The sequence below is a fragment of the Oreochromis aureus genome, linkage group 10 (genome assembly GCF_013358895.1).
Source record: "Oreochromis aureus strain Israel breed Guangdong linkage group 10, ZZ_aureus, whole genome shotgun sequence".
Classification (NCBI taxonomy): Eukaryota; Metazoa; Chordata; class Actinopteri; order Cichliformes; family Cichlidae; genus Oreochromis; species Oreochromis aureus.
In genome coordinates, this window is record NC_052951.1 from 1,415,997 (window position 1) to 1,488,085 (window position 72,089).

A 72,089-nucleotide genomic window follows, 5' to 3' on the forward strand; every position below is an offset into this window, starting at 1 on the left:
GGGCAACCCGGAAAGTCCCTCCAGTATCAGGAGTTAATAGTCAGGAAACATTCTTCACTTTAACGCCTTTTTCTGAAAAACCACTGACTCATAGATGCAGATAGACATACAAGTGCACATACATCCAGATGTGCATTTAGACATTAAAAGTGTAGAGGCATGTACACACAGATTGGCAAACCGGTACAGAGTCTAACTGAAGAGCTTAACAAAGCAGACGTGGCAGTAGGGTTTGTGATTTTGCCTGATATGATATTGGGAACCAACTTTGAATAATGACAGGAACCTTAGATGAACACAGTAGGTTAGTAAGGTGTAGCAGAGAGAGGGTCAGAGCGAAGGTAGTGGACCTGGGAATGGTGTAGTGACGTCTTTGGAAGACGTCAAAAGAGGGAATTGTGGAATTACAGGGATTATTTTACATAACCATCATCTTATCATTGCATTAATTATCATTTCATCAAAGTGTTTATTGAAGTTGCTGGCATTATGTTATAATTTATATTATAGGGGTTATCATAATCAAATATTAACATGTTTATTACAGGTGCAGTTATAACTACTTTAAAATGATTGAGTTAAATATATATGTATCATAACTCATATGCTGAGTATATTGTTACAGTAAAATAGTAGCTGAGCAAAGGCCTGAATGTATTCAGCTTCTTGTGGTATTTGAGTTTGCTTAGTTACAGGTGACGGAAGGATGTCCAGTCCATGGTGACCTCAAAGGCCTTAGGTCATCACTATATTCGGAAGAGTATGCCACAAGGAGGAACCTCTATGTTGCATTTAATTCTTAAAATACATGAATGTTCTGTACATGCAAATTATGTGCTTGTAAACGCAAGAAGGGGCGTTACAATACCCTGATGTTATAAAAGCAATCTAGAGTGTATTTTGGGTAGAGATGTACAACTGTTTTGCAGTTTGCACCTCTCCACGCTGCGTGCATTAAAATCAATTGTTTGAACGACCTCTTCTGGACTATCATTGTTTTACTCTCATCCTCAATTTCGAACCCGTAACACTTCTCATACCCCCGCTACCTGTTGGTGTCATTTTGCCACTTTGAAAATAAACATTCACTCATATCATCTGTCCTTTGCCTGCGTTTTGGGTCCTTTAATAATTCCACGAGCCGTGACACCCGGAGATCCTTCTTAAGGGTTTCCCCTCCCCTGTTATCATGAACCCAAATGCGATACAACCTCTCTGAACTGAGAAGGCAATACAGCTAGGACAGCTCGTCCCCTGTCTGCCTCTCTGTGGTTCTGTGAAGTAACAAATCTCTTATTACAGGTGTACATACTTCTCATTTCATTACCATGAACTCTGGGTAGATTCTGCATCTTTTGGCCAAATACCTTCATTCATAGCTCAGATGGTGTCATGTGTGGCGGCAACCAGGTGAGGAGTACAAAGATAAGTGTGCCTTGCCTACAGTCAAACATGGTTTGGGGGTGTATGAGTGCTGCTGGCACTGGGGAGCCACAGTTCATTGACGGAACCATGAATGCCAACATATGCTGTGACATACTGAAGCAGATGAACTGGATGGGCATTTAAACAGCAGTAACACTTTTCATTATAGTAGATTTCTTTTGGAAAAGGCCACAACTAAATTTAAGGGTTTAATTCCTCCATTGTTACTGTTTTCAATTCCATGTGTCAAAACAGAACAGAGCAGCTAAACTGTACTCCCAGAGAAGTCGATTATCTCGTTAACAGTATTACATAATCACTTCTAATCCTTCAGCACCGGAGACAATCTAATGCTATTGATATCATTTAGAGTCTCTGACTGATCCTTCATTTGATCCTTGATCTGTTAACCTCACATCTGTGTGCTTGTCGTGCTAGACCGCAGTGCAACATTTCATACTGCTGACAACAATATTTATTACACAGGTTAGACTATGCGGTAGGAATGAAATGTATTGCACTGCAGTGGTTTGAATCAGATCTAATAGACTGCAATTTGTTCACGTGAATGGGGACTCTTCTTCACACACAAAAGGTTAATTATGGAGTTCCACAGGGTTCCATACAAGGACCAATTCTATATACATTATATATTTTTATATAAGGTAGTATCATTCGAAAAAATAGCACACATTTTCGTTGCTATGCAGATGATGCTATGCAGCTCTCAGTGAAGCCAGATGACACACATAAAGACGGACCATATTTCTCCCATATTGGCTTCTCTTCATTGGTTCCTTGTTAATTCCAGAATCAAATTTAAAATTCCTCCCACTATATACAAGGTCTTAATCAGGTGAATAATCAGGTCCCATCTTATCTTAAAGACCTCATAGTACCATATGAACCCAATACAAGACTTTGATCTTAGACTGCTGCTTTACTAGTAATTTCTAAGATATTTTAAAGTAGAACGGGAGGCAGAGCCTTCAGTTTCCTTCAGTTCTATGGAACCAGTTCTCAGTTTGGTTTTGGGAGACAGACACGCTGTATACAATTGCTACCATTTAATTTAAGTGTTTTAAAATCATTATTTCAATATAAGTGCATCAAAGTCAGCATTAGGTCAGAGAAGGGAATGCTGATTTTGGAGGCAGTTAAGTTTTTGCATTTAAAGTCTAAACTGTGGACATTCACTTTTTAACCTTTTGTGAAATAGTAAAAGGTAATAATCTGAGTGTTCTTCTTTACTAGTGCAAATTGATCTTGCAGGTTATTCTAGCACTTTACTTATAACATTCCCTTGAGGCCTACTACTATCGAGGCCTCTAAAATCAACCCAGAAATTACAAGTGCCACGATCAATAGGTGAGCTACCTTAACAAGTGGGACTGATAGGATTTGACCTGCAAGGTTGCTCAGATTTTTGCATATTTAATCAGTGTTGGTACTGGGTGAATCCCTTCACCCACACCGGCTCCATTCGAACTGTGCATTCCCTACTGGGGAAGACCCACAGGATCCGAGATTAGGACCTTTGTTTTAAAATCAGAGAGCCAAACCAAACTTCCTGTATGGGGGTCTAGGCCAGGGGTGGGCAATCTCAGTCCACGAGGGCCGGTGTCCCTGCAGGTTTTAGATGTGTCCTCGAACCAACACAGCTGATTTAAATGGCTAAATTAGCTCCTCAACATGTCCTGAAGTTCTCCAGAGGCCTGGTAACGAACTAATCATGTGATTCAGGTGTGTTGACCCAAGGTGAGATCTAAAACCTGCAGGGACACCGGCCCTCATGGACTGAGATTGCCCACCCCTGGTCTAGGCCCTACAGTTTCTTGACCTAAAACGTCTTTACAAACATGATTATGCCTCAGACATAAGTCCTCTTTCACTAAAGATCATCATCTGTCTAAGGAATGACTGGCACGCCCGGACACATTTTTTAAATAACAGGGGAAATGAAATAAGAGTAACCATCTTTGTCAGGCCTTTAGTCAGGCTCATATTAAATTTATCAAGTCAGAGTCTTACAAACACACATGGATCTTTCTACTGCTGCAGCTCGACTAAGAGGAAGTGGCAGGAAAACAAAGAATCTTCTTATTACTAATGGAGCCGCTCTGCCAAGCAGGATGCAGCATTCAAGGTCTGTGTGCTGAGATGCTGCACCTGTGGTTCAGCAGCAGAAGCCTCCACAGTCATGAAGGGTGAACTCTGCAGAAGCTCAGCTCCTACAAATTCTGTCTGTCTCTTGCTCTCACACACTATATCCATCTCAGCTGCCATTAGGCAAGAATATATATATCTCAATTTGCCCTAAGTTCATTAAAAACCCCATTACTATTACTCGAAAGAGATCACATTTTCCTATAGACCCTATTAATTTATGTTCTCTGTAAAGGGTCACAAATCACAAAAAACATTCAAGTGAAAAACACTTCTTACTGTTATGATGCACTGGACACTCCTTCACTCACCATGTGTTGATATACCACTAGTTTGTTTTTTTTCCCAGTATTTGTTCATTTTAAGTATGAATGTGCATAAATGTTCGATAGAAAGTGCTCGTGTGAATGAGGCAATTTGTGTAAAGTGGTTTGAGTTCTCAGAGTAGACGAGCGCTATATAAGAACCAGTCACTGTTCCTGTCCAAACACATTAATATAGCTCTGCAGCATCACTGTTTCCAAAGTGGAGGAGAGACAGCAAGGCGCACTGACACAGTGAACGAACTGTAACATTAATGGCAGTTCAAAATGGGACAACATTAAGGAAGACAGAGAAGCCGCACAAGTGTGGAAATGTGTACTTTATTTGGGGGGGGTGAATAATCTGAGTGACAATGCGCAAAATAAGCAAAGCTAATGGAGTCAGGTCATGTTTAAGCAATCTTTCATACCTGCAACCACCCATCCTGTGACTGGCAGCATGAGCACTGATCAACAGCTACTCTCCTATGTCTCTACCCCACACCCACACCCACTCACCTGCCCCCACACAGACACACCTCTGATGTAAGAGTAAATGCAAGCATCAAAAGCATAAATGAGTATTCAGTGCAATACTGTCCTGATGACTAAATGCAGTCCTCTCACTGACGTGAATAATGATCAAACACCAGATTCATAGAAACTGAGCCCAGTCGTTTGCTGGTACTAGTGAATTATTACGTTAACAGTGTGACTCACTGAGCCACCGACAACCAGAATACAAAGACTATTTAGTGCCCTAACATCAAAAATGACATCTCTTTATATTAAACTTCTTTTTTAAAAAATAATCTCAATCACACAAAATCCAATTCTACAATCAAGAATAATTATAAACCTGAAGACGCTCCCTAACAGGAGGTCAGAGAGTAGTTACATTTGCTTTTTGTTTCTAATGCAATTCTGTCTGTGGTAATTATAAATAAATACAAACAATACACAAGGAATGTCAATTGCAAACAATATATCAAAACAGGAGTTTGCTTGTTTTGCTAATATGAGGATGCTTAAAGAGGTTAATCATAAATGATCAGTGAAAGAAACGACTCTCCCAGCCTCACCTGGACAGGAGGAGCTAAAAAGACAAATCAAACAGCAGGAGGCGTGGTCACAAAGCTGTGTGATTTCCCCCGGCAGATAAAACAGTGATATCAAAAAGCTTCCTATGGATGTTGTGTTTCTCTTAATCAAAGACATAGTCAGGAAATGTCCCGTTCGCATGGTTTGAAATGGCAGCAAGCACGCTTTCTCTCCTTTTATGACTTGGATATAATCAGATAGGCACAACATCCTCTGTGAAATGGCCAGAGCCGCTCCAAGTCGCTGTGATCTTATTCAAGAAGTCTTTTTTTGAGCCGTTCGTTCTCAGAGAGGCGAGTTCATTGGAAGCAAACAGGAAGTTTGCCTGAATAATCGACTTTGCTGTGAATCGTCCTCAGATGTGAAAGGCGCCTCCTCTGGCTGGTTACATGAACTGCATCTGGAAGAACATTAAACACAAATAGAGCAGAATTTAAGAAAAACACCATCCAAACACAGCTAAGTGCAGAAGGATTCACCTGCTTTTACTGGTGAAGAGGAACACTGTGGAAAGATTAACATGTAGGGTCTGCTACATGTTAGGTCCTGACTGTAGGAGTGGTTTTTACACCTGTTCCTACCTGGACACAGGATTTAAGAAGATTTATGTTCAGATGGTGTAATGGAACAAAAAACTTATATATATGTGTGTGTAAGCCATGCATTATAATAACTTAAGAATTTATAATTTATAATAACTTAACTTAAGAATTGGATGAAAATAAAGCCATACAGCATGCTCAGTCTCAGTCACTCTCACTAAAGTGTGATTCTGTCTGAGAAACATTAGTTGGAACTAAAAGGAGGCGACAAACACAAATAACGCATACGCATCACAAAATTAACTGAAGACTTTTTTCCCCTTTTATATGTTATTAACTGTCTGCAAGATTAGTAACACAAACTGTTGTGTATTGACATTGCATCCAAATTAAAAAAAAAAAAAAAAAAAATTGTATTACAAACCAAATTTGCAGCTAAAGTACAAAAAAACTTGACTCCAGAGCACGTAGCATGTGTTCCTGTTGGTCATTTGTGCTTCCATCATGGTTTAAAGAAGACTTGGCAAACTAGTCCAGCCAAGTATGAAGTAGTGACTGCTGACTACAACAACCCGCTCTGCTTAATCGACTTCTTGAACTTTGAGATAACAATTATAGTAGAAAATTGTGGACACTGATGCAGACAGAGTCATATACTGTAGAAGTAGATATCAGTTACCTGAGCACCAGGACTGGGCCCAAAGGGGTTAGGTGACCTCATCACAGGCTGAGTATACATCATAGTAGGCTGTGTGATCATCATGGATCCCATTCGGGGAGGCTGAAGGGGAAAAAATAAATGAAGTATTAATTTACATAGCATTTATTAATTCATCCAGTCATCATGTAAATTAATCCCTCTCCAAAAACGACTCAGATAAACAAAGCCAGCTGTCCTCACATTTTCACTTACTCACAACAGATTTCTTCGCTTCTCACATCAGACTCCACAGTCATTACTGCTCACTATGAAATGGGTCCCTGCCTTAAAGGGTGCGATCGAGAAAGTGAAGTTCTCATCTGCACACAGTCCTAGCAGACTTACCATTGCATATGCCATCATGCCCGTTGGTGTGGCTGCAGGGAAAGCCACAGCAGATGGTGCCTGCAGTAAGACACAAAGAGATGATTATTTCTCTGTAATAAGGACATTAGCTAGCAGTGAAGTCCTAGTCCAGCACACAGCCCATACAGTCGCTCTGTCATTTCATACTGACCTGTCTCAGATATATTACTGATGAAGCTGCCAAATATTTAAGGTAATTTAGGAATAATAGGTTATTACAAATCCATGCTGCGCTGCCTGCAGCACATTAAGCAGAACACAGCTGAGCACAGTGCATGAACTCACCAGGCTGAGCTGCTATTTTCATTCTATTGAACAGTATGTTACGCTTTATTAACATTTCCATTAAAGAAACTAAAATGTTGAGTGATTTTCTGTATCACCAGAAATACCACATCATGTTTTTAGGTGTGAGCATTTAAACATCCCAGAGACATTTTCCCTGGATTACCAGTATAGTGATGGACATGTATAATAATTACTACTGTTTTGTGACAACTTTTACATGTTTATTTGATTTTTAAGATATATTTCAATAAAATGTAAAGTTAAAATATTTAAGTTAATTATACCCCATTTCTTCAGGTGTTTCTTTTCCTTTTCAAACATGTCATCAAGCTCTGGCCCTATGGACATTTCGGTATTTTTGTTTTGAGGTATGAACAGTGTCTCTAGGACAAACACTGAGACTAGTTAGGAAAAAGAAGAAAAACTAGAATTTGTAATTCCAGGAGAAATTGTAGTGGGATTGTTGCTACCTGCGAACTCGGGACTGTGGAACAAAGTTCTAGATGAGTAGCTTGTTTGTGTGGAGTGGAAACAGGTGTGTGTAATAGTGGCAGAGTAAGATAAATACATCTTAGTTTGAAAGCTGGCGTCCATGGTTTGGTTGAACAGGTCATGACGAGCTAAATCATGAATGAACGTTATGTTTGTAAGATATGAACATGTTCATATCTTACAAACATTAACAACGCTAATCTTTAAATCACTTTCTCCTGCTTTGTTTCATGTAACCCCAACTACACTGTGCAACAGTATTTTCATACATTTCTTTTAATAGCTTCTTTTTAGGTCAAGCTATCAAAGGTGACGTGACTATTCCCAGAAACCTTCTGTATGTCATACACAGGGACCAGTTTGATCCCTCCTGTTGAAACTGGACAGATTAAAGATCAGCCCACACTTTCCAACACGTCTGCACCGTGATGGAGGACCTGTGCAGCAGAACGCTCTGACTGTGAGCCGTCAGACTGGAGGTGCAGGGAGAGTACATCCTGCAGTTTGGGAATTACAGGATCATCTTTCCCGTGTTTTCTGCAGAACGATGTCATTTCTTCTTATAAAGCACCTTTCTACTCTACTTCAGCACTCAGAGCTCTTTCTACGCCCTGTGTGTGTTTATAGTGATTTAAATCTAACATTCACACTCAGATTAACATACCAGGATCACGTCAGATACCAGGATCACGTCAGAGGCGAGTATCTTGCCCAAGGATACTTTGGCATGCAGATGTCTGTGAAGGTTCTCAGTCATCCAGGTCATTGTAGTCTAAGGAGCTCGGAAAGAAAAGCGTCTGGACTTCTTTAATTTCCTTGAAAATGTTTCATCCGAGAAGCTTCTTCAGGTTCTAGGGTCAAATGGTGGAGAGTCCCAGATTTACGCCCTGTGGGAGTGCCCCCCAAAGGGGTCATGGACCCCCTATTGATCCTCTACCTAATCACACGAGCCAAGGTGTGAAAACAGGTGTGGGTCACAATCAGCCAAGGTTTCGGGTGAACCCGCTGTGAAACCTGGCCCCACCCGATCATGTGATTTCCTGAGGTCACATGGCCCAGGGTGTGAGTGGGCGTTAAGGGAAGGGATCTCAACAATGGATTATAGATGGCAGACAGTTGGTGTCATAAGCCCCGCCCTCTGTTCAAAGATGGCCATTCACAGTGGACATAGATGCTTCTTTCACTCCTCTTTCAAACCATCGGTCCTCTCTGTCCAACATGTGAACACTGGTGTCCTCGAAGGAGTGACCTTTGACCTTTAGATGCAGATGTACAGCCGAGTCTTGTCCCGTAGAGGTGGCGCGTCTATGTTGTGCGTTTATTAAGTGGCAGTTTGGTCTCTCCAATGTACAGGTCTGAGCACTCCTCCCTACACTGCACAGCTACACTATGTTGTCAAGTTTGTGTTTGGGATGAACCAGTTTGTGGCTGCGTCTGTCGTACACTGGGATGTACTTCAGACCACAAGGTGGTTGTGCCTGCTCCCATGCAATAATCCGATCTAGACCATCACAATTTAATGAACACAGCTGAGTAGATTTTATTTGCCAACAATTTCACAACAAACGAGCTACCTGGTCAGTCATGCACTGAGTTTACTGGCTCCTTTCTTCAGTTCCGGCGCCCCCCGTGTGCGGCAGCCTGTTACAGCAGCTCTGCTTATTCTGAGTTTCTTTCTTTCTCATCTTTTTTTCTCCTCGTAATTTTTATAACTAACGTATTAGTAATTAGACTCTGCAACCATGTTCTACTGTTTTGTGCTAGTTCTGGTCGTTTTTCTCAGTTTTTTTCTACTTTTTTCACCCGTGTCTGGGGACCCAGAGCAGGGATCCTTTGTTTACAGTAAGGATCAGCTGTTAGCGCTGCGTCCTGCAGCGGTACTGCCGGCGGACAGACCCGACATTCCCAGCGAGCTGAGGAAGAAAAGACGGGGTTGTCGTGCTGGGAAGGAGCGCCGTCGCCCGAGAAGGAGACGTTATCGACCATCTCTTCCTTCTGTAATTATTGGAAACGTAAGATCTTTGCCCAATAAGATGGATGAGCTCACGTCGCTAACCTGGTCACAGAGGGAGTACCGGCAATGTAGCATCATGATGCTAACGGAGTCGTGGCTAACACCGCTAACTCCGGACACGAGCGCGACACTACCGGGATTCCAGCTGCTGCGAGCGGACAGGACGAGAGACAGCGGTAAGAGGAAAGGAGGGGGACTGGCAGTGTTTGTGAATGACAGATGGTGTAACCCTGGGCACATCACTGTGAAAGAACAACTCTGCAGCACAGACATTGAGCTGTTAGCCGTTAGCATGCGTCCGTACTACCTGCCCCGGGAATTCTTGCATGTTATCGCGATAACAGCGTATGTCCCCCCCCTCAGCCAACGCGGATGCAGCATGTGACTCTCTCCACTCTGTGGTCAGCAGACTGCAAACACAATCTCCGAGAGCCCTTCTCATAATATCAGGGGACTTTAATCATGCCTCACTGGACTCCACACTGCCCACCTTCACCCAGTATGTGACCTGCCCAACCAGAGACAATAAAACACTGGACTTACTGTATGCCAATGCAGAAGAGGCATACGGTTCATCACCTCTCCCTCCCCTGGGCAGATCTGATCACAACCTGGTGCACCTTGTCCCTGTGTATGAGCCCTTAGTGCGCAGGGAGCCACCAGCCACCCGCACAGTACAGAGATGGTCGGAGGAGAGCGAGGAGGCTCTTAAGGATTGTTTTGAGTCGACTGTGTGGGAGGTGATCTGTGACGACCACGGAGAGGACATCGACAGCCTTACTACATGCATTACTGACTATATTAATTTCTGTGTGGATAACACCGCACCTACCAGGACTGTACGGTGTTTCTCCAACAACAAACCTTGGATTACCCCAGAAATCAAAGCTGTCCTCAAGCAGAAGAGGAGGGCCTTCAAATCCAAAGACAAAGAGGAGTTGAAAAGGGTGCAGAGAGAGTTGAGGGGACTGATAAGGAATGGGAAGGACAGCTACAGGCAGAAGATGGAGAACCAGCTTCAGCAAAATAACATTGGTGAAGTCTGGAGAGGCCTCAGAACCATCTCAGGCCACAAACATCAGAACTCTTTGCCTGGGAGGGATGTGAGGTGGGCAAATGAACTGAATCATTTCTTCAACAGATTTGATTCAGCCATGAGGCAGTCTCCAACATCGGCTGCAGACTCACCCACCCCACTGCTGCTGTTGCACCTCTGACACCTCAGACACTTCACACCTCCTCTATTCACCCTGCTCACCCCTCCCACCCCAACAACAGCATCCAATACACACTCAACACAAGGCTCCAGCCTGTCTCTTCTCAACCACCCAGGTTAGGAGGGAACTGAGGAGGATTAAAGCCAAGAAGGCAGCGGGTCCAGATGGCATCAGCTCGAGGGGTCGTCAGGTCCCGCGCGGACCAACTGTGTGTGGGGTGATGGAGCACCTCTTCAACCTGAGCCTGAGGCTGGGAGAGTCCCACAGCTCTGGAAAACCTCCTGTGTTGTTCCAGTGCCAAAGACTTCACGCCCCAAGGACCTCAACAGCTACAGGCCGGTGGCTCTGACATCCCACCTGATGAAGACCCTGGAGCGGTTGGTCCTGGCTCAGCTTCGCGCCTGGTGAGCTCATCACTGGACCCACTTCAGTTTGCCTACCAGCCTGGCATTGGAGCGGATGATGCCGTCATTCACCTCCTACATCGCTCCCTCGCTCACCTGGAGACCGCTGGGAGCACTGTGAGAATCATGTTCTTTGATTTCTCCAGTGCCTTCAACACTATTCTTCCCTCGGTCCTGAAGGACAAGCTGGAGAACTCAGGAGTGGACCATCACCTCACTACCTGGATACTGGACTACCTCACCGACCGACCACAGTATGTGAGGACTCAGGGCTGTGTGTCGGACAGGGTCGTCTGCATGCATGGGGGCCCCACAGGGAGCGGTTCTGGCCCGTTCCTCTTCACCATCTACACTGCAGACTTCTCCCACAACTCCACCCAGTGCTTCCTGCAGAAGTTCTCTGATGACTCTGCAATAGTCGGCCTCATCACTGATGGGGACGACAAGGAGTACAGAGGACTGACTCAGGACTTTGTGGACTGGTGCCAGCTGAACTACCTCCAGATCAACGCCAGTAAAACCAAGGAGCTGGTGGTAGACTTCCGCAGGCACAAACATCCTCCACTGCAACCACTGAACATCCAAGGTATGGACATTGAGGCTGTGGACAGCTACAGGTACCTTGGTGTTCATCTGAACAGCAAACTGGACTGGACTCATAACTCAGACGCCCTCTACAGGAAAGGGCAGAGCAGGCTGTACCTGCTGCGGAGACTCAGGTCGTTTGGAGTGGAGGCCCACTCCTGAAGACCTTCTATGACTCTGTGGTGGCCTCAGCCATCTTTTATGGTGTGGTCTGCTGGGCGGCAACATCTCCGCCGGGGACAGGAAGAGACTGAACAGGCTGATCCGAAGGGCCAGCTCTGTTCTAGGATGCCCTCTGGACCCAGTGGAGGTGGTGAGTGACAGGAGAATGGTGGCTAAGCTGTCATCCCTGTTGGACAACATCTCCCACCCCATGCATGAGACTCTGACAGCACTGAGCAGCTCCTTCAGTGGCTGCGGCACCCACGGTGTGGGACGGAGAGACTTCGCAGGTCTTTCCTCCCCACTGCTGTCAGACTCCACAATAAAGACTTCAACCGATCTAACACACACGTGCAATAATAAGTGCAATACTCTTTTTCTGACAAAGTTGTATTTTTACTCAGTTCTATATAGCATTTGCATTCTATTTTTATCCTATTGTATATTTTATTCTATTTATTCTACTGTATATAGTATTTTATTTTATTCTATTCTGTACAGTTATGTACAGTATTTTATTCTTATTGTATTCTAATTTTGCTATATAACTTTTGCACTGTCCACTTCCTGCTGTGACAAAACAAATTTCCCACATGTGGGACTAATAAAGGTTATCTTATCTTATCTTATCTTATCTTAACATCAGTCAGTAAATAGCAAGTTGTTACTCTCCAGCACATTCATCCATTTCCTTTCTTATGGCTAATTTCTACTGTAACCTCTTTACTTATAACAAAGCCATTCAAATATGTCTGATGCTGGTTGAGCAGGAAGCCACAGCAGCCTTACCATGGTTGCAGGGTTCCAGATGGTGGAAGGAGCTGTGTTGGGTAGCCAGTTAGTTCCACCAGTCAGCTTCTTCTCGTCCGACTGATTCCAGTGAAGATCACTATAGAGATAAAGGAAACGCTAATCAAATTTATCATGCTTTACCAGGGACATTAAGTTCAATACGACTTAAGTGCACTTACTTCTTTGCTCTGCCGTTCCCAATTCCTAGATCTGAAGAAAACAGAAGTCAAATAATGAATGTGTATCATGAAACCACTTTATTCATATATTTATTTTTTAAATAATTTTTATGGGGAAAAAGCTGATGTTATATTCTTCAAACAAACCTTTATAACTACATACTGCCTCAGATTCAACCCAGAGATAAAGTTATCTGGTCTAAACTGACATCTTTTTAGGTATACTACTATTACTATTACAATTACTATTGCTGCTACCAATAATAATAATGACACAAAAACTCTGTCAAAGTAAAAGCATTTGTTTTTCCTCACTGACAATTTGACAAGTTCAGAAAACACCCAGAGACAAACGTGTCCAACCTGAAAATTTGGACTTATGGAAAAGTCTCGCAGGAGCTGAGTTACGATCAATTAAGACTGTAAATGTGAGCTTGAGCTGGGAACAGTACGGAAGAACAAGTAGAGGAAACACAGCTAATGTTATCGACAATGTTTAAAAACAACAACAACAAACAAACAGCAAAGAGTGGTTCATTTCTGACGAGGACATGTGAGTTGTTATTATTCATCCAGCATCATTCAGAATGAGTCACAATGGTAGGATAACTTATATTAGAAAAAACATTTTTCAATGTTTTCACATGAGCACTCTTTATCTGGGTTGAATACATTGATCTTGTACAGCAATGTGTGTAATTTAACTCATATTCTGAATTCTTGGGGGGAAAAACAAGCAGACATAAAAGAAGAAAAACTTACTCCCAACAAGATTGGCAAGTGACGAATCCAGATCATCAGAAACCAACTTGGGGTGGGGCTGCTGGCTGTTTAAAGTCATGCTCTGATGTGGCGAGGATGCCACTGTAGGTTTTAGGATGCCACCTAAAACATCTCAATCACATTGGGGCGGGAAAAAGGGAAAGGAAGGTAAGGGAGGGGTGACAGGTTGGGGGGCCAAGAACAGGTAACGATGACATAGTAAAGCAAAAAGACACGAGGTGTATGTACCCACACAAACACAGAAACAGAAAGAGAGAGGGGGTGTTGAGTCAGGATGAGGCAAGAAGCAGGGATCTTAAAAAAATGATCAAGGCAGTGGTAGAATAATGTGTGTTGATCCAACTCACCCAGACATGCATACGCCATGCAAACCCCAAAGAAGCCCAGGACGGGGAAAAAGGGAGGATGGGGGTGATGGTGGGAGGTTGTGAGATTGTGAACACAACGAGGATGTACAACATGTGAAAACGATTCAATGCATTTACAAACATTATTCTTGACAAATTAATGATGATAAACTGGTACAGCTGCTATATAGTAATGAGGCTTAGTGTGAAGTAGTTATTAACCTCAATCAAATGTCTGTCGCAGTGTCAGTAACAGTATTTATAAAAATTAACATTCATCTCAGTGGCACACATCATTCAATGCAATACTGAGACCGGTGTTTCTCATTAGTTACAATAATGACACTACACCACTGGTTAAAATGTAAACTCGTCATTTTTGATACAGAAACAAACATCACACACACAGAAACACACTTTTCACACCTGCGCATGCTAAAAGTAAACATGTTTACAAGACGACAGCAGCACATGACACAAAAGTAGACATTTGTGTCATGTGTCACATATTTTACCAAGTCCTGTATATGAAGTTGTCTTACTCTATTGTAATGAGCACAGTGAACTAATTTCATGGTTATAAATGTGATTCACCCATTAAAGAAACCTGAAATTGATGTCTTGTTTAAACTGACACAGCTCGATCTCATTTTTCTAAGCAGCGAAAGAATATTTCCACCAAAAACTTGATCACTTACTAATTCTATAACATTACCCACTACTGAGATTTTAGGACAATCTTAATCGCAAAGATCAGCTTCATTTTCCACAGAATACCCAGCAGGTAAGATAAGTACTGAAGACATCACCGATTTGTTAAATAAATATATTTCTAAAGGCACTACTGACATGAAATTCTCAGCAGATGTTGGTAACAACCCGACAGCTTCAAGATACATCCTGTAAAGAAGCTCGTCACAGGTATTGCTCAGGTGGTTTTCCACAAAAACAGGTTTCAAATCCTGATGGTTCCTATGAACTCTGAACTTCAGTTCTTCCCATAGAATTTGAATTGGATTTAGATCAGGTGATTGGCTAAGCCATTCTAGCAGTGAAGTGCTCTAATAGGGTGATATGGTACTACAAGGTCATTAAGATAAGATGGGGCCTGATTATTTAAGACCTTGTATGTGAGGAGCAGGATTTTGAATTCTGGATTTAACAGGAAGCCAATGAAGGGAAGCCAAAACAGGAGAAATCTGCTCTCTCTTTCTAGTCCCTGTCAGGACTCTTGCTGCAGCATTTTGGATCAGCTGAAGGCTTTTCAGTGAGTTTTTAGGACATCCTGATAATAAAGAATTACAGTAGTCCAGCCTGGAAGTAATAAATGCATGAACTAGTTTTTCAGCGTCACTCTGAGACAGGATATTTCTAATTTTAGAGATGTTGCACAAATGGAAGAAAGCAGTCTTACATATTTGTTTAATATGTGCATTGAAGGACATGTCCTGGTCAAAAATGACTCCAAGGTTCCTCACAGTGTTACTGGAGGCCAAGGTAATGCCATCCAGAGTAAGAATCTGCTTAGATACCATATTTCTAAGATTTTCAGGGCCGAGTACAATAACCTCAGTTTGATCTGAATTAAGAAGCAGAAAGTTAGCGGCCATCCAGGTCTTTATGTCTTTAAGACATTCCTGCAGTTTAACTAATTGGTGTGTGTTACCTGGCTTCATGGACAGATAGAGCTGCGTGTCATCTGCATAGCAGTGAAAATTTATGGCCATAAGAAGATCATTTGTAACCTTCACTAAAGCTGTTTCTGTGCTGTGATGAGCTCTGAAACCTGACTGAAACTCTTCAAATAAGCCATTCCTCTGCAGATGATCTGTTAGCTGTTTGACAACTACTCTTTCAAGGATGTTTGATATGAAAGGAAGGTTGGAGATTGGCCTATAATTAGCTAAGACAGCTGGGTCTAGAGATGCTTTTAAGTAAAGGTTTAACTACAGCCAGCTTGAAGGCCTGTGGTACATAGCCGATTATTAGAGATAGGTTGATCATATTTAAGATTGAAGCATTAATTAATGGCAGGACTTCTTTGAGCAGTTTTGTAGGAATGGGGTCTAAAAGACACGTTGATGGTTTGGAGGAAGTAATTATTGAAGTTAACTCAGAAAGATCAACTGGAGAAAAAGAGTCTAAATGAATATCAATGGTAGTGAAAGTAGCTGTAGATAATGTTACATCTGTGAGATGATTATGGGTAATTTTTTCTCTAATGGTTGGTTTAATGGGGGGAATTACCTCAACAAACATTTGACCCACAGCATGTATTTAATTTGCATGAATGTAATTTCTTTATTGCTGCTTAGCAATGATGGTGACTCTGAAAATGGAGCCAAAAACTGCACTACTGTATAGTTCTGTGTAAATAATCATTCTGTACATACAATAATTTTTAATCCTACAACTGTTTATAACTTGCATAGTTCACATTTCTGTATAACTGTATATCTCATATTTCTGTATAGTTTTTTATTTCATATTTATATCCTGTTCATAGCCTGTACATACTTATAGTTATAGAATATTCATAACATACTTCATACCGTGTACATTATAACATACCATAATAGACCCATTTCTGTAATATACTTACATATCTATATTATTGCTAATATATATTGTAATATATCTATATCACTAAAGCACTTCTGGATGGATGCAAACTGCATTTCGTTGCCCTGTACCTGTGCATGTGCAATGACAATAAAGTTGAATTCTATTCTATTCTATTCTATTCTATTCTATTCTATTCTATTCTAAAAAGAAACCAATGACAATTGATAAGAAAATCAATAAGGATAAATCAATAAGGGATATTGAAAATGGACTCGGAATCGCTAAATCCCATTCCTAATTATGGCATCCAAAGAGTTTAATTTTGGTCTCATCTGACAAGACACTCTCCCAGTATTTCACAGACTTGTCTAAACGTTGTTCAGAAAACTTTAAATGCTTTAAAATTTAAATGCATTTCAGCATATTTTTTCTTCAGCAATGGAGTCTTGTGTGGTAAACGTGCATTTAGGCCATGGTGGTTCTATAACTCTTCACAACTGGTCCTTGGCTCTTGAACAACTCTTCTGATAATTCTTTTCATTCTGTCTGAAATCCTGGTCGTGGCCAGTTTATGGTGAAATTATGTTCTTTCTACAGTGCTCACTGGATGCTTCAGTAGTTTAGAAATTCCTCTGTAACCGATGCCATTACTATATTTTGCAACAGTAAGGTTGCAAAGATCTTGAGAGCTCCCTGGTTTTCCCATCGAGGGGTATCTATGTGTGACACCTTGGCACAAAGAGACCTTTTTATACACCATCAGTTGGGACTGAGCTGATATGAGTTGATATGAATTTGCACTAAGTGGCAGGATTGCTTTCTAATTACTGATAGAGTTCAGCTGGTGCATGGAAGTCACCTGACTTTATCTGTGTAGGTTCTCAGTCAGGTCACAACACAGAAGAGCCACCATGACAAGACTCTGCACCTAAACGATAAAGGTTTCACTGTGATAGACCATCTTTACGATACGATACTCTTAGGGTGAGGCAAGGTCTCACAATGGTTTCACGAGAAACCTCTGCTAATAATGACTCACATCTTGGGTCTATGTGTCTATATGATGAGGCACATGATCAACAGTGGGTCAATCCCAATTCCCACTAGGGTTTAATTACTGTGGACTCTGCACCATGTGATTTAAAAACTGAAGAAGCTTCTTGGATGAGAGGTGAAATGTTTTCAAGAATCTTAAAATAGCCCAGTTGCATTTTTCCAAAGCTTCTTAGTCAGTTCTCATTATTACCCATGACTTCATTTTTGGAAAGCTATGGTTTGATTTGTTTGCATGTGTGGATTGGTTGGTTTGTTGTGACATCTAGTGAAAATTTCATGTCACTAGCAGCTTTAAAAATATCATATCTTAGAAAATTGGTGAGGTGTTCAATACTTATTTATCCGCTGTATACGACAAGGAAAATCTAAGTATTTCTGTGGTTGACTAGTACATCAACTACATCATCGTTATTTATCTATCTTCTTAATGTGTGCCCACCAAATTTAGATGACAGTGGTAACAATACAAAACTTACCTGTGGAATCCAAGTTGTTGGCATTAGTGTTGTTGCCAAAAACAGAGTCAAAGTCTGCATTGATAAAGTGCAGGTTCTGTGGTTGCTGAGGAGCTGGGGAGGCTGTAAACCCTGCTGAGAAAAAAAACTAAATTCTATCAGAATTCAAATATTAATGATGCAGTTCCTACTGGTGACCATCAATATATACATGCACAACTGTCTGCTGCATTTCACACTGAGAATTTAAAAGTACTAATACATTAATGTACATGCGCTTCTTTTGAACCATATGTTAATATCCACGTTTGGGCTTACAGGGGATTCTAACCCTGCTCTGTCACATGTGCTCTGAATCAGTTTTTCCACACTTCATTATACTTGCTGTTACTGTGCTATTTATAGTATTTCACTTGATTGGATCCAGCCCATCACAGGCTAGATTAAAGCCTGACAGCAGAGCCCAGGGGAGGAGAAGCAGTCTAGTTCCATCTCACATTACTTTAATTACAACACACTGAAATGTTAGTGCAGAGTTTTTGTCCAGTAATGCAAAATCACATTGCCCACCCAAACTTTACATTTCTTTAAATTTCTTATATTGTGCAATTACCTAAACAGGATGAATGAATGAGTTGTAACACTTTGAACAGGCTTAGGCTACGTCCACACGTACCCGGGTATTTTTGAAAATGCAGATTTTTCTATGCATTTGCACCTTTCGTCCACACGTTAAAGGCGTTTTCGGTCACTGAAAACGGAGATTTCTAAAAACGCCTGCCAGGGTGGATATTTTCAAAAACTCCGTTTTTGCATTTACGTGTGGACAAGGAAAACGGAGAAAACGCAGCGTCAAAGGTGTGCGCCTTTTTTGACGTCACACTGTGCGCCACGTTATTGTTTCGGTGAAATGAATTTCTACAATACTGTTACTGTTAATTTTACTCTCTGCAGTGTTTAAATGCTTACATATACACACACAGTTACTGTCCCTCCACACATACGACTCGGTTCTGCTTCTATGCCCCATCTTTGTTTACTATTTCAGACCGAGGCTTCTAGATCTCTGATTGGCCAACATTTCTACACGGTTAGGAATATATCGCCACCTGTTGCTTTGGCATGTTCCTAGCAGCGTTTCCCTTCATTTCTGCGTTTACGTGTGGACGGGATTATTTTTTAAAACGAAAATGGAAAATCTCCGTTTTCAAAAATACCCGTGTACGTGTGGACGTAGCCTTAGGGTGCTTACCTGTGAACAGACCAGCTACAGCAGGCTCAGAGTGGAACAGAGCAGTGGTGTTGGAAGGGCACGGCCCACCGAAAGAGTCTGACTCACAGCAGCAACAGCACACATGCAATAAGAGAAGATGATGAAGATATGAGATCAGGAAAAACACATCAATGAAAGAACAGTGAGAGCACCAAGCAGCTGCAGGAGTGGAACAAGCCACTTCAGGCCTCTCCTACAGCAGCGGTGCCCAACCCCCGGGCCACGGACCGGTACCGGTCCATGAGTCGTTTGGTACCAGGCCGTGCGAGTTGAGGCTTGGGTGTGAAATTCATGTTTTTTAATTGATAGTTTGACCTCTAAATATAAATAAGATCATCATAAATAACTTCACATGTTCAAAAAGGAGTAGGATGCATCACGTTAAGCCCCAAGGAGCTTGGGGTCAATACCACTAACAGTTGACTCTGTGATACTTGTTTCACAGGTGGTATCCTATCACGCTACCACAGTGGAGTTCATTCAGATCCTGAGAGCGACCTGTTCTTTCACAAATGTTTGTAGAAGCAGTCTGGATGCCCAGGTGCTTGATTTTATAAACCTGTGGCCATGGAAGTGATTGGAACACCTGAATTAATATATTTGGATGGGTGCTTTTGGTAATATAGTGTAGCTAGCCCTGTTAGTTCATGGTGTGACCCTGCCTCTTCCCTATGGCAGCTGGGATAGGCTCCCCTGCAAACCTGATAAAGATAAGCCGAAGAGAATGGCTGGATGAATACTGTAGCTGTCTCCTGCACACAGGCAACAGGCAGCTCCCTCACAGACACACAGGAGAACAAATTACAAACACAAGTGTTGTAAACGCAAATTTATATAAATTATTCCTGTCTAGGGAATTCCAGTCATGTTCTTGTGAGCTGTGCAACTCGCTATGACGCAACAGACAAATGCATCTCAAAACATCTGAAAAGAAATACAACTTAAAAAATCATTTCTTCTTAGTCCTGTGTTGTAATAATCTTGCATGTGTCCACTAATGTTACCATCATTCCTATTCCATTTACAATCATCAGGAAAACACCACAGTGTGATCCACATCCTCCTCGCTGTTTCACTTCAGCAGCATTGGTAATGTCGACATCCTGATTCATGCTTTTGTTGAGCAACTGTAACCCATATGCCCCCAAAAGTTGATTCTGTTCATCTGGACGTAGCATTTTCAGCATTTTCAATGGGAGAAACGGAAAAATGCTGTGACTGCAGCCATTCCCAACTTTCTGTGAATGGTACTCATTGATCAGAGGTACTTGATCAATGGCAGGGCTCGCAAAATTTCAAAATCTCTGGTAGCCCTTCGGGCAGGCCCTCTTCAGTTTTTGGTAGCCCAAAATAAATTTAAGTAGCCCGAATAAAAAAGAGAGCAATTTTTTAATGTTTTGTTTCCTTTACAATATTATACATTAATATTGTATGCTTGAAACAAAATTAATCAGAAAGTTGTTAAAATACAAATCACAACAACTGTATAAAAATCACAGTCATCAACTCAAATACTTGTTTCTAATTGAACAGAAATTTCTATGAACTTGTAAGAACTGTGTAGAACATGAATCAGTCTGTGTCAGATCCTGAATCTGAAATTTCCACTGAAGTCAAGGGTAAGAGGCAAGTGGAACCAAGATCGAGGCCATTTGCTTTTTGAAGTTTGCATAGACTGCTAAATTTTGACAATGGTAGTTCACTCTTTGCAACATAGTACGCTTTGGAAAGATTTTTCAGGACTTCTGCTTGTGCTTGGTTTATTTTTAGTATGTTTTTTGCAATTGCTGTTTGTTCTGGGAAAGATATTGCAGACTGAGCAATAATGCATTTCTTGCATTTCTCATGGTCTTTCTTAAAATTACTGGTCCCAGTTACAAAGGCGCTTGTCGACTCAAATGAAATGAAACTCTCGACACACCCGGCAGAACATCATGTTATTTAGCTCGTCATATTCCAGCCACAGAAATTCTTTTGTCCATGAAACCAAAAAAGCTGAGCTTTCTTTTTGCCTCATAGACTGATTTGTCATAACTTTTCCGTTTTGTGGTCGGCTTTTTATTTGGCTGCCCCTTCTTCACCCTGACCTGTCTTATTTGGCTCAGCAGAACTAAAATACCGGTGTAAATCCTGCTGCTTTTACACACGTACTCACATAACGGTCAGCGATTCTCTGCGCAATCAACCTCTCACATGTTTAAGCTTGCTGTGGGAGATTTCACTTGTCACGTTTGAATAGTAGCTAATGAGTGATAAGACGATGTCAGAGGAACTGGTGCGCAATTAATCGTCACTCACCAATCAGTGCCGCCGCTCTCTATACACCGTTCGCGCGATCGCAAAGTGAAAGCAAAAAACAAGCGCAAATTCAAACGCGATTTCAATATGTCACATATTGGCAGAGGCTCATCGATGCCAATGACATAATTACTCAGCTACATTTGCGAAAGAAAATGCAAAAGCATTGACACATATTTTTCCTTCCTATCATAGCCCGACGGGCAGGGCTGAGATAGATTTTGGTAGCCCGACTGGAAAAATCGCTGCCCCGGGACGTCGGGCTAGCGATTTTGCAAGCCCTGAATGGTCACGAGAATTTGCATAATTATGATGAAGGAACTGACCTCCCAGCCCATTGTTCCTTCAGTGGGCTGGTTTCAGTCATTATGCAAATGTGCTGTTTATAAGATTGGAAACCTGCAGTCAGCTGAGACTGAAGAAGTCACTCCTCCCACTGACAACGCTACGTCCAGATGAACAGAATCAACTTTTGGGGATTTACTTACCTGGATGATTGAGCATGCATCAAGACGATGTAACCCATATAATTTCCTTAGGGATTAATAAAATGTTCTGATATTTCTCAAAGAGTTTTATTCTATAAAATACAAATGAACTCTCTCAGCTTGTACTCAGTTACTCTCGTCTATCATCACGGTCAAAGGTAAATATGAAACCTGTACTTGTAGAGTTTTTTTATTCAAACTGAGCACTCAAAGCACATTTTACTACAGAACCCTTTGAAACGACTGAAACTCAAACATTCATTCAATGTTTGAAAGCATATTTCTAACAATCACACTCTGATGTATACATCGGGGGCAGTTTGGGATTGTGAGCCACTCATTTTCAGATTAGTACACCACTGTACGTCCTGAGCCACACCAGTGGAGATGTTTAGAATATCAGTACAGGATAGTTGGACAGTGTGTGCGTATAACTGTGTGACATGTGTCTTAATGTGGTAACTGTGCTGACTGAAGTGTTTCCAAGAAGAAAGGTGTCCTCACCTCCCCATATGTTGGTGGTGGAGAGAGGCTGCTGGAAAGTCGGCTGGAGGTCCAGTAGGTCACTGGCTGCGCTGAAGGTGCTGGAGAGAACGAGCAGGAAAACCAATTACTGAAATAAATAAATAAAAACAATCATCCACTTCCTGGGCAAAAAGTTATATTTTCTGTTAAAACTGAGGTGTTTTTGTTTTTCATCTGCTCTTAACAGTAACTGGGTTTTACTGTGTGTGTGTGTTTATTGTCATATGCACCGTAAAACACAAGTGGTTACACAGAGCAATGAAATTCTTACTTTGCAACTTCTCTTCACACAGCTAAATAAACAACGAGCTAAAATAAGAATAAACTGAACTCTGAACATAGAAAATAATAAAGTAAAACAGTACTTGGAGCTGATGTGTGGGTGTAGTCAGAATTTAAAGTGCAAGTACTGTCGTACTGTCACAGTGGTAATATATACAGAATATGCAATATTAAAATTGTTTCTATTGTATGAAGTTGTAAGAGTTACAATGTTTCTGCCCAGGTTAGGGCCCGCCCTCCATCAACCTTCCTGAACAGGATCCAGTAACCATCACAGAGCGGACATCTAAGAAACGGACGCCAGTATGAGGAGTTTCAAGAACACCAAGCCCTGATAAGATTAACACCTATTGGCTAAAGAAGCTAACTCTACTCTACAAATGTCTGGCAGCACAAATGAACCAACTGCTGTGGGACAAGAATTGCTAACTGAAGGGTGGACAGTCCTGTCCCTGAGGATCCCCAAAAGGGGCTGGTCCCATCAAACTACCTGTTAATTTGGGTTGAACCCAGGACTGTATAGGCGTTGGCTGAATAGCAGTGGTGTTCACCTTGGGGTGTCGGTCAGAACACACTGGACGCACAGTTAAAGGTTATACCGTCTTTACTGTGATTCCTTAGCTTAACAGCACAGTACAGCAACACAGTAATGCAACCGCAGGCTTACAAAGTGGTGAGGGGTGTGGGTGTGGTCTGTGAACAGAACATATACAGAATACTGAATGTAATAAACATCTGAGTCATGAATCATGATTCATTAGCTTTCTTCAAATCTAACCAGAACTACAAATGGGAATTCCTATATGAACATTTACATGTACAAGTTTCATACACTACCCCCAAACCCTTACAGTACATGACATTGATTGCCAATACACCCAACAGCAACAATATATCACAAAACACCAAATGGGTTTAGCTTACAGCTAGCAAGTATGTAGCATAACAAGTAGCATTAGTAGCATGAACTAGCCACCTAGCGAACAGGTCAATACACATTGCACTTCTACATCCACTAAATGTCTAACTGGCATAAAAGACTAAAACTGTCCTTTCCAGGCAGGGCCCCACAGCTACTCACAATTCTTTAGTGACGCACACGACTCACACCGTGTGTAGACATCCCCTGCTGAGTCAGTCTGCCAGGTGGCCTTTTGCTCTGTGTTAGCTCAAGAAACTCTGATCACTGGGACATGTGCTCAATAGTGCAGCTGTGCACTCTCGCCACAAGGGGGCTCCCCTCCCACAGCTGACAGCCTTTCCAACACTACCTGACAATAATCTGCCTCAGTACCACATCAAAGCTCCTGTCACGCATCACGGTGGCAGGCACATGGATCAATACATGAGTGAGGCACAGAAAGGAATTGGCAGGAATACCAAAGGGGCAAGAGAGACAGAGACAGAGAAGTCGCTCAGAAGTCCAGACTGACCATCGAGTCCATCACCTGGACGGACAACAACAAAGCCAGGGAAGGCTGGCCAACACAGATGGCGCCCATGTTCTAATCATGTCTCCCTATTTCCAAAGCATGCTGGGACCCGGTGAGCAGCAAGGAGCACGAGCAGCCAGAGAAAACAAGTTAAGCGAGCTGAGGCACAGACAGCATCAAAGAACAAGCATTCAGTACAGCACTAAGCATCAGCCACAAACCCATCTGTAGATTTATTATTGCAGTCGCAGCCAACTACCCAGCACATGACGATGGACCTGTCAGGGGAGGCTGAGGCGGCAGCGTTTAGCGAGAGGCTGTATTTCCAACATCTGGTGGGTGATCCTAGATCAGCTGGGGCTTTTACTGAAGGACTACCACCACTGGTTCCAGGGAGGTTGGATGGGCTTGGAGGGTCAGCCCTTCACATATGTCACAGGGCTTCATGATGCAGCAGCCAAGTGGCTGCAGCCCGGCCCCATTAATGGAGAAACCAGGGAATTGAACGTAACCTTACTGGAGCAATTTGTGGAGCGGGAATGGTGGAGTGGGTCCGCTGCAACCAGCTGAAGAACCTTGACATCAACATCACTTTGGCCGAGGAACACCCATCAGCGCGGCCAGGGGTCCTGCTAGAGCGGGAGTCAGCCGGTCAAAGCCCTGAGGAGGTGGCCCCTTTACATGCCCCAGACTCGACCAGCTCCACCAGAGCACCAACTAACCAGTCTCTCTGCAAGTCCCGGAGTCTATGGACATTGCACCCCACTCACTGGGAGCTGCATGAGCTTTGAGGCAGGAGTGGTGGAAGTGTGGGCAGCTGGGACACTACTGCAGAGAATGGCCACGTACAGAGGTGGAGCAGGAGTTCCACATCACCAGCCCTTCGTCACCCTCCCAGGGTCCAGGAGAGATATAGTCTGCCAGTAAGGGGCCATGCGGCTATATATCCCTCGGCACCAGTAGAAATTAATTATAGGGGCAAAAAGTATAGACTTAAGGCTGCAGTTAGAGACAGAAACAGATTAGCGCAGGTTCAGTTGGTCAGTGGGGCCTCGTGTAGGGTTGTGCTCACGACCATTAGGAACGTGCATCGTCTGTGCTGACCTCAACAGTGACGCCAGGTTGTCCGACACTGAGTCTGTGTTTCTTACTCCATTGTGATGACCATGTCACATAAAGAGCGAATGTTGCTGCAAAAGCATTTTGCAGATTTGTTCTTTCCCCTGCCTGGTTGCACCACACTCATAGAACACTATTTTGACCATAAGAGACAAACAGTTCAGAAGAACTCGGCTGCTGTGCTGGGAATGGGAACAGTGGAAGAGTCACACAGTGCGTGGTGTAGCCCCATAGTTTTTGTGGTGAAGAAAGATGGGTCTTTACAGTGTGGACTACCTCAACGTGAATGAGGTGTCACAGTATGGCATGATGTCCCATGACCCAAGTCGAAGAGCTTCGAGGCGTTAGGCACTGCTTGATTTTTTAACAACGCTGGAAGAAACCAAAGGCTACTGGCAGATTCCCTTGTCTTCCAAATCCAAGGAAAGAAATGGCCTTCTCCACTCCGTGTGGATTGTAGCAATTCGTCATACGTTCGGCTTATTAGGAGCCCTTGCCACTTTACAGTGCCTCATGGACCAATCCGAAAGCTGCATATGCCACCACCTATCTGGATCAAGCTATTATCCATAGTGATACTTGGATGAAGATTATGCAGCGAACAGCCGCAGTTCTGGAGTCCTTGTGGCAAGTGGGCTTCATGGCCAACCTGAGTGAGTGTGGGGCTGGATGGAAAGTTACAATATCTGGGGTACTACATGGGAGGCAGGCAGGTGTGCCCTCAGATCGAGAAAACAGTGAATCGAATCCATCGAATTCTCCCCACCTCCCAAGGCCAAAAAAACAAAAAGAGGTTAGTGGTTCTTGGGGCTGGCTGGCTTTTAGTACCGGTTTGTAATGTTTCTGTCACGGCGAGTGAGATGAGCCGTGTGGGAATTAAAGGAGGATCCAAACGCAGGCACTTGTAAAGGTGTGAGGGTGGTTTATTAAACACAACAAAAGAGATGGACAAAATGGTAAACGGAGAACTAAACTATACTGGGATAACTAAACTACTGAGCCTGAACAAGAACACAAACCTGAACACGAATAACAGCGACCAGAAAACAGATGACGGTTGGCAGCAGGGAAACACACGGATGAGACATGGTGGATACACAGACGGACCAGCAACTACAAACACAGAAGACGCGACTTAAATACACACAGAGAAACACAAGGGCTGTTTATCAATGCCCAAGTACGCGAGTCCGTACTCGCGTTCTCGGTGAGTACGTACCCACCGAGAACGCACGGGAGTACGTACCCGCCGAGAACGCGAGCACGGACTCGTGATTTGTACAGTCGGAACACCAGCGTACGTGATGATGTCACAGGGCCGGAGTTTTTACTGCCGTCCCGTCTTAATTTAACTGTGAGTAACATGTTATGAAGCTTAACTTTAATCACAGCCAAACCGGTTTACTCAGGAACAAATAAAACACTGAAATAAACCAAACATTAACATTTAGAAGTGATCTAAGTGACTTATATATCATTTTTAACCTCAGTAGTGAAACCTCTATTAATAAAAATAGTGTACATGTACATACGTGTACATACCTTAATAAAACAAGCAGGTGAGATGTTAGAACGCTTTTATTTCTATTCTAGTGGACACTCAATACTATAGACAGCTGCTGGGGTTTCTTTAACCTGAGTAGTGAGAAGTCCATGAGCGGTTTGGGGGGTTGGAAGCGATGTGCCGGGAGTCCGCTGTTGAGTTTTGGACGAAATGCATTCTGGGATATTTAGCTGTCCCAAGTCTACACCGATGCATGCTCGATAAAGCGGGCGGATCGAGAACACATCCGGGACTTTTTTCGCGTTCTCGGCGTGATGCGTGCCAATTGGAACAGTACTTGGTCTCCGACTGATGACGTATCACGAGTACACGAGAACGCAAGTACGCACAAGTACACATATTGATAAACGCCCAAGGAGATTACACACAGGTGGGGAACACAGCTGGGAATAATCAACAAGACGAGACAGAGGTAAAACTGAACACACTCACATGAGACGCGGACCTTCACAATAAAACAGGAAATGAGAACACAACACCAAGACGCAGACAGAAAATGACACATGGAACTAAACCCACACAAAACATGAGAACAAATCCTAAATACCAATAAACAGAAACATGGAACTCAATAACAATAATCATCATCACCACAAAATGAGAAAATCCAAAACACCAAGATAACTGAAACACAAAGTGCCAGAGAAACATAAGGAACAATCCATAATGCAAAAGTAAACCAAAATATAACAAACTCAAAATACTGGGTCCAAACTGACCCAGAACCGTGACAGTTTCCCCCTCTGCCCAGCCCCTGACTGGGGTGCACGAAGAACTGGGATTAGGGGACCAATGCTGTGTGATTGTGTGAAATTAAGTTATTTCATGTAGCTTGTTCTATTTTCCTGGTTATAAAAGTAGGCGACACAGGTTATGTCCTCACCTGCTGGTCGAGTTGGTGGTTGAGAAGGGGTCAAGAACAGGGGCAGAGTCTATGGTCCCATCCAGAGAGACGGGGGAGGAGTCTGTGGTCGCTGTAGTGGGGTTCTTTTGGAGCTCTTTCAGACGCTGTTCCTAAAATAATTATGCGAGTGTTAGCAACATAAGCTAATCTGGATCCAAACACAATTTTTCTTTTCAGGGTTTCTTTTGAAGAATATGAGAGAAGTAGCACAGGAGGGCCAAACTACTTATAATCTATAATAGGCCTCGCAAATATGCATTATATATCATACCTGTAAATGACATCCCAATGAAAAAAAATGTGAACAAAACAATTTAAACATTTTTTTGATGATGAAACAACAATGATCTTTCTTTTTTAAAACAGCACAGGTAAAATTTGGGGTTTGTTACACACAATAACACTTTGTTGTGTGTAAGTCCAAAGTATTTTTTTAATTAAGTCATAAGTAACCAGAAACATGAACAAAACAAAAACAAACAAAATATCATTTTTTTCTGTGCACTTGTTAAAACACTCCCCATGGAAACGTGCAACCATCTCGCCTGCAGAATGAACTTTCTAGCATTACAAAATGAAATGTTACTGTTTAATCTGACAGTTTCATTTGGGATCATTTCTTTTGCCACACACATAATATTTGCTTTGTTAATTGTTTTTGTACATCTACCTACTATTACTCTAATTATACCAGCCACAGTAGGTAAACCTTTACAGCTGTGGTGTGTGGTGATATTGACAATCACAGAGACCTCGAGGTTCCATTCAAACAATTCATGAGGCAAAAAATCCCCATCAGAAACTAGAGATGGACCGATCCGATATTACGTATCGGTATGGGTCCGATACTGACGTAAATTACTGGATCGGATATCGGAGAGAAATAAAAAATGTAATCTGATCCATTAAATATCAAAAAAGCACCTCAAAAAACTTGCGACACGGCGTAACTCGGCTCATAACCGTAGCACGTTGGAGCAGTGTGCGTCACGTGATAGAGCGGCTGTGTGTATTTGTAGCCTCGCTACCAAACCAGCATTTCATCTCCGAGGAAGTTATCCCAGAGAGAAGTAAAGCAAGTGTGTAAGTTCATCTCTGAATGTTTGTAAAGCGTTCCCACGTTAAGCTTAACAACCGATATATGGAGCGACTGCCTCTCTCTCTCTCTCTCTCCTGCTGCTACTTCAATCATGAAACTGATCAATGATCAGCTGATCGGCTTTTCTGTCGTGAGTCCGTCTCTCTTCTTTGTTTTTGGCCCACTTTGCACCAGAAAGAGGAAACCAGCAGCTGAACAACAGCAGCACGTTTAAGCTTGATAAGCTGTTGTTAGAATGTATTTAATATTACTTTCTACACCAGGATCCTTTTCTACGTAGCTGACGGCTGGTAACTGTGCAGGGGCGGATCTAGCAAAGTGTAGCCAGGGGGGCCGATTGAAGTCCATTACTGTATATAGTAACTGTTAAGTCTAATATACCCTAGTAAGCTATAGTACTTTTTCCTTTGGGAAGGTACCATCTGTGCAGTCTGCAGTTCTGTAGAAGAAAGATGTTGAATCTATTTCATTATTCTTGAAAAATAATTTATTTCTGTGCATTTTTTTTCACCATGCATCAAATTAAAGTTGATTACATTGATTAAGCATCATGAGGTGGAGGGTGGGGGGGGGGGATTCCCTATATTTTCTTTTGCTGGGAGTTTGCAACCCTATTAGTTAGGTTGCTTAATATTTCTGCTAAGTACTCTTTAAAATACCAGAATAGGGAGGATGGAGCAGGTTTAAGTTATTAGATTGATCAGTGTTGCTGAACTATGAAATATTTTGGGTGCAGTGTATTTTTTACATACAGGTATAACAGAATAGCTTTAGTGGGGGGGGTTTTTTTAACTTGAGTACAAACATATACAAAAAGCAGCAAGATATTAAAAAAAACGTTTTATTGATTAAAAAACACTATATCGGATTCATATCGGTATCGGCAGATATCCAAATTTATGATATCGGTATCGGACATAAAAAAGTGGTATCGTGCCATCTCTATCAGAAACACAACCTGGACTAAATAACTAATAATAGGACTAATAAGACAATAATTTCCATAATTTCCTCAGGGATTAATAAAGTATTCTGATACTACTAGTATACTACCAGACTCCCAGTACAGGCAAAGCTACCAAACTGGGTCGCTCTACAGACAAACCCAAAGCAAATTTCTCCCAACATCTGAACCAAAAACACAACATGTCAGTTCTACACAACATGCTTATAGATGTTGCTTCTCTGGCCTCACGTGCATCAAGGAGAAGAGAATCTAAGTAGTGCGGCTGAAACGTACTTTCAGTGCTTTGAGGCGAGCCTGCTCTTCCTCCAGGGCAGCCTGCTTTTCTCTCTCGTCCACTTTGGAGAAAGACATGCCGGTGTTGGCCAGGGAAGAGACAGCACTGGAGAGGGTGCTAGCTCTTCATCACGGGACAAACAGGAAAAAAAGATCAAGAATTATTTCAAGATACAAGTGTCTTACAACCTGACTAGCATGCATAATGCTTTTTGATCTCATTCTCGGGTGAAAGCACATTTTCACTGTCAGTGCAGAGCCATCGAATAGCTGAAGCAAACACTGGGCTGGCAGGGACCAGGAAACAGACCTACCTGCTGGCTGCTGTTGAATCTTTGACTTTCTTTCCCTCTAAAGAGGCCAAGTGCTGCTCCAGCGCATCCAGCAGACTGCTTGGGGCCTAACATGAATGTCATGACACATATTCAATTTCAAATGCTGAAGAAAGCCTGACAAGATCTTGTGTAGAGGAAAAAAAGCATGAAAATAAGCAGAGTAATTGCCAAGAGTCCACAAACAGCTTCAAATACAGAGATGCAGAGAGAAAAGCCAGATACTTACACACACTGTAAACTGAAGAAAGAGAAACAGAAGAAAGGGAGAAATACAGAAAATAAAGGTGGTCAAGATATTAGGAACACATGTGGAGGAAAGCTAGCATGTGATTGAATGTAGGTGCAGAAAGAAAACAAAACCTGCAAATAAATCCACTTTTAAACATAAGTCGCTGGTCTGATATCCAACATGACAAGCCTGGATTCACACCTTTATTTTCTGCATGACATGCATTCATGAGTGGGTGTGAGCCTGTCTGAGTGCAGCACTAGGACTGGGCGATAGACTGAGTTTCTAAAAAATATCAATATACTTTTATACGAGATATAAGATATGACAATATTATTTATATCCACATCGTTTATGTTGTGTTATAGTTATACTTGTGGAGCTGCTCTCTCTCGTCCACGTTTGCCTCTCCCCCAACGCTTCACCTGCAGGCGGCAACAGGATGGACACAGTAGCTACTGAAGAGGAGCTGGTCGGTAAAAACAAAAACAACGGCTCGAATATTTGAGCAGCAGAATAAAGCGTCCTGACAAAAGCACTGCTCATCTTTCCACCGTTTACAACAGCGCCATAAACTGCGTGCTGTATCCCAGACCGCAAAGTCCTCCCAGCCTCCTGCACCTGAAACAAACGAGGTTATAATACTCACACACTCGTGCTGTGGATTATGGGAGGGAAAGTGAGAAGTGGGGTGACGTTACTAAAGCAGTGACCATCGCTGAAGACATGGTCTCCATCTCAACTGTGGAACAGGAGAGCTTTATACAGCTGCTGAGACCCTTGACCGAAGACACCAGTTACCCAGTCAGAAATACTTTGCCAGAGAATTATTGCCAAAAATATTTACTGAAGTTACCAAGAATCTCGCTGCCCGGCTCAACAAAGTGTCTCACGTCACACTGATGACATGTGGTCCAGCAGGACCTGTGAGCCATACATGGAAGACTGAACTGAAACCTGCCTGTCTCCAGACCAGCGGCTTTCCCCAAGACCACACCGGGCAGCATACAGCTGAAGCCCTGCAGGGTGCCCTCACAACCTGGAAGCTCAACCCGGCTGGTTGCTATAACAACTGTAAACAAGGTGGTACAGCTGAACATGTGGCTGAGGACGCGGTGCTTTGGTCACAGGCTTCATCTGGACACTGGTGATTGCAATACTGAATCAGCTGATTTGAAATAAGAAAGAAATATGATATCAAATATCAAACTACAATAAAACTGTAGTGAGAACACAAACAATTGGCCCGCCAACGACTGTACGTCTTCCTGATTTTGTGCCAGACTAATCTGTCGACAGCATCAGGCTTCAAGGATGCCGTGTGGCAGGTTACAACGTTCCCACTGACACTGAAAATCCTTTCAGAAGGCTGAAAAACACCATTACTGTATTTTATTCAAGAAACATTATTATTTAATAAAGTCATTTTCCAAGTGCATCTACGGCTGTATATAAGTGCCTGTGTGACATCTCGGACACGTAGCTTTGACTAAGAACTCTGTTTGTTCTTCCTTAATGGGTAGAAAAAAATATAAAGATATATACTGCATATAGACATTCAGCTAAAAAATATAAAGATATGATTTTTGGTCCACATCGCCCAGCCCTATGCAACACATGCAACAGCTGCATGCTGTGCACAGCACTGGGTGTTAAAACTGGTTAGCACTGAAGCTTCAGCAAGTTAGCAGCTGTGAAAGGACAATAACGGCCACACAGAGGAAATAATCGAGCCCACTGCTGTATCACTGTATAAAAGTACAATCATTTAAGATGACACCAACTCTGTTGGTATAGCTTCTGTGACTGCACCCATGCAGCGAGTTTTCTTGAAAATGTGTTACCCATAAATTTTGTAGCAAATGTATGTTAGCCTGTAATTTCTCTTTATAACAACAGAACAGTGTTTCTTTGGTCACTGGTTGCTTTACAAAGCGGTCCTTGTACCTGATCATTTTCAGAGGAATGGTTTTCTCATCATTTTATTTTATTGTTCATTAATCTTTAGAACATTATCTGCGTGACCATCTCTGATTTACATGAAGGCCAAAGGCCGAACATATATTTAACATTGGTGTGAAATTTTAGCTTCATATATAAAACACCTGTGATAATTAAGAAAAAAGCCCACTGAGACACTTGAAATGTAAAAGATTATATACTGTATTTCCACATATGTTTGCAAGTTTTAGTCAGTTGCTCCAACTGAGACGTGGCTCCAGAGTTACATGTGCTTTATTCATTTCTCCACCTTTTACTCAGGAAAAGTGCTGTGCTGAGGCATGTTATCTGCAAAGCTGCACGAAATGATTGTGTTTGTGTGAAGGCTTACCTGAGACAGATCTGGGATATCTCCTCGATCAATTCCAACTTGCTGAAGGCAAAAAAAACAAAACTTATTGAAAACCAGGCTGAGAAACAAGAGCCAGCTGATTTCAATGATCACACGCTCCTTTGCAATCTCTGACAGGCTAAATAAGACTCACCTCTGCAACTTTGAGGAACTCGGAGATTCTTGTCATTCGTGTAAGAAACTTCTTGTACAGGTCCAATCCTTCTTTGCATTGAACTTTTTTCATGTCAAAGTATTTCTCTGTTAATCACACACAAAAAAAGAAATTAGCACAAAAATGTTCTGAGAAACACTTCACTTCATTTTTAGGTAAAGTTTTTCTGCAGGATATATCTGAGGTGTGATCACAAAGGATCAGGATTTGGACCATAAAAATCTAAAACCACACCTTACTGACCGTCCCTGCAAGGTCGTGTAATAGCAACAACATTGTGAGACTTACATATCAAATATTCAAGTCTCACCATATGACCATGATCATGTGAACACAACAGCAAGAAACGCCAAAGAAAAACTCTGTAGCCTTGCAGCAGGATTACAGTTAGGTTTAATTCTACCTCTGTACGCCACCACAGCTGATTTGAACAAGAAACAGTTAACAGGATGTAGTCAGAAGGCATTTGCACTGGCACATGCAATACTGGTCAAAAGTTTTAGAAGACCCCAATATTTCCAGTTTTTCATTGAAAATTATACAGTTTAATGTTCCATTGCACTCTGAAATGAAAGCACGGTACAAATAAGCAACTGGAGTGAAAGAATAAATCATGGAATCAGTTTATAGACCAAAGTCTATTCTAACCTTTGACTCATCAGAGCAGCCTCCTTTGGCAGATATAACAGCTGAACACAGCCGTGGCATTCTTTCCCAAACCAGCTCGATGGGGTTTTAGTCTGGAGACTGCTGGACACCTCCATGTTTCCAAGCTCACCATCTTGTTCTTTTTTCCTGGGGTAGTTCTGGCACAGCTTGGTCTTATGCTGTGGGTCATTATCTTGCTGTAGGATGAACCCCTGACCGAGCAGAGGCTACTGCATGGTGCTGCTGAATGCTGTGGTAGCTGTTTTGGTTCAGGGTGCCTCTCACTCTGTACTGAGTCACCGACCCTGGATCCAGCAAACAGCCCCAGACTGTCACACTTCCTCCTCCATGTTTGACAGTTGATGCCACAAACTGTGGAACCATTCTTTCACCTACTCCACGGCGTACAAAGATCCTGCGTGATGAACTGAAGATTTCAAATGTTGATCCATCAGTCCATAAAACCTTCTTTTAGTCTTCAGTAGTCCAATGTTTCATGACCCAGACAAGCCTCTTTGTCTTATTCTGACGTCTGGCTTTCTTGCTGCAGCTCGTCCTGTCAAACCTGCAGCTCGAAGTCTTCTCTCAGTTGAAATTGAGACTTGCTTACTACGACCACTATTACTCTGTGCTTGAAGCTGTTGTCCTGTGAGCCGCCGATCACACAAGCTGTTAACTCTCAGAAACTTGTCCTCTGATTCAGTCGTGTCTTTGGGTCTGCAGACCTCTTCCTGTCACAGTTTGTTTCTGAGCCTTTCATGCTGAAGGAAACTGTGCTCACTGACACTTTGACTTTCTTTGCAGTCTCTCTATAGGACAGACCTACATTTATAAGTGTTATGATGGTCTCTCTTCTATTGTTAATCGCCTTTTTCTCACCATTTCTGTAGCAACACACTACTTTCTGCAGTACAATACTGTTCAACTGATGCTCACGAGGGCACATCAGGGTGTTCCAACACTGCTTTTATGCAGACAGAGGGGGCTGGAAGTAATCCAGAGAAGTTGGAACACCTGTAGGAATTAGTAGCACCAGCTTTCAAGGCTGGATCAACCGCCATTGTTGCAGAACAGCTTTAAATTGTTAACCTATTTTTTGTTCCCTGAAAAAGGCCATTTTCTGAAATCTACATTATTTTACCTTTTTACCATTTCAAGCTATTCATTGGATTTGAACAACTTGAACTGAAATAAATAACTGGAAAAATTGGGGTTGTCTAAATCTTTTGACCAGTAGAGTATCTGGAACCCTTACTTCCAGTTAACAGCTACCAAATATGAATTCAACACTTGGAAACCAGTCCAGATGTTTTATCTCCTTAATCTGTCATACAATGCAATAACATACATACAACAACAAGGGAACCATTAAACTTCATGTCTTTCAACTGTGCAATTACTTTTGCGCCTCCTAAAATGAGGTATTATACGTAAAAATGTCTGTAATTCCTAAACAGTCATAAAACTTTGTTGAACCCCTGAATTAAAGCTGTGTATAAATGAATCTGAAGTTTTCTTTGAAATAAGGTGGAGAGCCTCATCCAGTAAAAGGTCCTGTAAAGGTCAAATAAAAGGATGACATGGCTATGACAAAAAACAACTTGTTCTTACCCAGGAGGTTGATTACGCCCTCATTATAGGCCGCAAACAGTCGGATTGCATCTTTAAACAGAAGCATGAAGGCTGCATTGATCACACCGTTTGTCAGTTCATTGGCGTTGACCTAGAAGAGAGGTGCTGGTGTTAAAACATCGTGTTTAACTGTTTAACGTAGCTTTACTTCTTCAGTCTCAAAGAAGTCATTTGGATGACTGACAAAACTTTTCTCCCACTGAAAACGCTGCATCCAAGTAAACAGAATCAACCTTTGGGATCATGTTTAACACTTTAAGTATCATTCAGGCTCACCTGCACTTATTTTACAATTTTGGCAAAACAAAATTATTCTCATCTTTCATGAACCATTTGAATTTTCTCTAATCCAAAATAGTGGAGGAGTTATGATAATGTGTAGCGCATATGATAAGATCGCGGCAGTGCGGATTTTTCAGACAGCAGTACTTTGAGCATGCTCTCCCAGTGAAGTTCGTCTTCTCTTCTTTCAAAACCATTTTTGCCTTAATTTTGTCTAAAACGGTGACAAAGTTAAAGTCATTTGAAGAGTGCTTATGAAATACGCCCACCACTGGGCCAATGGGCTAACAAACAAACAAGAAAGCGTCGAGTTACCAGTGTTGGGCAAGTTACTTAGAAAAAGTAATTAGTTATAGTTACTTAACACAGTAAAAAGTAACTACATTAGTAACTGAGTTACAATATTATAAAGTAACTAAATACTAGGAAAAGTAACTATTGTGTTACTTATGTTCAACCCTCTGTGGTCCAGGGTATAATTGGTCGTTTTTGACTACTTGTGATTTCACATTTGACCTTATTTATCCTGCCTTGTTTTGTTTGGTACTCTTCTTTTCAGCACAACCTCACATGTCTGAATTTACAGTTATTTTTTCATTTTGACATACTGTATTAGCACAGTTGATCTGAAATCAGACAAAACATATAAAATCCGAGTAGAAATAGTTATATTTTTACTGTAACAACGACAAACATGTTTAAAAATCATTCTCATAACTTGAAATGCAAAAATAAATTGTGAGTTTTAAAAACCTATGCACAAGTTTTACAAACAACAAAGTTATATGCAGCCATTTACCTAAAATGCAGCCAAGGTGTTATTTTATAACCATTTGAAACAATTTACAGAACAATCAGCTGTTCTGCATCAAATAAGATGCCACACAATCTATTTGTGCAGCTCCAAAAAATAATTTCTGTCCACTATAAGATAAAAAAGCACATCACAGCCTGATACCTGCAGGCCTGACAGCAGCAGGTGCATCACTGCTCCTGTTTCCACCTGCAGACAGCGTTTACACTCTAATCCGCCGTCACTCCTAAAACTTCCCCCTCTTCCCAAACAACCAAATGCCATTTTCTGATTGGTCGACATGGTATATTTTTCACAAACAGGAAAGGGGGGGTGGTTTTTTTGGTTTTTGCTCCCAAGCAGAGAGTGCATTCGAGCGCTTCCCATAGTAAACTCCAGTTTTACCGTTTCTTCCTGCAGTAAACATAAACGATGTATTCAGGAGAAAACATGGCGTTTATTTTTTTTAATCATAACTCTGGTTTTTCGTAGCCGATCAACACAATTTAAAAACTGGTGTAGTTTGAAATCCACACTATTACCACAAAAATTGAGACTTATGGTTGTCTTGGGTTGACATTAGCATTCTCTCGCTATGTCATCTTAACGTGGTCATGTGATTGATTTACTACGACTGTTTTATTCTTCCTCAGCCAATCAGCAGAACTTGTGCGATTGTTTCGCCCCCCTAGCTCGCGATAAGCTGATGACAGCGTCAACCGTCTATGTATGGATACACAGTAACATGTCCGCACCGCTTTTTCTTGTCAGTAACAGTAACAGTAACAGCGTTGTGACGATAGAAATAGTAATTAGTTAGATTACTGGTTACTGAAACTTTTAACGCTGGTATTCCCATCGCTGTAAGTTACTTGTGTCAGCAACCAGTTCAGACCTCTGACGATACCGAGCACTCACATTGAAATCAAGTAACGCATCCATCTGATTCTGAATGACAGAAATGGTTTTAAGGAGTTTCTCTGTGTTCATGGTTCTCATGACTCCATCAGACCTGTTAAAGGAAAGAGAAAGCATTCATTATTTTAATATACTTTAATTTTATTGTCACTCATGGAAATAATCTTTGCTGGGTTAGAGCTATCATTTCTTAAGGGTTTTGCTAAAGGATAATTAATGTTCATTTAAGTCTTTTTTTGTGTGGATGGTCTGCCAAGTCTGCACTTTTTAAATGAACATCATTAGCCAGCAGATGTGTCTCTACTATCTAAAGGATATCAAGACTGCAAACTGCAAATGTCACAATAGAAATATTAATGAAAAATTAATGAAATTATATGTAATTTAATTTAGAGTCTGACACTGCAATGTGCAGCTGTCCTACGAAGGGAAGTAAAATTATAACTATAGTTGCATTTGATGCAAACTAATCAGTAAAATTAGGCCCAATATGAGAAATTATGAAATAAAATAAGAAAGATAATCAAATTCACAAAAAGACGCTACAGCTGCTATTTGGAAATATCTTGCCTTTAAAATGGTGAAGTGAAGCAAAATCAGGAACTCCGCTTTCCTCAAACAGAGCTGCAGAAGTTATATGTTGCTTTCTGCAACTTTTAACAAAACCATCACAAGGAAACAAAAGTAGTGCAATGATATTTTCAATACCGGTCACCCCGGAGTGTCACACACGATCACCTGAACAAGCTTTGGGGCTCAGGTGTAAGAAAGGACGAACAAGAGTCAGTTACAGTGAGGAAAAATAAACCTTACCCTCGTTCCACTTTAGTGAAGTCAAATGCGACTTGTCTGTAGGAGACAGCCTTCTCATTCAGGTAGCGGCTGTACCTCCTGATGAACGTTGACATATCATAGCCTACGTTAGAAACCAAAGAAGAGACGAGTGAGCATAAACGACGTATCGCAGGAAACGTTGCTGTTGTGGATGTTTGTGAGATACCTTGTAGGCCACTTTTGTCCAAAAAGTTGCTGAGGTTAAAAAGTGTGTTTCTTGAAGCCAGATATTGTATAAATCTCTGCAAGACAAACACCACATATTATGAACCATGAATAGCTGCACCAGCGCTGCACAGATACTCAAAACCTGTCACAGATTTAACTGTCTGTGAAGCTAGATTTAACTATGAACTGTTGAAAGCTTTTATACCAGGGGTGTCCAACTCCAGGCCTCGAGGGCCGGTGTCCTGCAGGTTTTGGATATAACCGTGGGACAACATACCTGAGTCACATGATTAGTTTGTTACCAGGCCTCTGGAGAACTTCAAGACATGTTGAGGAGGTCCTTTAGCCATTTAAATGAGCTGTGTTGGACCAAGGACTCATCTAAAACCTGCAGGACACCGGCCCTCGAGGCCTGGAGTTGGACAATCCTGTTTTAGAACATGTTTAGCGCCATCTTGTGCCAGTACAGAACGTAACCGCACCGGGTTGATTGGTTGGGGCTTATATACTTAGATTAGTTTATGGTAGCTAACTAGTAACAGAACCAAAAAAAGGACAGTAAAACTAAAAAGCAGCCTAATAGAGGTCTTGATGCGTGCTCAATCATCCAGGTAAGTAAATCCCAGAAGGTTGATTCTGTTCATCTGGATGTTTTCAGTGGGAGAAACATTTCGTCACTCTTCCAGGTGACTTCTTCAGTCTCAGCTGACTGCAGTGGTGCTAGTTTCAGTTATTGTGCAAATGTCCTGTTTATAAGGTTGGAAACCTGCAGTCAGCTGACACTGACGAAGTCACCTGGATGAGTGAGGAAACGTTTCTCCCACTGAAAACATCCAGAACCGTATTTATGTTTGTGGTGTGATGCGCATGTAGTAACCCGTTTTTATTGCATAGAATAGCACTGATTGCATCTTGTGGACATCAGCTGTTTATGCCACTCAGTGCATCACATCACAGAGGACAAGTCAGAGTGTCTCACTCCAGCTTGGCGGTCTGGTGAAACACCTGTCCTCCTTTATTAAGTGCTTTACAAATACAAACATTACAGCTAACATGTGGACTTGCCTGTTTCAGTGCAGCTAGCCAAACAACACAGAACCAGTTAGTGCTACAGACAGTGAAAGTGGACAGAATATTCTTGGTTTCTTAACATAAAGCTCACTGTTGCAGCGAGGGGCCTTGTTTTTCACTTAATTACTAGTTACCTTACTAGTTATTTAACATACCTAATGTTAGCCTATTAGCTGCCACTAACCAACCCGTTGACCTCACATTCTGTATTGGCACAAGATGGCGCTAAACATGTTCTAAATACTTTAAACACCTATTTCTTAAACCAGTGTTCACAGACAGTGTTAAAGCTATGACGGTTTCTGAGTGGTGTAAATTAGCCTTTGTACATGTAGCGTTTCATGTCCGCTTGCTGACCTCATTGCCATAGACCATCAGATGGTGTGTAGTGGTGAGAGACTTGAAGACAACCACCCAGCTGGTGCTGGTAGTCCGCTCAAACAGTGTATCAGCCAGCTGAGGGATGTTCACATTCATCTCGTTGGTGCACTGAATCAAGTCTGCAGGATGAGTGAAAAATGCACAGTGGGAAATGATAAGCCAAAGTCATACTGAGGCAATAATGACCTGCCCGAAACATCAGCGTCTGTTCTCTGGGAAGCAGGAAAGCTGTGATGAGAGCTAAAATAATTTCATTCTCATCACGTAAAAAGAAAACAAACATATTCAGGAATTAGAAGAAATCATCAAATCTTTAGAAGAGGCCTACATGTCCCACCAGGAAAGGAAATACTGAATAGAATAGAATTCAGCTTTATTGTCATTGCACATGTCACAAGTACAAGGCAACGAAATGCATTTGCCAAATACGGAACAAAGTTGCAAATGTTGTAATGCAAAACTTTAATTAAAAGAAATGTTTAATTTTAAAAAAGAAAAAAAAACAACACAATTTTTAGTACAAAGACTTCACTTGCTAAATTTTTAACATGGTAATAAATCCGGTTTCTAGCTGAGCAGTTAAGAATAACGAAAGAAAAAACAACTGTGTGTGTGATTAAAGATTTATCCGGGAACACCATCTATGACCCTGAAAGAATAAACAACACTTTCAGGGACTTTTACAAAACTTTATATTCACAACAGATAAACTGTTGATCAGTTCTTTGACAACATTACTCTTCCAAAATTACCAGACAGTCAAGCAATAGCAGTGGACGCACCGCTGACACCAGGTGAACTCCAGGAAGCCCTGATAAGTTTGCCCAACAATAAGGCTCCAGGTGCAGATGGCTTTCCAGCGGAATTCTGGACAATTCAGTATTCACAGAGTGTTGCAGAAAATCAAGGAAAATGGCAGACTACCACCAAACATGAATTCTGCCAACATTAGTCTCCTGCTAAAACCAGGCAGAGACCCTGTGTTTACTGCCAGCTATCGTCCAATATTCCTTATTAATGTAGACCTGAAAATAATCTGCAAAGCTCTGAGATGAGAGAAGAGAACCCCCCTCATAATTCATCCTGACCAAATTGGTTTCATAAAAGAAAGGCACTCATCAACAAATACACGTAGATTACTTAATTTAATAGACTGTTCATGCAGTAAAAACACTGAAACCACAGTATTGTTTCTAGATTAGAGATGGACCAATCCGATATTACGTATCGGTATCGGTCCGATACTGACCTAAATTACTGGATCGGATATCGGAGGGAAATAAAAAATGTAATCCGATCCATTAAATATCAAAAAAGCACCTCAAAAAACTTGCGACACAGCGTAACTCGGCTCATAACCGTAGCACGTAGGAGCAGTGTGCTCACGTGATAGAGCGGCTGCGTGTATTTGTAGCCTCGCTACCAAACCAGCATTTCATCTCCGAGGAAGTTATCCCAGAGAGAAGTAAAGCAAGTGTGTAAGTTCATCTCTGAATGTTTGTAAAGCGTTCCCACGTTAAGCTTAACAACCGATATATGGAGCGACTGCCTCTCTCTCTCCCTCTCCTGCTGCTACTTCAATCATGAAACTGATCAATGATCAGCTGATCGGCTTTTCTGTCGCGAGTCCGTCTCTCTTCTTTGTTTTTGGCCCACTTTGCACCAGAAAGAGGAAACCAGCGGCTGAACAACAGCAGCACGTTTAAGCTTGATAAGCTGTTGTTAGAATGTATTTAATATTACTTTCTACACCAGGATCCTTTTCTACGTAGCTGACGGCTGGTAACTGTGCAGGGGCGGATCTAGCAAAGTGTAGCCAGGGGGGCCGATAGGGCATGAACAGGGAAAAGGGGGCACAAAGACATACTTTTCTTTCTTATTCTCATTTAAAATGTCTAGCTTTTAATAAATAATTATCTGAATCTTACACCCAAAGTTTTAATCTGATGTAAAATGTATAGAAGTCCATTACTGTATATAGTAACTGTTAAGTCTAATATACCCTAGTAAGCTATAGTACTTTTTCCTTTGGGAAGGTACCATCTGTGCAGTCTGCAACTCTGTAGAAGAAAGATGTTGAATCGATTTAATTATTCTTGAAAAATAATTTATTTCTGTGCATTTTTTTTCACCATGCATCAAATTAAAGTTGATTACATCGATTAAGCATCATGAGGTGGAGGGTGGGGGGTGGTTCCCTATTTTCTTTTGCTGGGAGTTTGCAACCCTATTAGTTAGGTTGCTTAATATTTCTGCAAAGTACTCTTTAAAATACCAGAATAGGGAGGATGGAGCAGGTTTAAGTTTATTAGATTGATCAGTGTTGCTGAACTATGAAATATTTTGGGTGCAGTGTATTTTTTACATACAGGTATAACAGAATAGCTTTAGTGTTGTTGTTTATTTAAACTTGAGTATGAACTTATACAAAATGCAGCAAGATATTAAAAAACAGTTTTATTGATTAAAAAACACACTATATCGGATTCATATCGGTATCGGCAGATATCCAAATTTATGATATCGGTATCGGACATAAAAAAGTGGTATCGTGCCATCTCTATTCTAGATGCAGAAAAAGCGTTTGACAGAGTCAACTGGAAATTTTTATTTGCAACTTTACACAAATTTGGTTTTGAAACTCGTTCATAAACTGGTAAAAATATGATATAATTCCCCAACAGCTTGTGTCAGAACAAATGACCAAACATCCTCCAGCTTCTGCCTCCTGAGGGTTTCCAGGCAGGGATGCCCACTCTCCCCTCCACTGCAGTTTTTATCCAACCACTAGCAGCAGCAGTTAAACAGGCTGCAGTGATTCAGGGCATGAAATGAAATACATCACTCTTTATGCGGATGATGTGCTGCTTTTTCTCCAGCACTCACAAACCAATCTCTCTGAGGTATTTACACTAATAAACGCTTTAGCAAGAGTTTCAGATTATTCAGTAAACTGGTTAAAATCTACAGTTCTTCCGATTTATAATCCTTCCATAATCCTTCTTCCACCCCACTGCAATCTGGAAATATTAAATATTTAGGTATGGTATATGGTAAATGGACTGGTTCTTATATAGCACTTTTCTACTCAATCTTGAGGACTCAAAGCGCTTTACACAACTTGTGCTTTCACCCACTCACTCAACCACAATTTTCTTAGTGCTTTCTACCTAACTTTCACACACCGATGAATGCATCGGAGAGCAACTTGGGGATAGTATCTTGCCCAAGGATATTTGGCATGCAGACAGGAATCAAACCACCAACCTTCCGCTCAGTAGATGACCTGCTCTATAGTCTGAGCTACAGCCAGCCCAAGCTTACAGCACCTGGTATTCCCAGGCGGTCTCCATTCCAAGTACTAACCAAGCCCAAACCTGCTTAGCTTCTGAGATCAGACGAGATCTCTCCTACACTTGCAGAATTAACTAAATTAAACCACAAGAAGAAAAAAAAAGAAAGTAGAAGACAATCTGGGTAGATGGAAATCTCTACCCATATCACTCATGGTAAGGGTCGCTGCAATAAAAATGATGGTCTTGCTAAAAATAAATTGTTTATTCTCAGTGATCCCGAACAAACCATCAGCTTAAAAACACTACCAAGGATAAAGGAGGACTAGATTTGCCTAACTTTCAACAATACTTCTTAGCCAACAGGCTTCAGTTCATCTCAGGATGGTTAAACACACCCCCTTGGATGAGCCTTGGCTAGATGTTGAACAGGCACTATGCAATAATCTAGAGATTTCAGACCTACCATTTATCAGCTCAAACATCAAACGACATGAAGGCTTTAAAAGCATCAACATCAGCTCCTCTCTGTCAGTATGGTGGGAGTTTCTAAAAATGACGGGTTGTTCCAGATAGGTGTACATTTGCATGGGATTAATGAAGACTCAGTATCTCTTCCTATTTCAAAATGGGAAGCAGATCTATCCGTCAGCTTAGATCAAAACTTCTGATCTAAGATTTGCTTAAACATCTTTAAATTGATTAGAAATCTCAGTCTACAATTAATACAACACAAAATACTACACAAAGTGCACTATACAGGTCAACAGATGTGCAGGATGGGTTTTACGTCTAACTACTGCTCACAGTGTCAAGGCAGCACACCTGACAATCACATCCACGCTCTGTGGTTCTGTCCACCAGTTCAGAGGTTTTGGTGCTGGATATGCAAAGATTTATCAAAGTCTCTGAAATGTAACATTCCACCCTCCCCTTCAGTTTTTTTCTTGGGTGACCTAGATGATGTCACTACAGAGATGAATGCAGTCCACCTGGCTCTCACCACCATGGGCCGCTGCATCCCTTCCCTCCCCATCCCCAATTACTTCCCTCCTCCCGCTCCATCACCCCCACACATGCAGGGCCTTGAGGTACAGGTGTGTCGCTGAGGATCAGGGAGGCATTCCTCCTCTCTCCCTGTGCCTCAGTGTTATTCTACAACTTAGATACTCAATTACTTCCACTGTCATGACACATACATATAGGGCCTTGGGGTTGGGCACACTAAATGGTATCTAGAGGACGATCCGTTTATTCAGCCTCACCTCTGGTGCCGGTGCCCACTTCTCAATTTTAAATACATGTAGACATTGAGGGTTTTGGGAGGGGCCGTGCTGACACCAGCTGTTATCTGGTACAGGGTTTTTGGCACCATGCCCCTCCCCTGTTTTAAATGCACATGAGAACAGCACGCATCAACACCACATGTGATGGGACCGTTCTCTGTTCGCCAATTGGGGCGGGGGGCCGGGGGGCAGAGTAATGCTGGGCATACACTGTGTGATTTTGGCCCATTTTGAGCCGATTTTTCAGTCGTGCGACCGTTTTGGGGATCAGCCAGAGTTCCGCCTTAATCGTGTGTCGTGCATCACGTAGTATACATGGGGTAACGAGAAGCGATTAACACCTCACGACCAGCTCCCGATCATCAATTGTTTGGACGTAAGAAAATCAAACCTGTTTGTCGGCCGCCGTGAGGGCGTCACCGCAGCGTCTCACACTGCACACGCGCAAACACAGAAATGAAAGTGAAAAGACGGAGCAGCACGGCAGTGCAGCGTGTGATCTGCACTGGGGGTGCTGGTGCAGTGGTTTGCATCTGTGTGTCATATCGGGTCATAGACTCCAGCTCTCTCAGAACATCTCAGGCCCCCCATGTGGAAGCCCATCTCCCCCCACCACACTCCTGCCAGTGGCTGCTGCCTAGAGCTGGGCGATAGAACGATAACGATATGTATTGCGAAATAACTTTTTCTCGATAGAAAAATTAAACTATTGCGATAGGCCTCATCTCTCTTGCGCTCTTAAAAAAAAAAAAAAAAAAAAAAAAAGAACAGCCAATCCAAATTAAGTAGCGCAGAGCCGAACCAATCACAGCCGCAGCGTCACGTCACGTGACTTGTTACGTACAGCACAAGTGCCAAGCCGCACGTGTGTATTTGTTTGGGAAGCAGCCAGCCGCCGTGCAGCCCGGGTAATGGAGGAAATGAGTGTGCTGACTAGAGAAAAATCAACCGAGAGCGTGAGCGAAAGTTACCGAAGAAAAAACAGATGATGGTTCCAATGCCAGAGAGATTGTCGAACGGAAGGGCCACAGAAGTTCCGTAGTGTGAAGGTATTTCGGCTATTTCAAGTCTGACAAAAAACAGAGTAGCGCGCACTGTAAATTGTGCCGAAAGCAAGTCTGGAAATACAATAAAGCGGTGCATGCTCAATCTCTGACTGAAAGCGCTGATTCGTCATTCAGCTTTTGTCAGACTAAAGTAACTGTTAAAACTGTTTGAAAAGCTAAGCTATACAACAAGGAGAGATTGAGAATTTCCTTTTAGTTCTCAGTTTATTTGATATTGACAAAAGTTAGTCAATTTTGTCTGTTCTTCTGTAAAACAAACTAAGATTTATTTTTTTAGAATTAATATTTTGTTTCTAAGTGGAATTGACAATTTAGTCTGTTTTGTTTGTTCTATTTTGAAACTTAAACGCTTTAGCGGCTGCCCTTTGTGTAGTTTGCAATATTTGCCTTTTTTTAATCTGAAAAAGTCTCATGTTCCTTAAGTACATCTACCCTGTTGAACTTATTATGGGAAATAAATATTTAAATCAAAACAAGCTGCTGATTATTTCAAATATAGTTATTTGGCCTATATCGTGATATATATCGTTATCGCCTGAAATGAAAAAAACATATCGTGATATGAAAAAATCTTATATCGCCCAGCTCTACTGCTGCCTCCACGCACTGGTGCATTGGACTACTCTCACCCCAGTAATCAACTGTTTGAACTATTACCGTCAGGCCGACGGTACAGGTCACATAAAACCAGGACAAACAGATTCAGGGATAGCTTCTTTCCCAGAGCTATCACCGTAGTAAATAAGCACAAAAACAATTGAACCTGCTTAACTATACCATATTGTCACTGTCACTATATTATGCTGCTGTTCATACTATCATTTATTAATGCTGCTATCCTGTATATATCGTACTTACTATTGTTTGAGTACTTAGGATTGTTTTATTGTACTTTTTTATTTTACATTTATATTTATTATTGCATTTTGCACCAAGGGAGTGGCACTCCAATTCTGTTGTACCCTGTACAATGACAATAAAGGCTATTCTATTCTATTCATTGGTGGTTCTCTGTGTCCGGTGCTGGGTGCTTGGTTGCTTGGTGGGACCTGCCCCCCTTGGCTCGGTCAGGCCATGGATCTCAGGTCTCTGGGCCCGGGCTCGATCTGCTGTTTTCTTTTTGCTTGTTTTTTTCCCCCCCCAACAGGTGACCAAGCAGATTTTCAGTCTTTTCTCTCTCCATCCCTCTTCTCCTCTATTTTTGTTTCCCTCTACTTCTGTTAACTCTCTTCCCAACTTCTCTTTTCTTCTTCTTCCTTTCCCATCCCCCGGGCCTGTCCGTTCTGATTGTGCAAACTTAAAATTAATAAATAATAATATTAATAATAATAAAGATTAAATATACTATGATAATCAAGTGGATCGGTATAGTAAAAGCCTTAATGGTCCACTTGGGAAAATAAATCTGGTGGGCTTTTTTTTTGGCCTTCAGACAATAATTCTGATTGCTACAGTGCAGGACAGCCAAACAATAAATAAATAAATGTAGATATTAAGGAAATTCAAACTGAAAATACAGACCATATACTAGGCTTATATTCTGACAATGTATAACTTTTCCTCTGCCTCTGAATTGTAATTTTAAGAATACCAGTACTCGTCACTCTGATTGCCGGTGACGGCCGGGTATGGGCCCGACGCTCCAGCACCATCCATCTTCAGGGCTAGTTGATTCGGCAACTGGATAGCATATTGGCAAGACTATAAGACTTGTGGGAGTTGCAAGTTCAATTCCTGTCCCGCCCGGATCAACAAGACCGAAGAACTGGCTGAAGGAGCTGACTGCACTCCATGAGTGTCTGGCAGCACAAATGAACCAGCTGCTAGTTGAAGAGAGACACCTGGAATGGCTAACCGAAGGCCGGACAGTCCAAGGGCTCAGAGAAGAGCTGGAGAAGATGTGGAGGGTGAAGGTAGCAGTGGTCCCAGTGGTAATCAGAGCATTGGGTGCAGGGGCCCCCAAGCTAGGCGAGTGGCTCCCAGGAACAACATCGGAGATCTCTGTCCAGAAGACCGCAGTCCTAGGAACAGCTAAGATACTGCAGGACCCTCAACTTTCTAAAGCAATGAAAAACATGCTGCAGTAAAAAGCGTGTTTTGCAACACAGCGAAATAAATGGTATATTTTAATATGAAATGATAGATGTTTTAATACCATAACTCAATAAATGTCATCTTAGAACAAATCCTCCCTTCAGCCATTTTTAAGCCCCTCAAGTATCTAGTTTGCTAAGCTCTAATGAATGACAAACAGCATTAGACACTAGAATTCGACAGACAATTTAGACATAAAAACAGAAGGTAAATCAAAGTGAACCCAATACTTCCCAAGGGACCATCATCAATTGGTAATAGCATCTGCTAGAACAAAAGTTACGACAACATTAGCACACCAAAGCTTGAAGCAACAAATCAGTTTCCCACTAATATACAAATGTATTAATAACATAATGTATAGCAGGGGTCCCCAACCCTCGGACTCCGGTACAAATCCGGACCCCAAGAGGGATTTGTCCGGACTGCAAAGCATTTTCTCATTTACTATGTGGTTAGATCAGGGGTAGGGAACTCCAGGCCTCGAGAGCCGGTGTCCTGCAGGTGTGTCCTTGATCCAACACAGCTGATTTAAATGGCTAAATTAGCTCCTCAACATGTCTTGAAGTTCTCCAGAGGCCTGGTAATGAACTAATCATTTGATTCAGGTGTGGTGACCCAGGGTGAGATCTAAAACCTGCAGGACACCGGTCCTCGAGGACTAACGTTCCCTACCCCTGGGTTAGATGTTTTATTCCTGCCAGCTGCCGTGGCTGACATTTGACCAGGCACGACAGGCAGCTATGCAGGTCAGCGACATGCTGGTCCACACTCCAAGCCAGCTGTTGGCGGTAATGCACCACCAACCGCCAAAAAAGACAACAAAGAAGAACAAGCTATGCAGGTCCTTCAACGCTGTTAGCTAAGGTAGTAGCTTGGGAGCTCACGTTTGCTAACAGTGCAAGCATGAGTGAGTAAAAGAACATGGCTTTGTCAAAAATACGTAAAGTGGACTCTGAAAATCAAACATTTAAAAATTAATGTACGGCCAGTTTGCCTTATATGTTTTGAATCAGTTGGACTTATAAAGAGTGGAAATCTAAAGAGACATTATGAAACCAAATATAAGAACTTCCACCAAAACTCTCAGCCTGGGTCTGACTGAGGGGACAGTGTAAGTGAGCTAGCACAGTCTCTTACGGCACAACAGCGAGCATACGAGTGTTCACTGCGAGTACAGTCGATTTTAGGAAACACAAAACCCTAAACCTGACTCGGAAATGATCAGAGAGTGCATGATAACCGAGGCAGAAACACTTTTAGATGGAAAAGAAGGAAAGCAACTTAAAAAGAAGGTTAAGCAAATTCCCATGTCTGCCACAAACAGAACTGTTATCCCAAGATGTAGAGACCCAGCTTGACTGTGCTATTCAAAGTGATCCATGCAAAGCGTTAGCAGCTGGTGAATCAACAAAGAGTTCAATATTGGTCTCATCCAACCAGACCGTACTCTCCTTTTTAAATGTTGTTCAGCAAACTTTAAACACTTTAAACAATACTTATTTCACCCGCTGTACATTAAACTGTGATAACCAGCTGGCAAAGCAGGTGTAGTTAGTACATATTTACAGTTTGTAGACTAAAACTCGTGTGCTTAGTACAGTTTGTTCAATTTATAAAGCTGCAATAACAAGGCAAACAAAAATTAACAAGCTAGCTCTGAGGAGGGAAAAAAATTAATGGAAAAGATAAAATTTTGATCACAACTAACTGACACCAGCATAGTTCCAACATTGGTAACTGTTTTATGGCATGAATGATTTTGTCCCTTTAGTCCCTCTAAAATATACTTTTTGATGCAAATCATTCTGCCACGATATAAAGTAAGTAAAATTGTTTAAAAAATGAAAAGCTCCTTTCAAACTTAAAACATCAAACACCACCAACAGGACCCAGAAAGCAGCTAAGCCTACTGAAAACCCTTAAGAAAATCTTGCTGTATTCCTCAACAATGCACAAGGTAAGCTTGTTGGTAAGCTAATTTACCAACTCTTGGTAAAGTTATTAAAGCCGGTAACCACAAAGCTGCTTCCAGAAACAAGACCGGAGTCAGCTACAGAGCATGTTGTACAGAGCTGTAAATGATTATGACTGTGGTTATCAAAGTCCAGCCTATGTATGTTCTCTATAAAAGCAAACAGCTCTGTGACATTAGAGCCTTTCAAGATGTTCGTTGGGGACCCAAAGTCCCATCATGTATTTCAAAAGAATAACACAGATTTGAGCCTTTTAGCCTCATGTGGAACAGGCTTATTAAACTCTCCAGACTTTCTAAAGCTACTCGGCGAGTTCTTTGAAGGTGGAGTTGAAGTGTGGGCAATAACATACCGGTGGTAAATACAGTTGTATGAAAGTACAATACAGATCCCTGCTTACATCAAACACGTTGGGTTTACTTTTCTCGAAAGCTTCCTATTGCAGAAACTCATAACTTTGAATAGTAAAAGCACCGTATGGCCCTGTGACTATGGCGTTACATATACAGTATGTGCAGGCCCCACAGACACAGCACTCAAGTCAGGTATTAACCGAAAAAACGGGAAGGAAATGTGCAACTTTTCTAAACAGGGAAACGAAACTTACAGTTCAAGTGTTTCTTTTTTGGCCCCATTATTTCATGAGTGGTTGCCTTGCAGACAGTTTTCGAAATCGCCGAGCCGGTGACACTGTGCTGAGCGGCCGTGATCCTGTCAGTAATGCTCTGTCCGGACATTCTGTATCGGCCCTAATAAACTCTTATTGCTATTAAAAAACGTCTCAGCAGACTGGCTTAGATTTTGCGGACTGTCGCTCTTCAAAGGTTCTGCTCCACCTGACAACACAGGAAACAACCAGACAGAGAAGAAGTGATGAGAAGACGGCAGCCGTTAAATTGATCTTATAAGCTAGCTAGCTCTCCAAACGATTACAGATAAAATTATTCACACAGTTTAAAAAACACGAACTGAATGTGCAGCGACAAATAAAATCATGGCACTAAATAACGGTGTGATACGCACCCTGCCTTTTACTCGATCCGGTACGTCTGTAGCCTTTTTTCCTCTTCCTGTTCAAGTCTCCCTCACATGTCGTCGATAGATGGACTAAATGAAAGTAGAAGTTACTTCCGGTTACATTTTTCACAATAAGACGGAGCAGCACGGCAGTGCAGCGTGTGATCTGGACTCAAGCGATGGAGGCACTTGTAGAACTTTGGAAAGCTCATCCGAGCCTTTTCGATGTGGCCTCACAAAATTATCACGACCACAACAACCGTGAAAATAGTTGGATTTACACTGCTGCTCAATCACAGCTGCCTGATCAATGTTTTTCATTAGCAATTTAGCAAAGTTGATGGTGGTGATGTGCGTGTCTGTGTGAGTGACAGACAGAGAGGGAGAGCGAGCGACAGAATTTCTGTTATAACCTTCATGTTATGGACGCACAGTGTGAGCACTCAGGTCGCATCAGAGCATCGGGCCGTATAGTGTGAGACCCTGCATCGTGACCTATGAACTTCTAACCCCTGCGAGTCAATCGTACAGTTTGAGCAGAAGCTGAATAACATGACTGAAAAATATCGCACAGTGTATGCCCAGCATAAAGCTGGGACTACACTAATGTGAGCTGTACAGCGTTCCAGTGACCAGAAGCACTGAGCCACTGCCTTAAATAGTGGCCGGGAGTAGCAGGATAATGAGCCGCAGGTGAATAACTGCTTGCAGGTGTGTGGCTTCTTCCCATATCTGCAGCAGAAGTTCCCATAAATGTGGACCTTGTAGGTTGCTTTGCTTTCACTCTTCTGTCTAGTTCATCCCAAACCAGCTCGATGGGGTTTTAGTCTGCAGACTGTGCTGGACACTCCATGTTTTCAAGCTCACCATCTTTTTCTTTTTTCCTGAGGTAGTTCTGGCACAGCTTGGACTGTTTGGGGTCATTATCTTGCTGTAGGGTGAACCCCTGACCAACTAGGTCCATACCAGAGATGGCATGATACCACTTTTTTTTATGTCCGATACCGATATCATAAATTTAGATATATATATATATATGAATCCGATATAGTCTATTTTATAATCAATAACTGTATTTTAATATCTTGCTGCACTTTGTAAAAGTTCATACTCAAATTTTAATTTAAACAAAATGCTAAAGCTATTCTATTATACTTGTATTTAAAAAATACGCTCCACCCAAAATATTTCACAGTTCAGCAATACTGATCTTTTTATTTAAATTTTTAGCAGAAGAAAGTATTTTAAGTAATATTCAAAAAGTAATTTAAAATGCAATTTTATGCAGATTTCAAAAACTTTTTGGTTCAGAAAAAAAGTGCAATATCAGCACAAAATAATGTTAAAAAAAAAAACAGGTTGTATAATGGACCCTTTTATAATTAAAGCTGAACATAAATAGACAACCAGAGTGGAAAGCAGTGCAAATAAATGCAAACACAGCTTCGTGACACTCATCTTTTATCGAGATGGATGTCAGTGTAAGCTGTTTCTATCACATTTAACCTCAGACTGAATTTTGTGTAATTTCTATACAAAACTTAACACAAGTATGAAAAAAAGTGTTTTACATTGTTTTGTTTTAAACTTGAGTCTATCCATTGTACGGTCAGACTTAGTAATGACAGTGCACAGAAGGTCCAAGCTCCATATATCAGTTGTTAAGCTCAATGTAGGAATGCTTCACCAACATTCAGAGATGAACTTACAGACTTGCTATACTTCTCTGGGATAGCTTTCTCAGAGATTAAATGCTGGTTTGGAAGCATGTAGTGAGGCTCCAAATGCTCAACCAGACTGCCGACAGGTCTCGCACGCCACAGCTGCTCTATGACGTGACGCATACTGCTCCGACGTCCTAAGGTTATGAGCTGGGTTACGCTATGTCGCAAGTTTTGTGAGGTGCTTTTGTGATATTTAATTGATCGGATTAAATTTTTTATTTCTCTACGATATCCGATCCAGTAATTTAGGTCAGTATCGGACCGATACTTATACGTAATATCGGATTGGTCTATCTCTAGTCCATACCAGAGGGTATTGCATGGCACTCCAGAATGCTGCGATAGCCATTTTGTTTCAAGGCTCCTGTCACCGACCCTGGATCCAGTGAAAGAGCCCCAGACCGTCACCCTTCCTCCTGTGAAGGAGGAACCAAAGATTTCAAGTTTTGATTCATCAGTCCATAATACCTTCTTCCAGTCTTCAGTAGTCCAATGGCAGTGTTTCATGGCCCAGACAAGCCTCTTTGTCTTATTCTTTCAAGCTATTCATTGGACTTGAATGATTTGAACTGCAATAAATAACTGGAAAAATTGGGGTGTTCTAAAACTTTTGACCAGTAGTGTATACTTTTGGGATTTGTCTAAATGAGTTCTTCGTCTTCTTCTGCCTGTCAAAGTAATATGTGAACTACGGCTCTATAAAGTATCAGTATTGGATCCATATCGTCGATGCCAGCCTAAATCACAACAACAGTCGCCTCAAGGCGCTTTGTAAATGTGTAAGCATAAATTACTTAATGACATTATTTGTTTAAAACTGATTCTGAGTCTTGTAACTGATGACATTATTATTATTATTATTGTTGTTGTTGTTGTTGTTGTTGCTGTAATTTTTGTAAACAATCAAGTTGGTTCATACAGTAGTGAGTGCTGTAGAAAGAGGTCTACAACTTGCATGTGTAAATTTGTATTACCCTTATTATGGGTATACTGTAAATCTACACTGTAAATACACAGTCTTGACTGATGGAAATACAACCGTCTTTGTATGTGTGTGTGTGTGTGTGTGTGTATTTGGATGTGTATGTGAATGTACAGTACCCTATGACCATGCTCCAGCTGTTAGTTGGAGACATCTACAGTCTGCTGAACTTCATGAGCTTCCTGCGATGGCTGTTCATCGGTGTGGGTGGTGGTTTGATCTACCTCCGATACACAAAGCCGGACCTCCCCGCCCTTTTAAAGTCAGTATTTCCACACCACTATGCAGCTACATCTGACCTTAATCATTGCAGTATTAACAATTATATATGCAATCAACCTTTCATGCATCCAGCTACAGTGCTGTGTAAAACTATTTGCCCCGTTTCTGATTTCTTAGTGTTTTCTACATTTGTCACACTTGTGTTTCAGATCATCAAACAAATTGCATTTTATATTTTCTCGGGTTATTTTTGTGTAATAATACTACAGTTTTTAGATTATGGCTTTATTTATGAAAGGAGCAAAGTTATTCAAACCTACTTGTCCCTGTGTGGAAAAGCATTACCCCCTAAACCTAATCACTGGTTGTGGCACCCTTTACAGCAAGAACTACCATCAAGTGTTTGTGTTGTCATGCTAAAGCATCGCAGTCTTCTCGGTCCTCACTTTGACAAGGCTGCTCCAATACCTTCATTTATTAATTTATTTTTGAGCCATTCGGGTGTGGACTTGCTGGTGTCCTTTGGATCATTGACCCACTGCATCATTCAAGTGTGACTGCTGAACATTCTCCTTCAGGATTTTCTGGTAGAGAGCAGAATTTCGGTTTGATCAGTCATGCCAAGTTGTTCAGCTCTTAAAGCTGCCCCAGACCACCACACTACCACTATCATGTTTGATTGTTGGTATGATGCTCTTTATATGCAATAGTGTTATACCAGATGTAACTGGGAATCAAACCTTCCAAAAATTTCAGCTTTTGGCAACAGAATTTTTTCCCCAAAATCTTGGGAAAAGATTCCCGTCAAGTTTGAGATGAGCTTTTGTGTTCTGTTTGGTCAGCAGCTTGTAACTCTCCCATGGATAGCATTTTGCCTGGTCTCTTTCTTACTGTTGAATCATGAATTGAGGTCTGCAGTCCTTTAGATGTTGGGGTTCTTTTGTGACCTCCTGGGTGAGTCTTCAATGCACACTTGGAAATTTTTGTAGGCCAGCTACAAAAATGTAGCTGGCCTACAAAGGTTCATTACTGATTCAGCTTTTCTTCATTTGTCCATAATGGCTCTCTCTGGGGTTCACTGTTTTCTCAAAGCCTCAGAAATAACTTTAGCCTCTTTTCCACTAGTACCTACTCGACTTGACTCTACTGCGTTTCATTCGTTTTCCATCACCACTGAGTACCACCTAATGTGCATGGATTCGCTATAGCAACACAGCCGAAAGTCCCGTGTTTTCATTTGTATCAAACATAAACCAACACAACAATGGAGGATGTCAAGGCGACTGCATATCTGCTGCTCGATCTGTGGCTTTTTGTCAGACTCTGGGACCACTTTGTTGATTTTTGTGTAACCATTTTCCTCGTTTCCAGAATTTTTGTGAAGGAGTTGCTCTCATGACTCATTGAGTGACGCCATAGATTGGCCAACAGCTGGCATGCAGTCTGTTGAAGTCACATTTTCAGATTGACTCAGCTTTCTTGGAACAAGCAGGTACTAAGAAAGTACCTAATGGAAACCCCTAAAAGTTGAGTCAAGCTGAGCCAAGCTGAGTTGGTAGTAGTGGAAAACCATTTCCCAGACTGATAAGTGTCACTGAGTTTGTTCCTTAGCTCGGATGTGTTGGCTTTTGACATCTATTAGCCTACTTTACTTTTTCATACAGGTTCTAATTACGGGATTTCTTGATTAAGCGGGTGTGACAATAATTGGGACTGGGTATAGAAATGAAAATTCACTCACATTTAATTGTGGTTAATTACAGTTAATTCATGATTTACCAAAGAGTGCAATGACTTTTTCCAAAAGGGTCAAATAGGTTTCGCACTGAATAAATAAAATCATCGTTTAACAGCTGCATTTTGTATTTACTCAGAATATCTTTGTCTAATATTAAAGTTTGTGTCATGATTTAAAACATGAAATTGTGACATAAAAACTAAGGAACTGCGAAGGGGACAAATACTTTTTTCACAGCACTGTAGCTCTTACATTCTCTTCTGAAATTTTAAACACAAAACATTCAATCAGTTCTGCAAAATCCTGACTTTTCACCATCTTTGTGTGTACAGTATATAATTTCACTGTTGATTTGTCCGCAGGTTCCACTGTTTTTTCCAGTGGTGTTCTGCATCACAAGCCATCTCTAGACCCAGCTGTCTTAGCTAATTATAGGCCAATCTCCAACCTTCCTTTCATATCAAAGATCCTTGAAAGAGTAGTTGTCAAACAGCTAACAGATCATCTGCAGAGGAATGGCTTATTTGAAGAGCTTCAGTCAGGTTTCAGAGCTCATCACAGCACAGAAACAGCTTTAGTGAAGGTTACAAATGATCTTCTTATGGCCTCTGACAGTGGACTCATCTCTGTGCTTGTCCTGCTAGACCTCAGTGCAGCGTTCGATACTGTTGATCATAATATCCTATTAGAGCGATTAGAACATGCTGTAGGTATTACAGGTACTGTACTGCAGTGGTTTGTATCATATCTATCTAATAGACTCCAATTTGTACATGTAAATGGAGAGTCCTCTTCACACACTAAGGTCAACTATGGAGTTCCACAGGGTTCAGTGCTAGGACCAATTCTGTTTACATTATACATGCTTCCCTTAGGCAGCATCATTAGAAGGCAAAGCATACATTTTCACTGCTATGCAGATGACACGCAGCTCTATCTATCCATGAAGCCAGGTAACACACACCAATTAGTTAAACTCCAGGAATGTCTTAAAGACAAAGACCTGGATGGCCGCTAACTTTCTGCTTCTTAATTCAGATCAAACTGAGGTTATTGTACTCGGCCCTGAGAATCTTAGAAATATGGTATCTAAGCAGATTCTTACTCTGGATGGCATTACCTTGGCCTCCAGTAACACTGTGAGGAACCTTGGAGTCATTTTTGACCAGGACATGTCCTTCAACGCACATATTAAACAAATATGTAAGACTGCTTTCTTCCATTTGTGCAATATCTCTAAAATTAGAAATATCCTGTCTCAGAGTGACGCTGAAAAACTAGTTCATGCATTTATTACTTCCAGGCTGGACTACTGTAATTCTTTATTATCAGGATGTCCTAAAAACTCCCTGAAAAGTCTTCAGCTAATCCAAAATGCTGCAGCAAGAGTCCTGACAGGGACTAGAAAGAGAGAGCATATTTCTCCTGTTTTGGCTTCCCTTCATTGGCTTCCTGTTAAATCCAGAATTCAAAATCCTGCTCCTCACATACAAGGTCTTAAATAATCAGGCCCCATCTTATCTTAATGACCTTGTAGTACCATATCACCCTATTAGAGCACTTCGCCTCACACTGCAGGCCTACTTGTTGTTCCTAGAGTATTTAAAAGTAGAATGGGAGGCAGAGCCTTCAGTTTTCAGGCCCCTCTTCTGTGGAACCAGCTTCCAGTTTGGATTCAGGAGACAGACACTATCTCTACTTTCAAGATTAGGCTTCAAACTTTCCTTTTTGCTAAAGCATATAGTTAGGGCTGGACCAGGTGACCCTGAATCCTCCCTTAGTTATGCTGCAATAGACATAGGCTGCCGGGATTCCCATGATGCATTGAGTTTTCCTTTCCAGTCACCTTTCTCACTCACTATGTGTTAATAGACCTCTCTGCATCGAATCATATCTGTTATTAATCTCTGTCTCTCTTCCACAGCATGTCTTTATCCTGTCTTCCTTCTCTCACCCCAACCGGTCGCAGCAGATGGCCCCGCCCCTCCCTGAGCCTGGTTCTGCCGGAGGTTTCTTCCTGTTAAAAGGGAGTTTTTCCTTCCCACTGTCGCCAAAGTGCTTGCTCATAGGGGGTCATATGATTGTTGGGTTTTTCTCTGTATTTATTATTGTGCTATCTACTGTACAGTATAAAGCACCTTGAGGCGACTTTTGTTGTGATTTGGCGCTATATAAATAAAATTGAATTGAATTGAATTGAATGTTTCTTCATGGTCTTCCTGTCTCTGTACTCGGACCCTGTTAACACAGGAATAGGATTTGCCATTTCCCTCACTGGCATCCCTGCGTACTACATCTTTATTTACTTCAACCACAGACCAAAGTGGCTTCAGAGGACTTTAGGTAACACATCATTAACAGTTACTCATGGGTCATTTGATTCAGCTGCAAACATGAAATTAGTAAAGCACTATTTGTCAATTATTTATTTAATGATGGAATTGCTCTGTGGTGTAGTAGTTAATTCACCTAAGATGGAAAAGATCCCCAGTTTGGTGGGGAAGAGGCACAAATTCCTAGGAGTGTTATCATCCACTGTAAAAATCTGTCAGATAAAACATGTGCATTCATCCACAGAGTCAGCCCCCTGTGAAAAATATCGACCACCCAAAAGAAGTTTTAATTTTTCCTCATTTAATACTGAAGTAATTCATCAAGGTCTCAAATACATATTTAATGGTTCAGGTTGAAGTGAATGCAATTTTTTGCATTTCATTTTAAAATCAAGGTTCTTGAGTCTGGAGAGATACTGGAGAGGCACAAAATCAAACATGTTTTTAGTCGAGTGTGAAAGTTTGGACAGTCTTTCATTACTTTTTGGGGTGCCATGTCATCTGCTTGGGCTGGTCATTGTTGGTCCACTGAGTTTTATCAAGTCCACTGATCTACTGAAAACGTTGGTTATTAAAAAGGACGACCGGTTATCTACAAGAAGTGTATTCAACTGGATTCAATGTTACTCTCCTGGTGTGATGCCTCTGTCTTGAGCTGAAACGTTTTCTTAAACAGGAAGACACTTCCAGCACTACAGACTCAGGAAATAAAAAGCTGTAAAGAAGCGCAAAACTCAAGGTGAAGGAAGACACAGTAAAGGATAGAGTACAAATAAATATGCACAATGTATCGCCAAGTTCTGTACCTGTAAGAAAAACAAACATACATATCAGAGTCAGAATCAGAATACTTTATTAATCCCTAAGGAAATGATGTGGGTTACAGTGTCTCCAGTACAGTAATAGAAACAGAAACAGACTAGACTATTTAACAATACAATATGTTACAGATTTACAGATCTAAGAAAAAGCACAATATATACAAATCACTCAATAATAAATATCAAGGATTGACAGAGGTGATTATAAATAAACATCAAGAATATTAACATCAACATTACTGAGTTGAAAAGAGCGTGTGCAAAAGGATGTAACTATTGCAGTGTTTACAGTGTGTTAGAGGGATGAGTTGTACAGAAAGATGGCCACGGGCAGTAATGATTTCCTGTGTCGTTCAGTGGTGCTTTTTGGTTATCTCAGTTTCTCACTGAACATGCTCCTGTCGCTAGCCAGCAGGTCATGGAGTGGGTGGGAGGTATTATCAGGCTACCCTGATGCAAGCCAAGATTAGGGTCCTAGGGCTCCAGTTGCCCAAGAGTTGCCTGGTACCCAACAGAGTCCGAAGAAGAGATCTAAGACCACAAAGGGAGTGGGTCAACAACCACACGAGAACTAACAAGTACTACATCCCAGTAGGGGGGTAGCTGTACCAGGCGGGGAGCGGTGGGGAGGGTGAACCCTCCATCAACTCTCTGGACACTCAGACCATGAGAAGCAAAGTTCTCTAGAAGAAAGATGGAACTACTTGGCCTGAATACCAAGCATCATGTCTGAAGGAAACCAGGAACTGTTCATCACCTGGGCAGTACTATCCCTGAAGTGAAACATGGTGGTGGCAGCATCATGTTGTGGGAAACTTTTTCAGCACCAGGAACTGGGAGACTTGTAAGGGTTGAAGGAAAGATGAATACAGCAATGTGCAAACACATCCTTGATGATAACCTGCTAAAGAAAGCTCTTGACAATGGACTGCCAGTGCGGCAGTAGCACTCAGCTGCCACTCCAGATTAAATGGTGCTGGCATTTGTTTGTTTCTTATTGCCTTTCATTGTGACTTCTGAGCCACATGGACACCAGAATGTGCAATTTCATGCATGAAGAAGCGGAAGTGCAGCAAATGTGCTAAAAGCAAATGCAAGCCGGCTGGCCCTCCCATCAATCCTGCTCTCAAACATTTCCTCACTGGACAATAAAATGGACTACATCCGACTCCAGCGGACTACACAATTTAGGGACTGCTGCATCTTTGTTTTCACAGAAACATGGCTCACTGACAGAGTGTTGGCTTGTGTGTCTACATCAACATGCAAGAACTCTGTGCTAGTTTCTAATTACTGCTCGCTGGTAGAGTTTGTGACTATTAGATGCACACCTTTTTACATGCCTCAGGAATTCACTACTGTGCTCATTACAGCAGTGCACATTCCACCCAGCGCTAATACTAAAGAGGTGCTCTGCAAGCTGTACAGGGCGATGGACTGTGTATTTTCGCCGGAGATTTCAAACACGCAAGTCTCTAGTCAGTGCTCCCGAAATCAACATGTGGACTGGATCTTGCTTACACAATAATTCCCAGCATCTACTAAATGATGACCCGCCCCCACCTCACATATTCAGACCAGGGGGATGTCCAAATTCATGGGCTGCATCCTGCTGAGGCCGCAATTCTAGGCCTTCAAAGGACTCGGCCCACGTAGACCGCGAAGGCCGGGTCCTCAGGAGTATGCAGCCTATGAATTTGGAAACCCCTGACGTGTCTGTTAAACTAATCCCGTCAGACAGACCGCTCGTCAGATGCTGCAAACCGATTCTGAGTTGAAGATGAGCTCTCTCTGCTCTTCAGGACTGTTTTGAGTACAAATATTCACCTTCCAACAGGACAATGACCCTAAGCACATGTCTAAGAAAACAAAGCAGTGGCTTTGGGACCACCCTGTGAGTGTCCTTGAGTGGCTCAGCCAGACCTGAACCCCGACTGAACATCTCAGGAGAGATCTGACAATGGATGAAGCTAAACATCTAAACTCTGTAACAGGAGGACTTTTTGACGTTTCTTTCTTTTTTCTTATGTTGCAAATCATATTTAACATCATTAATCAAGTTTTGGCCTACTGCAGCATATTTTCAAATGGGTTATATACTAGACATAAAAAAATAGACTACGAAAAAATTCTTTCATATTTTTCTGTGTTCCATCCTCAGTTTTTTGACACAGTGGTATCTGCTGTGATACTTACACCTCACAAGTCTCACAAGTGTTAGCTTTATCTTGGGTGGTGGTGGTTTACAGAAGCCCCTGGGAGTTAAAAGGTATTTCAAGGGGCTGAACCCAGCTCCTGACAAACAACTCAACTTCAACTCCCCCTCCCCCCCAAAACATTACACTTGGCACAGTTTAATCAGACAAATACTGTTCTTCTGGAAATTACCAAACACAGACTTGTCCATCCAGTTGCCAGATGGAGAACTGTAATTTGTCACTCCAGAAAACACATCTTCATTGCTTTAGAGAGCTGCTTTGTATAATGTGCTCATTTCCAATTGTTGCACTGTTATCAATGATTTTTGTGAAACAATCACCTTTCATTTGTGTTTTAACTGCAATCTTGTTAGGTTGTTATCTTGATGGAGCTTTACATGATTTTCTTTGTGTCATCAGATTCCTTCAACTGAACCTTGCAGATCATCCTGGAGGTTGTTCCAGCTGACCAATAACAGCACACAAGCATTACAGCACCAGCACAATCAGATAAATGCAGATGTTTTTTAACTGAAATTATTTTATTTTATTTTATTTTTACTTATTTGTCACTGATCTTTGGGAACATTGTGATTATTTATGTAAAAGGAGAAGAAATGTTGCCTTTTGCTTTGTACAACCTATACATTATACATAAATGATACTATTGTGTGTTTAATATGTTTCAAAGCATTTAACGATTTGCCTAATTAGTTATTGAATGCTCTTTGTCATATGATCAACATTTCATTAAATGGTAACATTTGCAAACATAGAACACATTGAACATATAAGCCCCACCCACCTGCCCAACCAAACTTGTTGTTTACAAGGACAGCCAATCAGAAGGTGAAGAAAGAGAGTAAGGAGATGTCTTGTTTCAGCAAAGGATCATCCATTATGGCCCAATTTGTAATAAATAAGAATCGTTTTGAACTGGGAATCATGCATAGCTACTTTAGTCTAAGAATAACATCTTTGCTTCTGCGACTGCTTAGAGTTTAAAGGGGACTTACAGTATTATGCTTATTTCTTGCTTTCTGAGCTTATTTAGGTACCATGGAACAATAGTCTGTAATTAGTGACTTTATTATAAATGTATTATAGTTATTTAAGATAAGAGTTTTTGATCAGTAGGTTTTTTCATTGTTTGATCTTTTTCACACATCACAGTCATTTGATCGTCAGTATTGTTACCTCTTATTAATGTAACATAACAGACTGAATGATTTTTATATTTTTTTTAAATATATGCTTTCAGCTCATGAAGCAGAAAAAATCATCTCCCCAACTTTTTGATGTGGATGCTGACAGCATGTTCACTGCTAATAAATCTGCTTAACTCTGCATTCATTTTATTATGGTGCAACAGGCCCACAGTTCTCATTCTTCTAACCAACTGCCATGGACCCCTCAGCTTGTTACACCCATGACAGACTCCCAACTCCAGCTGAAGCTCAGAAACTAACTTATTACAGTTGAATTTAAACCATTCAGCTACAAATTTAAACCACTAACTAATGGGGAGGTTGTGGTTTAATATGGTTTGTGATGCAGGTTGATTATGTGAGTGTTTCCTCTCTTTGGGTTTTAGCATGCAGATGGTTCAGCCCTAACATTTGGACTTTTGCCATTTGACTCCATCATTTCATTACTTCTCTGACTTTATGTATATCTCTGCTCCCCCGGCACTCCATTCACATTTCACATTTCCCATTCAGACTGCATCAGCACCAAGCACTTCCCTCCGCCTGCATCAGGAATGAAGGGGCGAAGGGGCTTGGCTTTGTGTGTCTTGGTGTTATAATCTTATTTCAAGAGGTGACAGTGTGTGTGTGTGTGTGTGTGTGTGTGTGTGTGTGTGTGTGTGTGTGTGTGTGTGTGTGTGTGTGTGTGCGCATGTGTGTGTGTGTGTCTGTGTGTGTGTGGTGTGTGTGGTGTGTGTGTGTGCAGACTGCAGATGTGGCTGCTCTGAGTCCCCTGGGTGGGACTTGCAGGTAATCTGTCTGTGTAACTGCTACCCTGTGGCACGCTGCATCCCCTTTCAGCTCTGTGTCCTGTAAATGGAGGGCTTTTACTGCTGATGAGAGGATGGCAGCATAGAGATAAAATGCCCAGGAGCTTCCACTTTAGCTGTGAAACATTTAAAAAATCGGGCTTAAACTGAGCTAACACCAGCCTTTTTGTTGGCTAGGAGCAGCTAGATGTGGATACAGTGCAGGTTTTTGGACAATCACAGCAATGCTAATGCTTCAGGAGCTACCTGTGCTCCAGCTGGAGTGTTAGTTTAACAATTAAATGGGTTTAGGATTCAGATTTAATGAACACCATGAAGGTAACCCAGTCTCCTAATGCCTGTGACATATTATGAGACTGGCTTACCTCTGCACCACCACGTGCTGCTGTTGTACTGTTAGGATGCCTGGGTCGACCCAGAGGTTTTGAGTTTGTTATATCATTTATCATTTCTAGTCTTTGGTTTCTTTCTTAGAGTTCCGTCTTATGGTTTATGTCTCTGTGTTCTCTAGTTGCTGTCTCCCTGTGTTCAGTCAGAGTCTGTGTGTGTAGTTCAGTCTGTGTTATGGTTCCTGTTTTACTTTGAAAGTCCGTGTTTCATGTTAGTGTATCTGGTTTTGCTTTCCTTGTCTCGTTAGTCCTGATTTGCCCCAGCTGTGTTTCCCTCCTGTTGCCCATTCCCTGATTGCTCCCTCTATGTATTTAAGCCCTGTGTTTCAGTTTGTCATTGTCGTGATCTACTGTTTACTATGCTGTGTGTTCTGTCTGCTTGCCTGAGTTTATTTGGAGTCTCAGTTTTGTTACCTTTTTTGAGTTCAGCATTAAAGCTGTTTTGAGTTCACCTTTTTGCCTCCGAGCGTCTGCACTATGGGTCCACCATTCCTGCCTGCACACAGCCTACACCTAACATGTACAGAGACACAAAAAAGGAAAATGTGATTTTACGCTCATGAGAACAAATGTTACAGTCTTATAGTGTGTTCAATATTATACATGTTACATATTGGGTGATAGTGTTTTGCTAAATCCTTCCAGGACTTAAATAGATTTTAAGTTACCTAATAAATAAAGTTCTTTTCAACACAGTATGGCTTTGCTCAGATGTAATTACATCCATGTATTGTCTTTGATTACTGTGGTTTCAAAGGAAGCCTAACTTTGGCCTTCAGTTTTTTGCAGGGTGTGATCCAGTCAAACATAAGTAAAGATAGTTCCCCAGCATAGTTCTTCATGGAGAACTGTGCTGGTTTTACATGTCATGGTGTGTTTGCAGGGATGTGATAAGAGCAGTATAAGAGGTCAGAAAAAACAAGTTTTAGAGAAGTGAGCTGATCTGACCTCTGCAGCATCCTGCTTCTCTCTGCTGCAGGCTGCCTCCAGACTACGACAGCCGCTGCTGTCATACAGACTTGGTCTCTTGCTGAACCACTATTGGCCAAGTGGCATTATACCTTTGAATAAAAGTCAACAGTATTTTTATTTCTATGCTGAGCTGACTCAGTTAGTTCTTTTTTAACTGCCCATCTCGAGTCCTACAGTGCTGTAGGAGGGAAAGATACATCACTAAAGCACTTTATGACTTTCATGATTAATAGCCAAAAACCTTAAATAGCACTGAGAGTACTGCTTACTTCCATGAGTACACTTCATGCTTTGAGTTCCTAGGTGTTTTTTCATACTATCAAGTATGGCTAAGTAAACATACAAGCGCCCAATTTGTGTATTCAGCAGTCAAAACATTAAGTGTGGATGGATTCTAACGATTTAGACTTCTGGCCCTTAAAGGTCGCCATATTGGCTCCATACCAGGAAGGAGAGGATTTTGAGACAGTAGATGGAGAACATGTAGTCAGTCAGTCAGATCTCAATGCAACAGTGCATCTTTGGAATGTGATGGAACATGGGATTCACACCATGGACATGCAATTGAAATATCTGCAGTAACTGTGTCATGGCAACATGGATCAAAATCTCTGAGAAATAATAATAATAATAATGATAACAATAATAATAATAATAATACATTTTATTTGAGGGCACCTTTCAAAAACCCAAGGTCACCTTACAAAAGAACAAAATTAATAGAAGAAGCAACAGTCATAAAATACATAAAATAAGTTAAAATTGCAAAACAGAACTTGACAACAGATAAAATCAGCACTAAAGTGAATAAGCCAGTTTGAACAGAGGTGTTTTGAGCTGTGACTGAGCTGGAGGAAGAGAGTTCCAGAGCTGAGGAGTAGAGCGACTGAAGGCTCTGTTCCCCATAGTGATGAGATGAGCAGAAGGAACAGTAAGATGAATAGCAGATGAGGATCTGAGAGGGCAGGAGACAGTGGTGATATGAAGCAGGTCACACAAATATGACGGAGCAGATTTATGGATACACTTGTATGTGAGAAGTAAGATTTGAAAGTTTATCCTGGCTTCTATGGGCAACCAGTGAAGCTGCTGAAGAACTGGGGTAATATGAGCTCTTGACGGAGTACGAGTTATGACCCGAGCTGCAGAATTTTGAAGAAGTTGGAGTTTATGAAGGGACCTTTTAGGGAGACCAAATAAAAGGGAATTGCAGTAATAAGACTATGGACAAGGATGGCAGCAGCATGGGGAGTAAGGAAGGGACAGAGTCGGTTAATATTACGTAAGTGGAAATATGCAGACCGGGTTATGTAATTAATGTGAGACTGGAATGAGAGAGTATTATCAAATATGACACCCAAACTCTTTACCTGAGGGGAGGGAAGGGTGGGAGAACTTTCAGTGTTAATGGAAAAACTGTAGGATTTGGATAAGATAGAGGCTGTACCAACAAGTAAAACTTCTGTTTTATTACTATTAAGTTTTAAAAAATTGGAGGAGAACCAAGATCTGATCTCGATAAGACAGTTTGAGAGGGAGGTAGGTGGGAGGGAAGAATTGGGTTCAGAAGAAAGGTAGAGCTGGGTGTCATCGGCATAACAGTGAAAATTGATATCATATTGTTATATATATAATGTTTTCAGAACCAGGTTGAATCTGTGCCACAAAGAATTCAGACAGTCTTGAAGGCAAGACAGGGTCCAACACAGCACTAGCAATGAAGTAGCTGGACTGTGTATTGCTGTATTTAGAGCAAGGTGGAAAAGTTAGCATTAAAACCCTACTTAGCTGAAATTTGAAAGAAACATCCCAGACCTTAAGGGCACTCGGATATTATCATTGCATAAAGGCATATGTGTTTTTAAATGAGGCATAGCAACAAAGCGCTACTACAGAATGTGTCAGCCCGGGGAACAGTCATGATGTTGGACAGCATATAACACATGCACACATATACTGTGTCAATTCCTGACATTTTCTTTTCATCAAAGGCTTTGCGTCACACACACACACACACACACACACACCGAGGCACCAGGGTCCTGCCTGTGGCTTAGAGAAGAGCAGGAAATAAAAAAAAAAAAGAAAAAGAGCAGGACTATGTTGTGAGGAGCCCTGACGAAACTATCCTGCACTCTGAGCGTAAACTGTCCAACCCAAACTGTGTCAAGCTGCCACAGCACACACACACAGTTGCCCTGCATTAAGGTCCAGCTCCACTAACACGTTTCTCCAGCTAAAGGACACGGACGGCCTGAAGTCTTAGTATGGAGGTACAGAGGAAGGCGATGACCCTTTCCTTGGACTATTCAACCAGCCTAGATAGAAAGCTGTCCCTCCCTTGGTCCTGCCAGAGTTTGGTATGGAGGACTGTGGCGTATTCTCTTTATTACTGCCAGACAAAGAGTGATTCAGAATTTAGAGGGCCTTAGTCCATTGGGCCCAGCCGGGCCCAGCTCGAAAAAGTGACATGGATCCAACCTCCTGAAGATTCACCACCCGCTGGAGGCGGCCGTAGGGGTCGGGTACAATGTGTGTCGGGCAGCGGACACACATTGCCGGGGATCGGCCCTTGTCGACCGATCCCCGAATACCAAACCTAGTGATTTGGACATGGAATGTCACCTTCCTGGTGGGGAAGGAGCCTGAGTTAGTGTGTGAGGTGGAAAGAGACTAGATATAGTTGGACTCACCTCATCTCACAGCTTGGGCTCTGCTGGATAAGGGCTGGACTCTGTCTCAGTCTGGAGTTGCCCTTGGTGAGAGGCGGCAGGCTGTGGTGGGTACTCTAGTATCCCCTTGGCTTGCTGCCTGTGCATTGTGGTTTCTCCAGGTGGACAAGAGGGTTTGTTCCCTGTACCTTCGGGTCGGCGAACAGGTCCTGACTATTGTATTCGCTTATGCGCCAAAAAATGTTTCAGAGTACCCGGCCTTTTTGGAGTCCCTGGGTGGGGTGCTTGAGAGTGCTCCACCTGTGGTGAACAACAATGAGACTGGGACGGGCGTGAGAAGAAGGAAGCCTCTTCTGAAGATAATGCACAAGAATGTCTGCAAACAGTTTGCTGAAGACAAGCAGGATAAGGACATGGGTTACCTGTGGTCTGATGAGACCAAGACAAACTTATTTGGTTCAGATGGTGTCAGGTGTGTGTGTCAACAACCAGGTGAGGAGTACAAAGACAAGTGTGTCTTGTTTACAGTCAGGCATGGTGGTGGGATGCCATTGATTGGGGCTGCATGGTGCTGCTGTCACTGGGGAGCTGCAGTTAATTGAGGGAACCATGAATGTCAACATGTACTTTGACATACTGAAACAGAGCATGATCCCCTCCCTTCAGAAACTGGGTCACAGGACAGCATTCCAACATGATAACAACCCAAACACACCTCCAAAAAGACTAGTGCCTTGATAAATAAACTGATGGTAAAGGTACTTGGCTGGCCAAGCATGTCTCCAGATATTTGTCCCTCAAGTTTTTCCCACTTCTTTGTACGTTCCCTCATGTCCATTCTAATGGTTTTGGCAGTCTCCCTCAAGGAATTTGCTGACATCTGTAACGGTGTGTTCACACCGAACGCGATAGGCGCGAGCGAAAACGCCCCAAACGCCCCTAATTTGACACGTGCACATTCGCACCTCGAACGCGTGTCCAAGAAAAATCCATCGCGCGTCAAAATTGCATATTTTTTGACGCGTGAACCGGAAATGTGGGAGGGATGTGGGAGGAAGTTGTGCCAGACAGTATCTTTGCTAGACGGCAGCTGTCGAGCTAGCGTTTCTATTTACTGTGGAGAGCAGAGCAGCAGCGTTAAGGACGTCCTCGCCGTACCTGGGTCCATCAAGTCCTCCAGACGGGTGAGCAGTTTGGTGAGTTTCACCACTTGCTCCAGGAGCTGCACCTGGATGACAGCCGATTTCAGCGATATCGCCGTCTTTCCTCGCCCAGTTTGAGGACCTGCTGTTCGCGTTGGTCCAAGCATCGCCCGCCTAGACACCAACTACAGGCGCTCAATCCCACCTGCAGAGCGCCTGTCCATCTGCCTGCGGTTAGTAAAAGTGTTTAATACGGTAGTCCTTTATTGATACCTGTGCTAATATGCTAAACTATCGTTTATACACAGCTAACATGGATGTGCTATGCTATCAATGAATGCCGTCGGTGTTTACTGATAGCAAACTGTGGTATGGAGACGACTGTTTATAATATTTCTAGTGATGCTTGAAAGGTCTCATCAAGTCCCGATTTAATTCAATTTATGCTGTTATCAGTGTTTGCATTGATAGCATGGCTGTGGTGTCTATCAGTGTATGCTCTCTGTGTTTGCTGATATCAAACTGGTACAAGGGCCACTGTGGGTTAATCTTTGTAGTGATACTCACTCCTTATTTACACCTGGTTTAATTCTGGTATAGATGAATATTTGTATGTAATCCTCGCAGCTGTCAGACTCTATAACAGGGGTCACCAGCCTTTCTTTAAACTGAGAGCTAGATAAAATTGTGAACAGTTTGGTTCATCTTTAGTTATATGGTTCTATCTTGATAAGCTATGTCTTATCACAGATTAATTTTTCAAAAATATTAATGATTTAAGCAAGGAAAGGGCTACATGTCAACATACAACTCTTTATTTCTATTAATGTCTTACTTCATTCCTGCCTGATTTACATGTTTAGGAATTATGAGTGATTGGCTCACTGTAGTGGTGAAAGTTGCTACCAATCAAATTATGATATGGTAAAGTTAAAACAAAACACAACTGACTGTTTTATATTATATCTAATATATATTATGTAATTATCCTTATAATTAGAAAATGTTTTATGTAAGATTTATGTTTTGTAATTTAAATCTGACATCACAAAAGTATTTTGGAATTTGAATAATGTATTTTGTAACTGCAGTACACATAATACTAATTTTGAACACTTTTGTCCAGGTTCCTTGCCACCGGGGACTCCTTCAGGACCATCGTTCAGTTTCAGAGTCGGTGTGTCCACGGTGTGCCAGATCACCCCCAGGTAGCGACGGCCATCTGGGACTGTCTAGTGGGCGACTTCATGGCTGTGCCTTCACCTGGAGACTGGCGGTCCATCACAGAGGGATTCCAGGAGCGCTGGAACTTCCCTCTCTGCTGTGGAGCTCTGGATGGGAAGCACGTCCAGACAAAGGCACCCCATATATCACATAGGAGACACACACATTGATATACACTAAATATTTATTTCATTTCTTTTTTTGTGGTGCCCAAATTTATGCTCCTGCTTGATTTTGTTTAAACAATTATTGCACACTTTTGTAAATCCAGTAAACTTCTTTTCACTTCTCAAATATCACTGTGTGTGTCTCCTGTATGATATATTTAACTGACATTTTTATTGTAACAACTAACGATTTATACAGGAAAATAATGGCTATTAACAAGGTTGCCCAAACCTTTGCATCCCACTGTATTAGTATATTCTGTCATTAGTGTAATATGAAATAAATTCTACATGTGTCAAGTCGTGTGCCAACATTTGCTGTGTAGTAGAACTGAGACATTAGTCATTATAAAATTTTTATTTGAAATAATATTAAAATTCTCACAGAGAAAAACATTAAACATAAATATATAAAATATAACTATTTACAGAGAGACAGGAATAAAAAAAAAAAAGACCCATCAGCTCTCCAGAGCAGGAACAAGGCTGAGGAGGAAATGCTCCATTGCAGACTGGCGTGGCCTCTTCAGGGACACCAGGATGGCCAGCTCCACTGCCGATGGACCGTCCTGGGACCCGTCCCTCATCTGCCTCGGAGCTGTCCTCCTCTCTGGGCGTGTAAAACACAGCACAAAACACAAAGAAATGAGAAGGCTGCTACTAGATTTTAATTTCAACATTGAAAAAACAAAACAGGATATAATCAGATTAGTTGTAGATATTTAGTAAAGGTGATCACAAGGCAATCCCACACCGAGTAAAAGCTATCAGTGCTTGCTGTACATACCTGTGGGTGCAGCAGCAGGAGCTCAGGGACTGGGGAGCCAGGAGAAGCAACAGGGGATGCTCTGCAGCAGAATCAGTTGGTTCTATCAAGACAATATTAACTGTTAACAGGTTGAATACAATAATCATAGAGAAAGTATATACAGTGGTCCCTGTTTTATTGCAGCAGGGGTTCTCAGAATAACTAGCCCCTCACGCACTTTATACACTTTTTTCCCCACACACATGAACATTAGTCACAGTTCTCACAAGTTGATTCTCAAAGTGCAAACCTTTGTAGATTGCAAAACGTAAAAGTATTTTTATGCCGCGTTTTGTCTTCATCTGCCCGCCACTTGCGTGCGCCTTTTCCTTTTCCTCCCGGTGCAGGTGTCTATTTCGAATGAGGGTCATAGTTATGAGTGTTTTTGTGCTGTTTTTTCTATTGGACGTGATGGTTATCAAAACCAAACATGATCAATTTGGCAAGCGCAGGAGACACGACACGGAGGAGATTTGTCAATCAGGCTGCAGAATGCAATGCTGTACGGTGCAATGAAAAATCAGCGAAAAAGCGAGGCAGTGACGGATGAGCGGGACCACTGTGTGCTGTTTATTAATAAACAATATATTCCTATATGACAACATGCATAAAACCAGAACGGTATTTGTACATCAGTGGGAAAATAGCGGGACAGTAGGCGGGCTTGCTAGCTTTTAGCGCGGCTTCATCGGGTCAGTCTGAAAATTAAAAAGAAGAACAAATGAACTTACCAGGTTGCCCGATCTCCTCACTTCTGTGCCTCCAAGCTCGGTCCTTTTTATTCCTGTCCCGGTAGAAGTAGCAGCTAGCATCGTATAGTTCTGGACGATTAGCCACTGTTGATGAGTTTTTCCTCCATACTGAATGAAGAATGAAGGGCTTTGGTTTGATCTGCCCCTTTGACCTGGTTACAGCCACGTCACCAGGCTCCTGATTGGTTGACGCGGCGCGACTTGACGCTGGAGTTCAAATTTTTCCAACTCGGCGGTAGAGGCGAAGACGGTATGCACAAAATGCAACACAAAAACTCACGCGCGTGGTTTTTTCCGCGAGTCAAACGCGCCAGACGCGCTACACTGACGCGCGTTTCAGGCGTTTTGGCGTTTTCGCGACGCAAATCTGCTTCAGAATTTTCGCCGGACGCGCAATCGCGTGTCATCAGCCTCTTTCCATTGACTTTACATGTAAACCTGACGCTCTGGCCGCCTCTTTCGCGTTCGGTGTGAACGCACCGTTATAGAGGTCCTGCAGCAAAGACCCAAGACGTGAGAATTCGTCATCGGCCGGTGGATTAGCCGTCTGTTTTTCTCCTCGATGGATGATCTGACGGGACTGATGCTGCACGCAATAAGCAACACCAAGTAAGTTCAAAGAGAACGACTAAGAGATTACTGTAGCTGCGCGGGTACACGCGAGCACGGTCGCGCAGCTTGCGCAGGAGCCGTCGCTCTCTTTTTTTATAAGCTTGCGTCTAACCTAGCCATGCGGTTAGACGCAGGCTTATAAAAAAAGAGCGACAACTCCTGACTGATGCTTGACGCGCGGGTTGACGCGGGCCTAAGCCGTCTTGGGTCGCGCGGGCTGGGGAAAATTATAGGCCTATTGTGTTGTTGTTGTTGTTGTTGTGTGAATGACTGCGGAGCAGGGGCCTGTTCTTCGTACCTCGCTAAGCAAGTTAGCCGGATTTGAATGTTGACGATTTGGCGTGATCTTGGATCGTTCGGTTCTCCGAAGCTCATCTGGGGCTTGCTGTCATAGCAACAGAGCCGTAAAAGTAAGCCTGCTCGGGAGCAGGTTTACTTTATGTAAACAGGATTAGATCGCGGCCTCTCAGGTATGTCCGCTGCAGTTATATGAAAGCAAGCAAGCGATATTTCGCCACTGTTTTACCATAAATAAATATTATCAATGTAACTAAAGATAATGTATTTGATTCTTTTATTGATTTCATACAGATACATACAGGTCATTTCGAAAAAAAGG

At 41.9% G+C, this 72,089-nt stretch overlaps 1 protein-coding gene and 1 long non-coding RNA gene across 6 annotated transcripts; both read right to left on the bottom strand.

The window, feature by feature from the left end:
- Nucleotides 1-4,216: 4,216 nt before the first annotated feature.
- Nucleotides 4,217-50,799, bottom strand: LOC116312908 (phosphatidylinositol-binding clathrin assembly protein-like). Of its 5 annotated transcripts, none has more exons than XM_039618266.1 (21): nucleotides 50,704-50,799; nucleotides 50,288-50,516; nucleotides 39,941-40,083; nucleotides 38,511-38,586; nucleotides 38,324-38,426; nucleotides 37,511-37,604; nucleotides 35,497-35,608; nucleotides 33,217-33,323; nucleotides 33,063-33,104; nucleotides 30,481-30,566; nucleotides 30,167-30,290; nucleotides 27,807-27,937; nucleotides 22,505-22,584; nucleotides 19,194-19,271; nucleotides 17,963-18,073; nucleotides 13,498-13,599; nucleotides 12,736-12,766; nucleotides 12,554-12,653; nucleotides 6,582-6,641; nucleotides 6,216-6,317; nucleotides 4,217-5,394 (listed from the first exon to the last, which is right to left on the bottom strand). In XM_039618266.1, exons 2-21 carry the CDS (start codon nucleotides 50,415-50,417, stop codon nucleotides 5,380-5,382), a joined length of 1,827 nt encoding a protein of 608 aa, XP_039474200.1. In that variant the 5' UTR covers nucleotides 50,418-50,516; nucleotides 50,704-50,799; the 3' UTR covers nucleotides 4,217-5,379. The 5 variants fall into 5 exon arrangements, with proteins under 5 accessions (XP_039474200.1, XP_039474198.1, XP_039474199.1 ...); XM_039618264.1 differs by having other exon boundaries at nucleotides 13,498-13,620; XM_039618265.1 differs by having other exon boundaries at nucleotides 17,963-18,076.
- LOC120442250 lies at nucleotides 23,016-24,023 on the bottom strand. The gene is made up of 3 exons (XR_005614589.1): nucleotides 23,889-24,023; nucleotides 23,298-23,500; nucleotides 23,016-23,093 (listed from the first exon to the last, which is right to left on the bottom strand). It is a non-coding gene; the product is annotated as an uncharacterized LOC120442250 (long non-coding RNA).
- Nucleotides 50,800-72,089: the final 21,290 nt, after the last annotated feature.

Coding starts and splice junctions, on each gene's coding strand:
- LOC116312908 (XM_039618263.1), bottom strand. CDS start 50,417: ATGTCCGGACAGAGCATTACTGACAGGATCACGGCCGCTCAGCACAGT. Junction 30,567..33,062: donor ATATCCCAGATCTGTCTCAG/GTAAGCCTTCAC, acceptor CATTCATGTTAG/GCCCCAAGCAGTCTGCTGGA. Junction 27,938..30,166: donor CTCGCCTCAAAGCACTGAAA/GTACGTTTCAGC, acceptor TAATTATTTTAG/GAACAGCGTCTGAAAGAGCT.